This window comes from Eleutherodactylus coqui, chromosome 5 (assembly GCF_035609145.1).
Source record: "Eleutherodactylus coqui strain aEleCoq1 chromosome 5, aEleCoq1.hap1, whole genome shotgun sequence".
Taxonomy (NCBI): domain Eukaryota; kingdom Metazoa; phylum Chordata; class Amphibia; order Anura; family Eleutherodactylidae; genus Eleutherodactylus; species Eleutherodactylus coqui.
This window is the reverse complement of record NC_089841.1, coordinates 139250449-139322537: the sequence shown is the minus strand read 5'-3', so window position 1 is coordinate 139322537 and position 72089 is coordinate 139250449. Positions and strand designations below refer to the sequence as shown.

At 44.1% G+C, this 72089-nt stretch overlaps 1 protein-coding gene across 2 annotated transcripts; it reads right to left on the bottom strand.

Moving 5' to 3' along the window:
- Positions 1 to 11948: 11948 nt before the first annotated feature.
- On the bottom strand, positions 11949 to 71071 carry NAA25 (N-alpha-acetyltransferase 25, NatB auxiliary subunit). 2 transcript variants are annotated; one of them, XM_066603233.1, is made up of 24 exons: positions 70984 to 71071; positions 58589 to 58674; positions 58296 to 58434; positions 57210 to 57328; positions 55795 to 55869; positions 50849 to 50956; positions 47187 to 47265; positions 45926 to 46037; positions 45249 to 45338; positions 43588 to 43757; positions 41559 to 41671; positions 40518 to 40725; positions 38941 to 39027; positions 38565 to 38745; positions 36582 to 36681; positions 36182 to 36333; positions 35337 to 35462; positions 31244 to 31487; positions 31038 to 31161; positions 25535 to 25600; positions 25336 to 25433; positions 22760 to 22867; positions 21547 to 21693; positions 11949 to 13369 (listed from the first exon to the last, which is right to left on the bottom strand). In XM_066603233.1, the coding sequence occupies exons 1-24, from the start codon at positions 71039 to 71041 to the stop codon at positions 13247 to 13249; spliced, it is 2913 nt and encodes a 970-aa protein (XP_066459330.1). In that variant the 5' UTR covers positions 71042 to 71071; the 3' UTR covers positions 11949 to 13246. The 2 variants fall into 2 exon arrangements, with proteins under 2 accessions (XP_066459330.1, XP_066459331.1); XM_066603234.1 differs by lacking the exons at positions 57210 to 57328; positions 70984 to 71071.
- Between the last annotated feature and the right edge of the window lie 1018 nt (positions 71072 to 72089).

Sequence of the window (72089 nt, the reverse complement as noted above, 5' to 3'; positions counted from 1 at the left end):
ACCCGAGACAGTAACCAACAATCAGCTCCTAACCTACCTAACCACCGAGCTACCGCAGGCACTTCAACTGGACATGCCCAGAGACCCCCTAATAATAGAAAGAGCCCACAGAATCGGCCCACCAGGAGAGGGACGTAACAACAGAAATCGACCCCGCCCGGTGATAGCAAAATACATGCACTGGGCAACAAAAGAAACAATCCTGCAAGCCTACAGACGACAAGGAGAACTAATAATACAAGGATCGAAAATCCTGCTATTCCAAGACTTCTCGGTGGCAGTATCACAAAAACGCAAACTATTTACCCCAATCTGCCAAGCTCTACACGAACGAAACACACGCTTCCAACTGCTCTACCCAGCAAAATTAAAGATCCAAGATGGCAACAAATCCTTATTATTCAATACCCCAGAGGAAGCAAGAAGACACCTACAGATGGCAGAGAACGGAGAACAAGGCTGAAAAAGAATGGAAAAAGGAACTGTACTGTTGCTCTTTATTACAACCCTGTTCCAAACACAGTGGATGTGGCGCACGCCACGCAAAAAGAAAAGGCGAAATAGATGTTTAAAGTTTACATGTTCATTACTATTATTTTTCTCACATTTTTTATGTTGTTTTTTCCTTTTTTTCCGACCCAATTGACCACCAAAAAACGGACCACTAGGGGGATCAGGAGGCCCCGCAGGCACGGCACGATCAACACCCAGTTGCATCCACGGCTCGCTGGGACCGAGAGATGCGACAAAAAAAAAGAGGCAAAAGCTACGGTAATTATAACCAAACCACACCTACCAACATGCCTAGAGACTTAGAAACAACAGAATACCAAACACCCACCACAATACAAACACTATCCTGGAACGTAGACGGACTAAACACACCCATTAAACGGAAAAAAGTACTGACACACCTAAAATGATACAAGCCAGACATAATATTCTTGCAGGAAACACACTGGAAGAAAGAGGGGAAGGGAGAACTGAGAGCACCATGGATAGGCGCATGCTACACGGCCTCACACACATCAGCATCACGAGGGGTAGCGATTTTGACTAGGAAAAACATGCCACACACAATACTGCAAAGCATAGCGGACCCAGAGGGAAGATACCTAATAGTGAGAATCAAAATGGAGGAACAGACGTACGCCTTGGTGAACGTCTATGCCCCCAACACTGACCAACCAACATTTTATGTCACACTAATAGAAAAACTACAACCATATCTAGGCGACAGAATAATTCTGGGAGGCGATTTTAATAGCATACAAGACGAAACACTAGACAGAACGGGACCATCTACCCAAGCATTCTCAATCACACATGCACTACTAACACTTAAAGAACAACTTAACGTATGCGACCCATGGCGACTCATGAACCCCACCAGCAAAGAATTCACATGTTGCTCCAACGCCTACCACTCATTCTCACGCATAGATTTTTTCTTAATATCAAACAGCATTTTCGAGCACCACCACCAATCGGAAATCCACCCAATATCCCTTAGCGACCACGCACCGATAGTAATGAGATTACAATTGAGAACCCCGCAAAGGCTAACCAAAATATGGCGCTTCCCCTCTTTCCTATGGGAATCAGAGGACTTCAGAGCATACCTGAAAATCCACTGGAACAACTATGCATACGATAATAGTGCGCACATTGACAAGACAAACCTATTCTGGCAGGCTTCAAAGGCAGTGATGAGGGGCCACATCATAAGCTACCTGTCCCATAGGAGAAAAAAATTTCAAATGGAATTTGAGGCATTACACCACTCCCTCCTAGAAGCACAAAAAGAACATACGAACGCCCACAACGACAACTCATACCAAACCCTTCTCACAGCAAAGCACTTACTAAACACGTTTGTACACACCCACGCACACTGGCAAAACCAACTAACAAAAAATAAATTTTACAGGTGGGGTAACAAAACGGGACGATTGCTAGCCAACTTGACCAAACAAAGACAACCACACAAACCAATACTGACCTTAAGACATATCAATGGGGATAATTTCACAACAAAACAAGAAGAGGTGGCCCAAATACTACACGAATATTTCGAAAATCTATATAGGGCGGAACCAACAAACGTACAAGACATAAACAACTTCTTAGAATCCGTGAACCTACCAAAACTAACAGAAGAGCAAAAATCTCTATTAGACGCCGACATACAAGAGGAGGAGGTACGAGAGGTGATCACAATAGCACAAGGGGGAAAAACACCGGGCCCCGACGGATTTTCGACAGAATACTATAAAATATTGATAGCCGACATTGTGCCAGTCCTGACCCAACTCTACAACACAATATATACAAACAATACACAGACAGAAGACTTTGGAACGTCGAGAACGATATTGCTCCCCAAACCAGACAAGGACCTGACAGACCCAAGATCCTACAGACCAATAGCACTGCTAAACTGTGATTACAAGTTTCTGTCCAAGATACTAGCCAACAGACTCCAGCTAATCCTCCCATCCCTATTAGACCCAGCACAAAAAGGTTTTACACAGGGGAGGAGTGCTCTAAAGAACATCAGAGCCGCCATAGCGGCGACGGTCGCAGCACAAAACCCCGAGGGCCAGACTACGATGTTATTGAGTCTGGACGCAGAAAAAGCCTTCGACAAGATGGCCTGGCCATTCTTAAATATAATACTGGAAAAAAGAGGCTTTGGACAGATCTTTGCGAATTACATAGACACGACGCAAACGAACACTACCACGACCCTCACAGTCAACGGCCTTAATACCCCCAATATAGATCTATTTAGAGGAGCCAGACAAGGGTGCCCTCTCTCACCACTGTTATTTAATCTATCAATAGACCCATTACTCAGATATCTGACACAAACGACACTCTTTACAGGGGCGAATTGCGGGGGCACCAAGATAAAAGTCGAAGCATTTGCAGACGACCTTTTATTGGTAATAAACAACCCAAGAGAAACACTAACACCTATATTGCAAGACGTCGAGAAAATCGGTAAACTCTCGGGCTATACTTTAAACCTAGACAAGACAGAGGCCTTGCTTCTCAGAGGACCGGCAAAACCCCCGTGGACAACACAATACCCATTTAAGTGGGAAAAACACGCAATACAATACTTGGGAGTACAAATCACAAGAAACCCACTCAAGCTATATAATACAAACATAGAACCCCACATCAAAAAACTAGAAACTACCCTAAACACATGGAAAAATTTTACGATCTCCTTCTTGGGAAGGATAAGCCTAATAAAAATGATAGAATTTCCCCGCTTATTATATATCCTACACTCGCTACCTATATTTTTAAAACTAAAAGATATAAAAAGAATAAACTACCTATATAGGAACTTCATATGGGGGGGGGGGAAAGACCGCGTATTGCACTGAAAACGCTGCACAAATATAGAGAGAACGGAGGAACCAATCTACCAAATATCAGAGACTACAATCTAGCAGCCCAGGCGCGAATCATCCACGACTGGATTCACGATAAGTCATACTTCACAAACAGACCACTCGAACAGGAAATGGTCGGCGCAACACGACTCCAGAACATCCTCCATCACACATATGCGGAACTCACAGAAAAAACTAAAAAAAATCCTTTGATACTGGTGGCTTGGAAAACATGGAATAAATTGCGCAAAGATAGCCGAACATCGCCACACACATCACCGTATTTGTCACTAATGAACAACCCCAACTTCCAAGACGGTAACCCCCACAACATATTTGTGGAATGGGAGGCCCAAGGAATACACACTATAGACAAACTATTACACATAAGAGAACGACGAGTCTTAACACACGACGAAATGAAACAAAAATACCCCGAACTCCGAATCCCACTATTCTCATACCTGCAAGTCAGACATTACATCACAGAACTCATACCACGACTACAAGAACATGATTGGGTACAAACAGGCGACACATGGATGACCAGGAAAACGGGTCCGCGGGGCATGATCTCAAAGCTGTACAGGGCAGTAAGAAATATGAGAGAGCAGGAGGATATTGATCCGGGGGTGAGCAAATGGGCCACAGACAACCCCGACTTCACACCGACACTGATAATGAAATCTTTAACCTCGGCACATAGGTACTTACCATCGGCCAGGTTCCTGGAGATGAGATTACAAATTGCCCATAGGTCATACCTAACTCCAAGCAGAGGATACCACATAGGAATCTATGATACCCCAAACTGCTTCAAATGTCAAACACCACACGCAAACCTATACCACAGTTTGTGGACATGCCCCTCAATACAGGACTTCTGGACACGAATAGGCGACTACACAAAAACACACCTGACAAATTTTTGCCCACAAGAGCCAACATGGGCAATACTTGGCTACTTAGACCCCGAAATTTATCACTGCTCAAGGGGTGTCAGAAAATTACTACACTTCATAGCAGCAGCAGGACTAAAGGCCATTTTACAGACATGGATACAACCAACAGGGCCCCCATTCAGACTGTTCCTGGACAAGCTAGCGTTTCTGTTTCAAATGGATTGGGCAGAAACATCGCTTTTTAAAGAAAAGAAGGCACAGGCCTTCTTCGAAACCTGGGGGAGTTTTATTCAACTATTACCACAAAGGGTAAAGGATAGATTGAGAAACTGCTTCCACTACACTTGCTGGTTCCAGGAACAGGTGGCAATGGGAGAAACGCCTATCTAGGGTGGACACACCTATCTAGGGTGAAACACAGATCGTGCCGTAGCCATGCGGGGCCTCCATAAATTTTGCAAATCCTCAACATACAGGTCAGTAGACCAAAAAAACAAAAATCTGTGGTCAAAATGGGTCAAAGTTTTGATTTAATGAAAGTAATTTTGTTTGATTTAATGTTTTATTTTATGTTTTATAAAATTAACACAAAAAATGCAGGTTGATACAAGCTAAACCTACACAAAAAACCCTGCAAAATTGTGATAACACTGAATGTATGCTTTAACCTGTTTAATAAAGACAAAGTTAAAAAAAAATATAAACAAATAAAAGAAACAAAGTATCAATGACAGCAGCTTGTTAATTACATTATAACTGCCTTTAAGACCATTCGGGTGCAGTTTTGGCCATGGGTCTACTGACCCAAAGTCATGGACACATAGCTCTCTATGATGCTGAGTTTGGGTCAATGGCCACACAGTCAGGTCATCATTACACTTGTCCGTAATAAGGGTGCAAAAATGTGCCCTTCTTATTCCCAAATGAAAGCAGCCTAGGGTTGCATTCCCATGTTATAGCAGTCATGCAGCCAGAAGCTGTGCCGACATGGTCTTACTGCAAATCGTCATTTTCCAATTGACTAACAGCTGCATGGTTTTGCTGGCAACCTGTGGTTTTACTAACAAATCTGCATTAGCAATGAACTTGAAAAGTTTACCAATTTCCAGTAAATCCACACATCGGTACGGGTTTCAGCTGCTCTGTGGGAACTACATGGTTACTCACCCGAAGAGCTCTTCCAGTTTAGAGGTACGCAGATTAATATATTATAAAGTTACATTATCTGTAATTTTCCAGCAGACTTTCACTAGTAGACGTTGGGGCAGGGATTTTCCAGTAGCTTTTATGCAACTCATCAATTGGCTTTTGCGTTAGTTTGTAGCCTACACCCTTTAAGTAAATTATGGGTCTGAGTTTAGATCCTTTGTAGTGTCATTTGTGTTGTGCCAAAAAAGTTACCATGTAGCCCCAGTCTCTATGCTAGAAATGTCAGTGTAGAGTATATAGCAGTGTTCCCCAGCCCAGTCAGCGGTCTGTGGACTCCTGGTATGCTTTGAAGAAGTCAATAGTAAATATGAGGCAGTTGCAGGGGCTTCTCTATAAGGACTCGTTCCCACGGGCATAAGGTGTCCACGTGATATAGAGTACGCAGTTAAATACACATATAGCATGCGTATTTACTGCATATTTTAAACACCCATTGCTTACAATGCGTGTAATATGCACTAAAATAGGACAAACTGCAAATTTTTTCAAGCGCATATTACATGCTGAAAAAAAATGCATGTCTGAATTGCCAAATGTAAATCAATGGGCTTTTAGGACTATATATTACGTACGTAATATGCAGCCCCCATACGCTTGTGTAAGTTAGCCTTGAGAAAGAATACTTGATGGTTACTGGTTTTTAGTTTGTAGATTCTATACAGCTGCAATTTTATGGTTTAGGAATGTAAAATTCAATCCTCATATGGTTTAACCATGATACCAGTGGCATAGCTAGAAAGGTTGCAGCTATTGAAGATAACTGGGCGCAGAAGGAGACAAAGGAGCCTACAGCTAACCTGACACTATACCCTTTAAAGGGAACATATCACCATCTTTTCACATCCCTCTCTGAGGGCACCATCTGCTGTATGTATCTATGCAGTAATTTTGGAGAAACTTGCATTGTGTTGCAGCACATAGAAGACAAGTCCTGGATATTCATGAGCTGCAGTTAGCCCCACCCACCTAACCTTCCAGCCAATGATTGGCAGCTGGCTGTCTATGCACAGTAATAGGCAGACAGCAGTCAATCATTGGCTAGAGGGCTGGTGGGTGGAGCTAGCCTGCAGCTCATGAATATAGACAACTAATCCTCTATGTGCTGTTACTACCGTACTAATAGACAATGCAAATTTCTTTGAAACTACATTACAGGTATAAACACGCACCACTTATATAACTAATCGGGCTGAATGAGACTATCTTACGGTGCTCTCAGAGAGGGCTGCAAAAAGATGGTAACAGATTTCCTTTAGGCATCTTTCACACGGGCGATACGTTTTTCGGCAAAAGCTTGCATTTTCTGGCCTATTTACGCATCAGGATATGGTGTAGAGATGCCGCAGTCCAAAACTTTGTCACATTGCTGACTAAGATTATATGTACAGCGCATGTTCAGGATTATACATGTACAGTAATTATTTTGTCTGCTAATATAATGCTGTTATTTTTAGTTTTTCTTACATCTGTAGATAAATTGGGGATTATTTGAATCAAGTATGGCATCAAGAGGTTGTAAATATCCTGCAGATGCTTGCTGTTATATATACGGAGAGTTCATCAAAACACGGGCAAAGAAGCACTCTTTGGCAATACCGACAAAAATGAATGCAGCCTACAAAGCATATTTTGTGATGGTTGTGGGTGATGTAGATAAGTTATGGGCACCTCACTTCAGCTGCAGTAATTGCAAGAAAACACTTGAAAGTTGGTTCAGAGGCGAAAATAGAGCCATGACATTTGCGATACCAAGAATTGGGCCGGGAGCCAACTGATCATTTCACCAACTGCTATTTTTGCATGGTAGGCCCATCCAAATGTCAAAGTGGAAAAAATGCAGTTGTTGTGACACGTATCCAAACAGTCCTTCGTCTATGGCCCCGATACCACATTGCTCTGTTCTCCCCTTTTCAACGCCTCCACAGAGCATGCAGAGCGTGCAGACGTGTTCAGAAAATATCAGCTCAGAATGTGAAGATGCAACTGATCCTTTCCATGCCGGCAAGGATCACAGAAGACCATACTACCAAAACCGGAAGGATGCAAATGATTTGGTAAGAGATCTGAGTCCTACAAAAGCTAAAGCAGAAATTCTGACATCCAGGCTGAAACAGTGGAACTTGCTGGATGATAGCGTGCAAGATACAAGTCAAAGAAAAGGCCATTATATAATTTCTACTACTTTCACCCCTCAAGACACTGTTCCTGCCATGACAGGTCTATTCAGTGAAATTGGAACACCTTGTAACGCACAGGATTGGCACCTTTTCATCGACAGTTGTTCCAAGAGCCTGAAAGCAGTTCTGCTCCACAATGGAAATCAGCTTCCATCCCTTCCAGTGGCTCACCTTGCACATCTCAAGGAGTAACAGTATTCCTGTTGCAAGTTCTGAAGTACGATCAGTAGGGGTGGGAGGTAATTGGATATTTCAAGATAGTTGCTTCCTTAATGGGTCTTCAAGGTGGTTTCATAAAGTTTTCTTACTATCTTTGGGATAGCAGAGCCAAAACTGACCATTGCCATCGACGAGACTGGCCTGAACGTATTGACTTCACTGTCGGACGAAGAAAACTCAAGTGGGAACCCCTAGTAGATGCCAAGATGATTCTGATGCCACCTCTTCACATAAGACTCGAGCTTATGAAAGAGTTTGTCACAGCTCTAGATAAAGAATCTACAGCGATGAAACATCTAAACCTCTTCCTGAAGCTGACTGAGGCCAAGGTAAAAGCTGGCATCTTTGTGGGACCACAAATCAAGAGGATCATAGAATGTCCAAAATTTTCTGACATGCTCACAGAAGTACAGAAAGCAACTTGGAACAGTTTTGTTGCCGTGGTTCAAGGGATCTTGGAAAAAAAATCCCAAAGCAGACAACTATGTGGAGATGGTGAAGAAAGACCACGCTATGGGCTGGAGGATGTCGCTTAAGGTTCATATCCTGGATCATCTACATAAATCCAAGCAGAACATGGGAACATACTCCAAGGAATCATAGCATGGTAGAGTTGGAAGGGACCTCCAGGGTCATCAGGTCCAACCCCCTGCTCAGTGTAGGATTTACTAAATCATCCGAGACAGGTATTTGTCCAGCCGTTGTTTAAACATTTCCATTGAAGGAGAACTCGCCACCTCCTGTGGTAACCTGTTCCACTCATTGATAACCCTGTCAGAAATATTTTTCTAATATCTAATCTGTGTCTCCTCCCTTTGTTTCATTCCATTGCTTCTAGTCTTTCCTTGTACAAATGAGAATAGGGCTGATCCCTCTGCACTATGACAGCCCTTCAGATAGTTGTAGACCGCTATTAAGTCTCCTCTCAGCCTTCTTTTTTGCAAGCTAAACATTCCCAGATCCTTTAACCGTTCCTCATCGGACATGATTTGCAGACTGTTCACCATCTTGCAAACAATGTTTCCAGTGCCTCCTCTTCTATGGTGTTCACCATCTTGGTAACTCTTCTCTGAACCTGCTCCAGTTTGTCTATGTCTTTTTTAAAGTGAGGTGGCCAGAACTGGACGCATTACTGCAGATGAGGTCTGACCACAGAAGAGTAGAGGAGGATAATGACCCCACGTGATCTAGACTCTAGGAACAGGGACAAAGGTTCCACCAAGATATGCAGCAGTTTGAGTGTCGCTATCAAGGACAATACAACGAGAATATGATGGGCGACTACATCTGGGGGCTGGTACGTGACGAAGCGCTCAATTGTCAATCGAAAACAGACATCATCATTAAAGGGGTTGTCCCGCGGCAAGTGGGTCTATACACTTCTGTATGGCCATACTAATGCACTTTGTAATGTACATTGTGCATTAATGAGCCATACAGAAGTTATAAGAAGTTTTTCACTTACCTGCTCCGTTGCTAGCGTCCTCGTTCCCATGGAGCCGACTAATTTTCGCCGTCTAATGGCCAAATTAGCCGCGCTTGCGCAGTCCGGGTCTTCTTCTCTTCTCAATGGGGCTCGGTGTAGCTCCGCCCCGTCACGTGCCGATTCCAGCCAATCAGGAGGCTGGAATCGGCAATGGACCACACAGAAGAGCTGCGGTCCACGGAGGTAGAAGATCCCGGCGGCCATCTTCACCGGGTAAGTAAGAAGTCACCGGAGCGCGGGGATTAAGGTAAGCGCTGTCCGGTGTTCTTTTTTAACCCCGGCATCGGGGTTGTCTCGCGCCGAACGGGGGGTGGTGTTGAAAAAAAAAAAACAACCCCGTTTCGGCGCGGGACAACCCCTTTAATTTTGAACTATATGGACATACTCTGCATTGTATAATCACTTTGGCTCATGATTGTAAATAATTTTTTTTTCTCACTGTGTTAGGGTGCGTTCACACGAGCGCAGCGTATAGTCGCCGGAAAGAACATTTTTCGCCGATCACAACCACAGCTAGAAAGCGTATTTTCGTTTGTTCCTACTTTTCAAACGGTCTTTTCAGCCATCGAATATTCGCCAGCACGTATTTTGGTCGCGTATGTCCGTTTTTCCGCGGGTTGCCGTTTTTACACGCCGTAAAATCGCCCATGTGAACGAATACATTCGAAACCATTGCCTCAGATGGTCACGTATATACGTTTGGTCGCAAAAACGCGCCGTTAATGCACTCGTGTGAACGCACCCTAAGTCCTTGAAATATTCAAAATCATATTTTTAAGTTGTCGATGTCCTGACCACAAAAGCAAACTTTTTTCTAAATGAAAAACCATTATATTTTACAATAAGCCAACAGGAACAAAAACTTTTCTTACACACAAATTGCGCTGCTTAGTGATTACCGATTATAATCATTTACACTTTTTCATTATAGCTCATTCATTCCATTGTTGGTCAGTCAGCACAGTCTGGAATTGCCTAGAAATGGTCTACAAACTGAATAATCGCCTTGTACATGAAACGACTGGCAAACAGTTATTTTTATGCCTGCATAAAATGAACAGTAAACTAATCATCATTTCAGGGCGAAGGGAGAGAATCGCCAGCTGAAGTGTATCAGATGTTAGTAGAAAGTATGCCACAGAGTATGTAATGTCATTAGGACGAAAGGGGGGCCCCACAATATACTAACAAATGCATCTTTTGGATTTTTGTATCAGTGTCTCCAATGGTGCAAGGAGCATAGTCATTGAACAGCAGAGCAATGGAGTGACAAATCACACTACTCCATCTACAAATCAGATACATACCTGGGTATGGAGGTTGCCTAGGGAACACCTTTTTGTTGAGCGTGTTGTGCCCACAGTGGAGGTTCTTATGGTCTCGATCCATTGGTTGTAGTGGCAAGAACCATGAACATGGAGAAATACCTTGCCATTCTAGACAAGTGTTTCCCATCTCCCGTCCTCAGGGACTCCAACAGGTCATGTTTTCAGGATCTCCTATAGTAAGAACACCTGTGGCAATGTCTGAGGGACCAACAATAATTACATCACCTGTGCAACACTGAGGAAATCCTGAAAACATGACCTGTTGGGGGGGGAGGGAGGACTGGAGTTGGGGAACACGGGTCTAGACAATATTGTGCTGCTGACAATGCCACTATACTCTTGAAAATGATCAGCAGTACTTCCAACAAATAACACACCTTGTCACAAATCCAATGCGGTTTTATTTTGGTTTGAGGATAAAAGATGAACACTACTGAACATCTTTCAGATGAACTGGAGCATATAGTCAGGAAACTCACTGGACATTTTAAGGATGAATGGAGGGAAGTACTAGCTGAAGTGTATCAGACATTAGTAGAAAGTACGCCACAGAGAGTATCTGATGTTATTTGGACCAAATGAGGCCCCAGTATGTAAATTAATTCCACTTTTTCTTGCTCAGGTGTCTAATTACTTCTGCTTGGATAGTGTACTCTTAAAGCGAACCTTCGGGCCTAGAAGAATAAAGATAGCTGCACTAGCTTCTCTAACTACCTGATAGACTAGTAATGCATATTATTGCACAGTGTGACACTACACTTGCTTTGATTGAGCAGCGCTGGCCGGTCAGAGCTGCTCACACCCCTCTTGAGACCGAATACACTATCTATTCTAGGCAGAGGTAGAAGACAGCATTCTCTTTCGTGATTTTTACCATGCAAACACTGAATTTAACTACATCGCAGACTATCTGATGAGGCAGAACTAGAGTATGAAGTATGGAGGATGTACAGAGCTGCAGTCTAAACTTCTGATGGGGAAAACGGATGGATTTTAGACAACCTCACATTGCCACCGACCATAGTTGTTACCTCAATGAAGAAAACCTTTTATTAATAGATGAAAATAAGCATTTCAAAAAGTTGTAACTCATAATTCCACTTCCACTTTAATTACTCAATCCATAATTTGAAGATCAGGTTTTTTCATCCATGAAAATTCGCAAAACCCATAAAAGCATACATTGTAAAAGTACAAATTCAGTCAGTCGTAGACACTGCTTATTACATAGGGATTTATTTTAAAAATACTCTTGTCAACCACCTAGCATCACTAACAAAATGTGTCTGTAATATATGACAATGTCCCGATTGTCAGGCTCTCTGAACCGTTACATACAACTTGTGAAAAGAGTCAGGTAAAAGATTTGCGAAAGTCTATAACTCACCCAGCAACCCAAATCAAAAAAAACTATTCCTGTCATGCTGGTTAATTCATCTGCATGTAGGGCTGAGATTAGCATTTATTACATACATGTTCGTCTGTATGCATATGTGTATGTACATAATTATATACTATACAAATATACATACACATATAGATTTATATGGTATAAATATACACCAGCACTTGGATGGCGATAGGGTTGCATAAATAAGCATACAAAATGTCATATCTTTAGCAAAATGGAGCTAGCCACTTCAGATCCTGAAGAATGGTGAAAAGGTCTTCTGCCGTAGGAAGCAAAGAAACACAGGTTTGACGTCTTGAAGCACCTGGATGCTTAGTAAGAGTTCTCAAGTTACAGAATTAGTTGCCTGTTTAGTTGGCAGCTGGATCAAACTTAAGCTGGCTTCAAACTTGTAACAGTTTATGCATACCTACCCAGGTGTAGTATTCTTACAATGGGGCCACCTCCACTATTTAAAATGGCTACTAAGGCGTCCCAGAGTACCAAGTGTCCACTCGATGTCTCATTCTGAACCCTATATCCCAGCTGCTGTGTATACAAGTTTCTCAATAGTATATGGCCATTGACACAAACTAAAAACCCTAAATCTTTAAGCTCTTGAAACACATCATTTCATATAAGTTAAAACAACTCTTATGGAAGGAAAGAAGGGGGCCATTTGCAAAACATACAGCTCATTTTGTAGGGGAGGAACGATTACTCGTAAAAGATAAATAAAAGGAAGAAGAAAAAAAATTCCATAAAGCATTCAAAAAGAAAATATATATAAATAAAATTTATCTAGTAAACGGGAACAACAACTGTTCGGAGCCAATTACTATTGCTGCATGTACAGAGTTTCCAAGGTTGCATGAAGGGCAAAAGGCATGAAAAAGTTCACTGCTGAAAGTTTATGAACATGTATAAAAAGTGGTCAGCGGCAGGCCGTGGCTCCTGCTTTATGTACAATAATTTAAACCAGTTGTAGAAATTTCATTCAAGACTTAACAAAAAAAAAAATCAGATTGTTGAAGTCCTTCATGCATTTTCTTGGGAAGTTCCGGATTAGGATGTCTGCCAGAAGCTCATCAATGTATCTAAAGACGTACAGTTCTCATTCACATTCTAGAGTTTTAGTTTTTTAATTGTTTCGAGTCTCTTCCGCAGTAAATCGCCAATCTCTTGCAATGAGTGCACGAAGCTGTTGTGAACCTTCTCCGATGACATTCTTGTAAACTTCTTTTCTTCCTGAAAACCAGATGAAATAAAAATAACATTTTTGAAAAATGGGAATAGAAACCTGCAAGCAGCTCACAAAAAAAAAGAAAAAAAATCTACAAGTGCATGTGCACCAGTATGCCAATAATGGCAATCTGCACAGAGGAAGTTCATGCTTTAGTAGCCAACTACTAAAGACAGATTACTGTAGTAGGGAGTCATACTGGCAATTCTTTCAGGGGGGATGTCGGAAGGTATGCAAATTAGTTCTCCTCCAGATGGAAGAAAATAGTCTCTAATACCACGTATTGGATAGCTACCATGTACGTTAAAGAGGTTGTCTCACCAGAGTTTTTATCCAGAATGCAGCCCTGGCACATCTCGAAGACAGCGGGGGACTCACGTGTGCACCTCTGCTCCATTCACTTTAATGGGGCGACCGGAGATAGACGAGCACTTGAACCCATTAAAGAGACTTTAGATATGACTGCGAATATCAACCAAGCCAGTCTTCTCCAAGAGGAAGAGGCACCTGTCTGTTAGACAGCTAGAGGTCTCTTCCTTTGGGGAAAAAAAAGACTATGGATGCTTTACAATGTTATCTATTGGTGGTAGACAGACAGTTTTCTTCCTTCCTTGCGGAGGAGGTGAGCTGATTTGCTTGCTTAAGTAGCACACATATAGTAATATAATAAAATAGAAACAAACATGAATTTCATGGCATTTTTGCAAAGTGTGTGTGAAGTAAGCTCATACAGCTACATCAAACAGAAAAATAAAAAGTTCTGACTCTTGGAATGCAACAATTCTAAAAATGCTTGATCTGTAAACCGACCCTCCAGGCCTGCACAAAGATGGCCGAACCACTTCCCTGACTACCTGATGCACACTGTATTATATGCATCAGTAGTCTAAAGGCCCTTTTACATGCAGAGATAAAATCGCTCAAACTGTTGAAAGATTGAACGAAATTCAAGCAAGCTGCCAACATTTTTGAACCGAAAGAATTTCCAGGGACCAAATAATGGATTTTATGCCAGCCTAAAACCCTTTGCTAATGATAACTGAACGAATAGTGCACGACTGCTCGTTTTTACATGTAATGATTATTGCTCATTTTTGGCCATTTGAACAAATTTTGGGCAATAATTGTTGTGTGTAAAAGGGCCTTAAGGCTCCACATGCTGCTCTGACTGGTTGGCCCTGCTCATGTGGACAGCACTGGTTAAAGCAGGTGTAGTGTCTTAGACTAATGATGAATATGTATACACAGCATCAGGTACTCAGAGAAGCGATGTGGCCATCTGTGTTTTCCCAGGCCCAAGGTGTCTCTTTAAAAGAGTTATTCAGCTTTAAAAATGTTGATAGCCTGTCCTCAGGATGACCCACAAGTAGCTAGCATGCCTAAACAGGCCAGCTTGAGTAAAGGCCAATTTAGACACTACAATTAATTGCTCATAAGCCATCTTTTGAGCGATAATCGTTGGGTGTAAATGTGCCAATCTTTTAGTTTTCTGCCGAACAACAGTTTTTAGTTCTGCTTGAAAACCATTGTTCGGCAGAACAGCTAATAAGCAGGACCACACGCTGTGCTCTGCCTGGGAAGAGCTGATTACAGCTCATTGCACTGTATCAGCTGTTCTCAGCTGTCAGCCCTCCTGGCAGAACAAAAGGAATGTAATTAAGGAACAGTGGGTGGTCTGTTCTCTGATTACAGCTCCCAGCAGCTCACATGCTGCTACTTGGTACTAATAGGCATTAATACCAAGTAGTAGTTTATGCAAAACGACCGTTCAAAAGCCATCTTTTGAGTGATCATCTTTGCAGTGTAAATGCACCTTAGTCATGAAGGATGTTTACAGGCTCCTAGATCAGAGATTTCTTATCGCCTTAGTTTGCTGGTTTTAATGTACAATCATTTTTTTATTTACTTCAGAAACAGCGGAAGACAAAAATGCAATTATAAACAGGAACGCAATTGGCTCAACAACAAGTTATGTTAGTCACGTGTTACGACGCAGTCTTCCAAAACTAAAGTCTTATCTTTTATACTTCTTAATTGTAGAACATATAATTTGTTAGTAGGAAGGGTTGGGGAAGGGGGAAAGGAGGGTTGTGGGGAAGTGGGGTAAGGAGCGGAGGGGGGGGGGAGGTTTGGGGAAAGGATTTTGGGAGAACGATGGTGTTCACTTAAGCAAGAGGTAAGTGGAGATGTGAAGTCTTTTCTTCTATGGAGTTCGTGGAGGGAGTTCCATATCTTGATTGCTTAGAGGATTAAACTGATTTGGTTTTGGTTTGGGTCAAAGTGTCTCATCCAGGGATTCCAGTCTGTCTTGAATTTGTTGGTCCTATTTTGTCTTAGGGCGAAAATTTTTTCCATTTCTATGTGGTCTGATATTGTTTGAATGATGGTGTCTAGAGTAAGATCCGTGTTTGTTTTCCAACGCCTAGCTAGTAATAGCTTGATAGTCAAAAGACCATGTGAGATTAGTTTCCTGTATTTTTGTGGAATGTTGTCTATTCCTACAAGCAGTATGGCCAGTTCCGGTGAAGGGAATATTTTTAGTCCTGTCATGTTGTTTATGAGTGTGATGAAATCTTTCCATACATGGTTGATTATAGGGCAGCTCCAGAAAATATGTATCAAAGATCCTTTCTGACCACAACCTCTCCAACATCTGTCCGAGACGTCTGGAAAGAAATCTGCAAGCCTGACCGGCGATCTGTACCATCGTGTAAGTGTTTTGATATGAACTTCTAGGAGCGAAGCACAAAGAGTTGCTTTGTTTGCTGATTTATGTGCTGCTGTCCAGGAGTGGCTTGTGAAGGATTTGCCCAAATCTTTCTCCCAGTTTAGAAGGTGAGTTCTTTTCCTTTGATCCCCATTGGTAGGTTTCTCTCCACACATTATCTCATATATCTCCCTCAATGGGAGTTTATTAGAGTTTGGTTTGAATACGAAGTTGTATATGAAGGTTGGTAATGAGATAGAGTTTGGTCCGATGTTTGGCCAATAGCTCTTGATTTGGGAATAAAGAAGGAAATCTCCTTCATGTAGGTTGAACTCCTTTTGGAGCTGGAGGAAAGGTTTTATTTTTGAGTTCATCGCTAAGTCCGAGATAAGCTTGATTCCTTTCATTTTCCATCTTTTAATGTTGATTTCTTTTATCCAAAATTCGATAATGTCTACTGGGATGGGGATCTCCAATCTGGGTTTAAAGTAAATTGTGTTGTTGAGTAGGTCTATCCAAGTCTCCACAGTGTTGTTGACAATCGGGTTTAGCGTAGGAATTGTTTTCGGATTGGATGCTGTAGCTATAAGTAGGTTCCCTAGAGTTTTATTCCCCAGAGTTTCTTGTTCAATCGTTGGCCAACTGATTTTTCCCTGAGGGGTCCCCCATGGTTTTAAGTGTGATATAGTTATTGCCTTGTGATAGGCTGTCAAGTTAGGGACTCCCAGGCCCCCTCTGTTCCTGGGGCTGTAGAGAATTGAAGCGGCCACTCTTGGTTTTTTGTTCTTCCAAATGAAGGACATTAATTGTTTTTGTAGTTTTTTGATCAGGTTGTTGTTGCATTTTAGGGCTATTGTCCTGAATATATATAATATTTTTGGAAGGACCATCATTTTATAAACGACGATCCTTCCGAGCCAGGAAAGTTCATTTTTTTCGAAATTAGATAAGTCTTTTTGTATGTTATCTACAAGTATGGATATGTTTTGTTCCATTATTCTCTCTATTGGTAGGGATATTTTAGTTCCCAAGTACTGGATGCCCGATGGCTCCCATTCGTATGGAAATTCTTTTTTCAGGATGTCTTGAACATCTTTTTTGAGATTTATTGGTAAGATATTGGATTTAGATGGGTTAACTTTATAGTATGACACTGAACCAAATAGGTTTAGGAGGTTTGTGGATGCTCTAAGCGATTCTAGGGGGGCGGTGAGTGCTAGGACTATATCGTCCGCAAATAAGCCTATTTTGTGTTGCCTTTTTGCTATGGGAATACCTTTGATGTTCAGCTGCATCCGGAACGCTTCTGCGAGAGGTTCTATGGTTAGTATGAATATTGTGGGTGACAGGGGGCAGCCCTGTCTAGTACCGTTTGTTATTTCAAAGGGTCTAGACATTATGCCGTTAATTAATACTTGTGCTGAGGGTTCTCCGTATAGGGCTTGTATGGCTCTTAGAATGTTGTCTTTAAATCCCATCTTTTCAAGGACGGAAAAGGCAAATCCCCAGTGTATCCTGTCGAATGCCTTCTCTGCGTCCAGAGTTAGGAGCAGAGAAGGCATTCCGGATCTCTCCGCCTCATGCAAAATGTCGAGGAGGCGTCTAGTAGCATCCGAAGCCTGTCTACCTTTCACAAAACCGACCTGGTCACTATGTACCAGGTCTGGGACAATTTCTATTAGTCTAAGGGAGATAATTTTAGCATATATCTTTGTGTCATTATTGAGCAAAGAGATTGGCCTAAAGTTTGCTGGGTTTGTTGTGTCCTTTCCTGGTTTCGGTATGGTCACTATATTGGCACGAAGCATTTCAGGTGGTAGTGATCCGTTGGTAATTGCTTTGTTGAAGAAGTTTTGCATGTGAGTATTCAGGAGGTCTTTGTATAACTTAAAATATTCGTAAGAAAACCCATCGGGGCCGGGTGCTTTATCGTTTTTCGCTTTCTCTATTACTTTATTTATTTCCTGAATTGTTATGGGTGAGTTTAGTTTTTCTAAGTTAGAGTTTGAAAGCTGTGGGAGGTCAATTGAGGAGAGGAACTTGTTTATGTCTTCTTTCGAAGGTTGGTGGGTTTCTGGGTTTTCTCTAAGATTATACAACTTGCGATAGAATTTTCTAAATTCCTCCGCAATGTCCGTGGGGTTTGAGATCTTAGTTTTGTTAGTTGGGTCAAGTACGAATGGGATATTTGTTTTAACTCTTTTTTGTTTTACTTTATTAGCCATCCATTTGGTGTTTTTGTTATGGTCTGTATAGTATGAAGTTTTTAGGGCTTTTAGTTGTTTTTCATGCTCGTCTATTAAGATGTTGCGGACATTTAGTCTGGCTATTCTGAGTTTGTTTGAAAGGCTTGGGGAGGGATTTGTTTGAAGGGATTGCTCTAGGGCCGATAGTACTTTCAAGTTGTCTTGGAGTAGTTGGAATTTCTCTCTTTTATAGATGGCTCCTTGCTTAATCATTGCGCCTCTGATTACAGATTTGTGGGCGTTCCATAGTGTAAAGCGGCAGGTCTCTGGTGTGTCATTCAGTTGGAAGTATTCCGTAATTGCTTCTTTTATTTCTTTCTGGTATTTTGGCAACTTCATTAAGAAAGTATTATTTCTCCATCCATTGTACGAGGGGATTTGTGTTCCTGATTTTATTTTTAGTGAGATCGGGGCGTGATCTGACCAGGAAGTCACACCTATTTTCGCTTCTGAAATTCTGTTGAGGGTGTGGAAGTCCACTAGAAACAGATCTATTCTTGAAAACGATTTGTGCCTAAATGAATAAAAGGTGTATTCCTTGGAGTTGGCATTAAAGGCTCTGAAGGGGTCAAAGAGTTGGGAATCTTGTATCCAGGGGAATAATGTGAAACCTCTGCTTCTATTAGTGTTGGTTGAGTCTAGGTCTTCATCTACTATCGCGTTAAAGTCACCGCATATCACTAGAGCGCCCCTCTGGACTCTCTTTATTTTCTTTGTTACTTTTTTCAAGAATCTTATTTGTCTCGAATTTGGTGTGTATAAGTTGACTAATGTTGTTAGCAGTCCGTTTATTTTACAGATTAGGATCAGGTATCTACCCTCTTCATCCCCGATTTCTTCCATCAGGTGGAAATCTACTGAGTCGTGTATCGCTATCAATACTCCAGATTTTTTTTTGGGAGCATTTGCTGTGTATATTTTAGAGTACCTCGGATGTGTTAGTCTGGGAGGGTTAAGACGGTCCAGGTGAGTTTCCTGCGCGCAGAAAATGTCCGCTTTAGATGATATCGCCTCTTTCCATAATGCCGATCTTTTATAGGGGGAGTTGAGTCCTTTGACGTTTAAGGATATTATGTTAATGTCCATGGATATAAGTGAATTTTACGCAGGTAGTTGGGTTGTGGTTTGTTTTATTCCTCGTAGGTGGCGGGAACTGTTTGCTCTGTTTTTTTTCTCTTTGTCTGACACTTTTGTTTTGTTGGTTGTCATTTTTGTGTGAACGTCCTCTCAGGATTGTTGGTAAAATGTGGGTGGGAAAGGGGGTTGGTGTCATAGTTTCTTTCTTGTGATTTAATGATGTTTCAACTTGGTGCACTATGTGCAATCAACTTTGTTAACTAAAGTAGGACCTTTTCAAACTTCAAATTTGGGTCTGCGATAAGGTCTTAACTGGGGGTTGGTATACAGCCTACATTTGACTCCTTGCTCTGAATTGCGAGGAACGCCTTGTAGTTATAAGTCACCGAACTGGTTCAGTGGTCCGGTGTTCTGCTGCTTCCGTGTTTGCTAGATTGTTTGTGGGACCAATCTTTAAGGATCGGGTTTGGTCTTTGTGGGTCGGGAGCAGGGATGTTCCACCTTTTTAGAAGGTTTAATCCTTCTTCTTGATTAAGGATAGTGGTTGTGACGCCATCTCTGTTTACATACAATTTGGTAGGGAAGCCCCATCTGTATGCGATTTTATTGCTTCTTAAAGCCGATGTTATTTGTACGAATTTTTTCCTTGCGGACATAGTGGCTTGAGAAAAGTCGGCAAATAATTTGATGTTCCCGTAGGGAGGAGGGAGATCTCGAATGTTTCTGGCAGCGTACATTATTTTTTCTTTTATATGAAAGAAATGCACTCTCGTGATGACGTCTCGAGGCGCATTGTCTGGGACCCCTTTAGGCTTTGGGAGTCTGTGTGTTCTATCCAAAAGCCTTTCCTCTTTTTTGGAGTCTGGTAGGAGAATTTTGATCAGGTCCTGGATATATGTATTTAGGTCCTCTGGTTTGACTGTTTCCGCAATGCCTCTGAACTTAATGTTATTGCGGCGGTTGCGGTCTTCTATGTCCGCCATTTTGTTTTTTAGATATTGGACCTCCTCTTCTAATCTATAGTGAGCGTCTATCAGCTCATTGTGTGAATTAGTTATTTCGCCGGATTTATTTTCAAGGTGGTTCACCCTGTCTCCCAGCTCATCTATATTCTTATTAAGCTTGGTATTTAGCTTAGACAGGTCTTTTTTGATAGATCCTTTTAATGCAAGCACCATGTCACGGATGAAGCACTCTGATGCTGCTTGGTTAGAACATTCTATGCTGAGGATGGGATCGTCTAATTCCTCCTCCTCTGAGCCTGTTATCCCTGCTATGTCAGCATTTTGTGAATGGGGATCTTTTCTTGGGCGCCTCTTTTCAGGGCTTTCTCTAAGGGAAGTTATAATCCTTTTTTCTGCTCCCATTGTAAAGTGCATGTGAGGAGAGACTGTCAGATCTCCTCCAGCTTCCCCCTCTCCCCCCCCCTCTCCTTGTCGGCTCTCTGAGGGTGAGTTCTCCCTTCCCTGCTCACTTGTGGGGGGTTGGGAACGTGAGGGAGACTGAGTGAGAGGCTGTTCAGGAGTTAACTGCAGTGTGTGGGGTTCTGTTTCCTTACCGCTTCTCTTTCCTCCTGCGGTCCCCGTAGCTGCAGCAGCTGACACTCCTCTCCTTCCCGAACTGTGCATGGTCGGCTCCATCTTGTTTTTCTCCTCCCGGCCGCGCGCTGTGTAAAAGTCAGTCAGCCTCTTTGGAGTGGGCTTCCCTGTTCTTCTGCGGGCCGACATCGGGTGGAGGAAGGTATCCCACGTCTTTAAATGTGTTTTGCACGATCCTCGCTTGCTTAATGTAGCTTGTAGGCTGTAGTTGCTGGGAGAGCCGTTCAGTACATGTCTGCCATCGGCTGCTCCAGGCCACGCCCCCCTTAGTTTGCTGGTTTTGAGAAGGTGCATGCATGCAGCCATAGGCATATGTGGCATGTACTCTACATATATTGTACTTTTGTTAGTCTGTGTATCTAAGGCTCTGTTTTATGCATTATATATAATTATAGGATGGGGGCATAATATTTTTATACTTGTATATTTGTTATTTTAGAATTCAGGTTTTGTCAAAGCCATGAAAGCCATCCTACAAGCTTTCGCAGCAAACAGATTACAGCTATACAAATGATTTGTAACATGTCCTGATGGAATGAAAATGTACAACCCACCTCTGTAAAATTGACATTATTCAGGGAGAGATCTTCAATTTTCAGTGCTACCAAAGAGGTCTCCAACTCCCTTATGTAATCTGTCACATTTGTTAGCAACGTTTGCAGCCCTGTAACGTAGTCCTGGAAGCCAGTAAATATTGGAGGCTGCAAAGGCAAGAATTAGTAACAAGATTTTAGAAGTTACAGTGATTCAATCATGAAACAATAGAAGAACGACTCCAATCAGCTTCAGAGTGCCGTTACACTTGCTGAAGAGCTTCCTTAATGGGAATTCAGGGCCCATTCCAAAGAGTGCACTGTATGAAATAGAACGTTTTTTTCTACAATGTTACTGTATGAAAAATATATTGCTTCTTGCTCATCATCCTGCAGACAGCAGGTGGATATCTGCGAGGCACCATAATGTGCACACTAGATGATGGCAGTACCCGCTCAAACACATTGCTATAAGCATATTATAGATTCTCTTCATTAAATGGATTCCTTTCATGTTCAGCATTGTGTCTTGAGTGATTTACCCCATTTACTAGTATATATATATAAAAAAAATAATTTTAAGTATGTTTTCGAGCTGTTAACCACTATTTCTCATTAAGTTTCAGATGGAAAATCCTTTTCAAAAGGAAACCTGTTACCGGCTGTAAACACGTTATGGTGCTCATATAGCAGGTTCCCAGGAGCCTGGGGAGGTATTTTAAAATTAATTTTTTATATTTATCCACCTCCCAATGTCCGCCCTGTCAACCCTGAAAGTCAGCACACAGACCGTGCATTCACAGCGCGGACGGTGTTATTAGACTCAAAGCTGCAGGCTGTGCGCACCTGCTCCCATAGAGACTAATAGGAGTGCACGCGCACAGCCTGCAGTGGAGTCCGATGACACAGTCCGCACTCTGAATATATGGTCCTTGTGCCAACTTTTGGGGCTTACAGCGCAGGCACCGGAGGGTGGGCAAGTATAAAAGATACCTCCCAGGGCTCCTGCCATAATATAGATTATGGCGCTTATAGCTGCTGACAGGTTCCATTTAAAAATGATTTTCCATTTGAGACTTCATGAGAAATAGTGGTCAACAGCTCGAAAATATACTTACATTTCTTTTATACTAGCAAAGAGGGTAAATTACCCAAGACACAATGCTGAGCATTTACTACTGTACGCTAAGGTGTTAATAACCAACAAGGTCACCCTGAAATCCTACACACTTACGGTGGCAACGCTGTCTTTTTTCTTCTTTTTCTTTTTTTGTAGATTTGATTTGAATGGCCTAAGGACACCAGCAAAATATCCGGATACCCAGAGAACGACTGAAGTAGCCTAATAAAAAAAGTAAAGCAAAGCAAAGCCTTTATATTCATTGCACCTGTATAGATTGAGGTGGTCTTAGAGGAAGCCAAACTAGAACCAGTCATCCATATTCTAATGCGAAAGCTGTTAGGGTGTGGTGCCACCTTATGGCAAGCGCATGCAGCTGAAACTACACCCACCCACAGCAGCCAATGGCCACACATTTTGCTGATAATACTGTCAACTTCTCTGCAAAATCTTCCAGCCAGAATAATAAGCTAATCCAACTGTACATAATACACCAAGCCTATCTTACCCCTAATCGATTACACAAAATGCGTAACACCACCTCGGACTCGTGCCAGAGATGCCGACAGCCAAGGGCGGACTTTTGGCACCTGATCTGGGAATGCCACTTCGTCAGGGAGTTCTGGGTAAAGGTGACAAACCTTGTGAACTCACTTTTACGGCCCCCACTATCCATAGAACTAGATCCCAAGGTGGCGCTGTTCAGCTTACTGGAGGAGGAGGTGTGGCCGCATCACACCCGCGTGTTTCTTGAAAAGACACTATTCTTGGCCCGTAAAGAAATAGCTATGAAATGGATGGCAACAGAGCCCCCTTCGGTCCCACAATGGGCCCAATCCGTAAACACAGTAACCTCATATGAAAAAATTATATATCAAAAAAGAGGATGCCCGACTAAAATTTCAAAAAGTATGGGGAGCCTGGTTAGACTCCCACTCTACCCTGTCTACTGTTTAAAAACTAAAACTATCCCACGCCAACCCCTTTCCTCTCCCCTCCCCTACCACTCCCCCCCCCCCTCACTGTCAAGCGCCTGAAAGACCCACATCCTCTAATCCCCCAGCTTTAAAGGAAGAGCAGAGTCCGATTTTATTGTTTCCACAAGTTAAAAAAGAAGTTTAAGACCAGATAGTTTGAGAGATACAGTAACAAATCGAGGTTAATCCAATATATGTACCTGTTTTCAGTTACCCCACTATGTACAAAGCAATTCTACCTGTACTGTGTATTTCACGAACTGTTTACTATTACAAATAAAACGAATTAAAAAAAAAAATCTTCCAGCCAGTGGCGGCGGTAGTCAGTGCATTGGTTGCATGATATTACTACATGTGGGACTGTACTCGAAGGGTACGCTCATACATGGCGGATTTTCGGCAGCGCATTTTAACCCCTCATTTAAAGAGGTAAAATCTACAGAAAATCCACACCTGAAAAAGGACATGCTTTGTATTTGAAATATACACCGCCAATCAGTTTATGACGCTTTTTTTCCCCCACAGCGCGTGGATGAGATTTCTTGAAATGCTAGATTCTATTATGCGCAGTTTTTTTTTCCTACTGAGAAGCCAATGGGAAAACGCTGGAAAAAAACTCCAGGTTTGCTTGCTTAGTTCTGATGAGGACTAATCCACATACCGTAGTAACTGATTTTAAAGGGGTTGTGCCAAGATAGGACATATGAACAGGGGATGTATTAGAGCATGCAAATGTCAAAGTAGTCAGTATGCCACTCTACAACCCAAAATGAAGAGCCACTTAATGAGCGTGGCTCCGATGCTGCTGGACCGTCAGCTGTCCTGTTATTACAGATCGGCCATTCATGCGGATGGCTGTCCTATAATGCTACATTTTCCTTCATAGCAACAACTGCAAGGGGAATCTCAGGCTGCTCATGGCATCAGTTGGCAAAAATCAGCTGTTTGCTGGGGATGCAGAGAGCAGGACTAAAGACAAGCACCCTGCTCGCTCTCAAAGGGGTTGTGCATCATGGCCCAAGCCCTTGGACAGATAGGGACAGATTTACCAATGCTGTTGAATACTTACAGATCATAAACTTAGATCAGGCAGTCAGAAGATGCAGCAAATTCACATGCTGTGTGATACATTTTGTGCAGATTAAACTTTCTTTATGACACCTCTTAGATGACATACTGCAGACTAGTATTTTGTGTGATTGTGAAGATCTTCTGTGGCTTTGTGATCTGAAATTGCCTTTCAATATAATAACCTTCATGTCTTCCAAGTTGTGTCCAAAACTAGGAAAGCGCTCCGCCCCAGGGAATGCTGTCTTCCTCTGTTTAATCGTGTGGTGATCAGACCTCATCATCGCTTTAAGTTTTTGTCCTGTTTCTCCAACGTAGAGGGCCTCAACAGGACGTTTACTGCACAGGATCAGGTAACACAACATTGGACGTCGAACATGTGAATGTCCCCGGGATCTTATAGTCCTGTTTGTGTCATTGATGATTATAATTTGCTGCATCTTATGAAAACACCACTCCCCCTTTTTGAGACACTTTTCAAAAGTATCAAGTGTGGTGTAAACATAGCTTATTAGGCATATTTCATTGTGTACCATTATGGCACAATAGTAAACCTGCCCCATCATCCATAATCACTACACCTTCTATAACAAAAGTAAAATAATGCTATAACGTTACAAATCAGAAACATATTTAAAGACAAACCTCAACAAAGAAGACCAAGTTCTCGATGACATGGGGCGAGACCTTACAGTGACCGTCTTGGAAGACTAGTAGGTCTCCTTTGCATCGGTGAAAAAGTTCTAAAAAAATAAAATAAAAAAATTAAAAAAAAGTAAAGTGTAATATTTCAAGCTTATAAATTCCAACTCCCAGTAACACCACTGAATATACATGCAAATACCTTGCAGATGACATAGAGAGGATTTTAACCTGTTTCCAATTTTTTCTTGGACTTCACAACTATCATCTATGAATGAAAAAAAAAATAAGCTTCAGTCTTCTCACACAAACAACAGAGGCTGCCATGTGAAAATGTACCCATCTGTATCCTGTCAGTCAGATGGTAAAAATCTGTCTGCCTGCAGCCATCACATGAGCGATCCAAGGAGATACACACTATATCTGCTTTGGCTTTCTGTACTGCTTTTGGAAAGCTTTGTTTGCTTCAATTACCGTCTTTTCCAGCATACAAGACGGTGGGGCGTATAAGACGACTCCAGACTTTTCGTCTTTTATGCCAGGAATACAGTGTGGAAAAAAAAAAAAAAAAAAATCAATACTCACCTCAGGCGGTGCTGCTGCAGGCTGTCGCTTCCTCGTGCACGCTGGCAGAGCATTGCTTTCCGCAAGCGGGGCTTGAATGCCCCGCCTCCAGAAAGCCAATGCTCTGATCAGCTAACTTAGTCTTGCGTTAGCCAATCACAGCCATTCAATGACATCATGAATGGCTGTGATTGGCTACCGCCAGACTAAGTTAGCCAATCAGAGCATTAGCTTTCTGGAGGCGGGGCATTCAAGCCAGCGTGCACGAGGGAGTGACAGCCTGCAGCAGTGCCGCGGGCGGAGAGTATTGATTTTTTATTTTTTTTGGACACTGTATACCCGGCGCATAAGACGACCCCCGACTGCAGAGCAGATTTTTCGGGGTTAAAAGGTCGTCTTATATGCCGGAAAATACGGTAGGTTTCTGTGTTTTTAAATGGAACAAATAGCGATGCGGTAGGTAATCAATATAAGATGTTGTGTAACAAAAGCTGCAGGGCATCCCAAATCACGTTAGGGGTAGAGAATATCTAACTATTTCATACAACCCATGTAAATAACAAAAAGTCCCTCCTATAATATATAGCAAAAAGAAAAGAAAACTGAAGTGCAGGACTTATGAAAATATATATATGTTACATATAGAAAATTCATATATATAACACCCCCCCCCAAAAAACACAAGATTACACACAAGTATAAAAACACATTAAATCTAAAAAAAATACCCAGATAATGATATGAATCCCAGAGAGCACAATACAAATCAAAATAGATATAGATCACTAACTATGTCCAGGGCAATAGCCATCAGTGTATCTACAATATAACCCCCATCAAGGAGGAAGAGACACAGTACATGTGCATCTTCTGAAGAAGGTTGTCGGAAACGCACGTCAGGGGTCTAGCCCCCACACTATGGTGGAACCCTGGGGAGCCTTATAGTACTAATATGTATTTAAAACTCTCTGCACCATCTACATCATGCACTGTGTCTTTTCCTCCTTATGTATTGGCGCTTCATGCATCTTGAATTGCACTGCAGAAGACAGCCGAGTGCTTGTTCTCTGCTATTTACATCAGCTCCATTGAAATGAATAGAGCGGCAGTACACATGTGCGATCATTGCTCCATTCATTGTTCATGTCACTGCAGGGCGGAGTACAGTAAGCTCACAGAAGTGAGAAGACGAGGGCAACAAGGAACCCCCGTTCTTGGGATAGATGAGGGTCTTAATGGCGATCCCCCCACTTAGGTGCTAAAAGTCTATTTTGTGACTACCCCTTTAACTTAAAGGGGTGGTCTCGCGAAACCAAGTGGGGGTATACACTTCCGTATGGCCATATTAATGCACTTTGTAATATACATCGTGCATTAAATATGAGCCATACAGAAGTTATTCACTTACCTGCTCCGTTGCTAGCGTCCTCGTCTCCATGGTTCCGTCTAAATTCGCTGGCAGCTTGCTTTTTTAGACGCGCTTGCGCAGTCCGGTCTTCTCCTTTCAGCACGAGCCGCTTCAGTGTGCTCCCCGCTACAGCTCTTCTGCGCATGCGCAGATGAGCTGTCACTGCTCGGGAGCGCGCTGGAGCGGCCATTCTGTACCTTCCTCTGTTAGAGGAAGGTGCAGAAACTGGAGCTGCCGTCCGGAGAAGCCGCCCACCTGTCCTGCCGTCCAGGTAAGTGATGGGCCGGGGGGGGGGGGGCGCTGTCGTCGCTGTGATGCGCCGGGGGGGGGGGGGGGGGCTGCCGCTAGGCCGGGGGGGCTGTCGCTGCGATGGGGGGGTCTGTCGCTAGGCCGGGGGGAACTAGCGCTGGGCCAGGGGGGTAAGTGATGGGTCGGGGGTGATGGTCACTGACAGGTGAAGGCCCCGGAGCCCAGCGCTGGGCTCCGGGGCCTTCACCTGGGCTGAGGGTCTAGCGCTGGGGAGCCGGGAGTGTAGCGCCGGTTACCTGCTGCCTGGCGGTGGGTGACTGGTCGGCGGCTGCGCGGCGTCTGGTCGGCGGCTGCGCGGCGTCTGGTCGGCGGCTGCGCGGCGTCTGGTCGGCGGCTGCGCGGCGTCTGGTCGGCGGCTGCGCGGCGTCTGGTCGGCGGCTGCGCGGCGTCTGGTCGGCGGCTGCGCGGCGTCTGGTCGGCGGCTGCGCGGCGTCTGGTCGGCGGCTGCGCGGCGTCTGGTCGGCGGCTGCGCGGCGTCTGGTCGGCGGCTGCGCGGCGTCCGGTTGCCATGGAGACACAGCTGGCAGCGTCTCGGGAGCGCGCACGTCGGGCTGAAGCGAGCGACGGGGAAAGAGCCGGCGGCCATCTTGGGGAAACTTTTATAAGTTGCTGAAACGCTGGAACGGTAAGTACGAACCAGCTAGGAAAGTCATTTACAGGGGTAATTAGTAATGTATGTTTAATTAGGGGGATTGGGCAAAAAAAAAAAAATCACTGCTTCCTCGAGACATCTCCTTTAACCATGATCCTTCTCATTCTCTGAGTTTTTAGAGCGAAGCTGACAAGTGTCACATTCCCTTTAAATTCTGCACATGGCGTAAACATCACCTGAGCTTTATGAGAAGAGCAAAAAATGTTCTCAAAACTTTCTAGTTAAAAAGGGAGAAAAATAATCATAAAGTATGTGAGCAATGCCAGAATGAACCGCGAGGCCTGTGGATAATTAACTCCAAGTGGCTTTGAGAGAAGTAGGAGGGAGACAATACTCATCACAAAGCAAACAGAAACCGGTCAACACAAGAGGTGTGCAAGCTTGACACAATTGTCATATGAATGTTAAACCGAACACACCCAAGAGTGGAAGTTACATCCACAGCAAGGACAATTAAGGGGGTTTCTGGAAAGAAAAAAGAAAATCAACAATATGAAAAAGTTATTTTTTTTTTTTTAACTTAAAAAGGGGTTGTCCAACAGGATAGGCCAATAATAATAAAAAAAAAAATTGGTGGCGGCCTGCCACATGGGAGCCCTGCCAATCAGTTGTTTGTTGTGGCAATGTGCCCATATAATGAGCCGATTTCTGCAGAACGGAGACAACTCCACTTCCACTGCAGTGGTCAGGCATGGCATTGCAGGACAAGTTCCCAGTCATTTCAGTCAGATCTTTCTGATAGACCATTCATAGTTTACAACTGGACAATCCCTTTAAAACACAGACTTGCAGAAGACAAATAAAGCGAGACATAGCACTGCCCAACTAATTATTGGTGAAGTCGTCCTATTTAGACGGCTGTACGTTGCTTGTTTATTCCATGGACGGCACAGGGCCTCATAATAGCCTACAGGATATTCACACAGATCGATGGTCCGTGTGAAGGAAAAACTAAAATCATTATGTCTTCTACTCCTCCATTTTCAAGGACCAGAATCGCATACCCAAAGAGGGAAGACCGTGGCCATTAAACAGCTTGCAAACGGATGTGCACACATCTTAAGAAACTTGACTCAACTTCGGATTTCTCAACTAGAAATACAAATGTATGCCAGTTGGCAGAGATTTGTGCTATCATTTACACCAGTTTCTGGTATAAAGGATAGTACATTTGTCCATAGCAGGCCTCATCCTTTTCATTCACTACCAAATTAAAACACCCCCCCTTTTAAACAAGTGGTGAGGCCAGCATAAAACTAGGGAAAAAAGACCTACATTTCTGTGCAAATGTGTCGTGCACCAAAAATTGTTAATTTTCTCTGCTTTGTTTTTGGATTCCAGAAGAAAAAAAAGTTTCTTTTCCTACATTTTAATAGTTCAGTAAGACAACAAACAAGCCCCTTCAACTCACCGCAGAGGTGACAGGTCAGCTGATCTTTCCTGGAACTGTGTAGACTCATCATTGCATTAATCCCTTTATAAAAGATCCTTTAACAGTGAACAACTCTTCAAACCATACAATGCCTGCCCAAACACTGTTGTGCACGGGGCCTATTAACCGCTACATTCCAAAAGCCAACTTTATAACGTGCAATAGGTGGGTGGTGGCATTGTAAAGGTACCATATCCATTACAGAGAATGGATCACCTATATTTTTTTTTTAGTAAAACAAGTAATTATTTTCTCCTATTCGGTTTGGATTTTCTGATTGTAGATTTTTTATTTCATTTTCTGTACATGTTAGCAGCATTCAGACACATATTTTACTACGGCCACATGGACCACAGGACCCTGCAGTCTGGAGGGGAGTGACTTCTAGGTCAGAATTTTCTAGACAAGATCTGTGACCTGTGCAGAGGTCATTGTGCAGGGAGAACTCGAACCATCACTGAATTGTGGATCAGGACTTAAGTACCGTATTTTTCGCTTTATAAGATGCACTCTTCTCTCCCCCTCAAAGTGGGGGGTAAAAGTAGCTGCATCTTATAAAGGGATTGTGCCAAAATAAGTTGCATCGCCATTTGTTTGCGAGATCGTATTAACTAAATCACGGTCGCGCAGACAAACTCACGATCAAATGTGCGATCAGTTAGCAGTTCTTTCCCTTCCCCCACTGCCGCCCCATTCGTACCGCTGATTGGTGGTCAGCGCTGGTGGGAACTGCTGCCGCTTCCCCGCCTCCACCAATCGGCTTCTTCCCCTCCTCATGCCGAACAAACGCCACTGTGACACGGGGCTCCGGTGTTTCAGACTTCCGCTGCGCCTTCTGCTCCATCACCCGGCACTATCCCCTGTACTGTCACTGGGCGAGTTCTAAATATTTTTTTTCCTCTTTTCCCACTCTAAAATGGGGGTGCGTCTTATCAAGCGAAAAATACGGTATAAAGGTTACTTTTCTTTGCAATCCTGCGTATGATAAAGAAATGATTGCTGAGAAGGGATGTCTATGGAAAAGGAAGTGACAGATTTTATCGTAATATAATGACATGCAAAGTAAAATTAAAAATGAACACCAAAGAGTCTTAAAGAGACAGTCACCTACTTTTACCCCTATAAACTGAGCTTATAGGCTAAAAGTGGGTGACCCGCCAAGTCCAGTGATATAAGTTTTATACTTCCCTTCCCCGTCGTTCCCCCAGTGTCAGCGCTGGAACCACCACTCAGTGCATTGAGCAGAGCTGCAAAGTAGGCTTCCGATTATACAATTAGATCGGCTGTACAATGGACAACAAACACCACCACCGATTCACATGAGTAGAAAGAATTCTTACCCAAACCAAAAGTGTCCAATTCATAAATATCATTCATGAGCTGGAATGCCTCTTTCTGACACTGACAGCTGCCACTCCCCAAGAACCCTGCAAGCCGAGAGGATGGAGGTCCAAGAAAAGGATACTGCATTTAAAAGAACAGATATTAGTGTTGCAATGTAACAAAAGGAATTTAGCATTTTATTTGTAAGGAATCATTTCTGTACCTTAATCATCCGCTCATTAAATTGTTTTGCTGAATCCAATGTCTCTTCGTACTGTCGTATCAAATTTCGGACAGTACCAATTTTGGATGAGACTCCATTTTCTGTAGCCTTTTCTGAATTCTTTGGTTCACTTGTATGATTAAGAGTAGTCAGTCCACTAACCAACCTTAAGGTCAGTGATCGGATGAGCAGCCAAATCTGCTCTTCCTCCAGTGACAGCTGCCTATGTTCTACTGATATGTCTCTAAAGAAGAAGAGAAGGAGAGTACAAGGATGACATGCTATATAGTAAAACGCAACTTGACAGACTATAAATTAGCAGCACTTGTTTACCTATAAGGTCTCATTCCACGGGTGGATCGGAATCTACATGTGGGAGCCCGCAGCGGAATAGGACTCTGCCCACTGCGGAGGACACTGCTTACCTGTCCGGGTCTTCAATGTGCATGTGTCCGAAAGCGTCAGCCAGTATACATGCATAGTTGAGATTTTTTTTTTTTTTAAATATCCTGCTTTTCCACGGAATCTGCGGCCCGTCCGCCCGCGTATCGGACGGCTTCCATTGACGTCAATAAAAGCAGTCTGTGGCAGAACCGCAGGAAAAAGGAACATGCTGCAATTTGTTTTCCAGGCCAAAAGGCCCCCCAAACAATTCTGCATGCCTTAATTCAGCTGCGGAGGCCCATGTCTTCCTATGGGCACCTTGAACTATGGATCATCCGCAATTCAAATTTGTGCGTGGACATTAGGCCATAGGGAACGTTCATACATTGCAACATTTTTGCAATGAACCTGCCATGTCTGGATTTCTGCAGGCCCTAATCACATGAATTGGACAATTGCAGAACTTTCTGTAATAAATCTGGTGCATGTGAATATACCCTACATGTTCTAACTCAAATCTCCAAAGTAGATGTGCTACCAAACATCAAAAGAAAACAGTGTCAAACTTTAACCTTTAAAGAGGTCACCCTTTTATTTAGTCCTCCCCCCTTCCCAACCCATGTTTATCCTCTCCATTTCCCCCCCAAAATCATAACTCTTATTTTTCTATTGGCCTAGCTGTTTGAGGACTTGTTTTTGTGAGAGGAGTTGTGTTTTTCAATGGTACTATTTAATGAACCATTTAAATATATTGAAAAACTAAACAATTTTACGTGGAGAGAAATGGAAAAAGAAGAAACGCAATGCAACCATGGATTTTCTATAGGTAAGTTCGTGCTTTGTTTTAACTTTTACCTTTTTTAAAAAAAATAAAACGTCTAATAATTTTTGCATTTCTTTTTGAAGTCTTGAACCTGCGATCATTTGATTCAATCACAGAGAACGGCCAGATACTTACTGTTACAAAAGGGCAGATAGCTGCATCCCCTCAACACACAGGCTGCTAAACTGCCAAATGAGGGAGCTAATTACACCTGTGCTGGACACCGATGAGACAGCCTCTTAATATAGGAGGGGTGGCTTTGTGCTGTATACTCCTACACAGAGTAGATACAAAGTGGCAGACCTTCTGATACATGTAGTGCACCACACAGACTAGCAACCTATTAACGACGCCATAATTAGATACTAATATAATTGTATCACAGAAAGGAAAATATAAAATCAAACAATCACAGAGAACGACCAGATACGTACTGATACAAGAGGGCAGTTATCTGACCTCTTCTGTGATACAATTATATTAGTGTAGGTACTCACAAGGCGCGAGGAGCCTTGTCGTTCGGCTTGTAAGCTAAGGTTTTTGGCCAAAATCCAACTAATACCTCACATTTATTATCTATTATTCACATGCAGTGCGGCTTTTAAAACGCCAAGGGAGCCCAGGGTGGCAGTACCAATGTGGTTCACTTTTTGAGGTGCAGGGCAGCCCGCCGAACTATTATGGTGTCATTAATAGGTTGCTGGTCTGCATGGTGAACTATATGTATCAGAAGGTCTAGCGCTCTGTATCTACTCTGTGTGGGAGTATACGCCGAGCAGCTAACCCCTCTATATTAAGAGGCTGTGTGAGTGGCTGTCTCATCGGTGTCCTGCACAGGTGTAACTGGCTCCCTCATTTGGCTGTTTAGCCTGCATGTTGGGGGGGATGCGGCTATCTGCCCTCTTGTATCAGTATCTGGCCGTTCTCAGTGATGGTTTGATTTTATATTTTCCCTTCTGTGATACAATTCTATCATTTGATTGATTATGTAACTGCGTTCTGGTAGGACGTCTATCAAGATGTGCCACAGGCATGTCTTTATAGGCAATCAGTCATGATGGCAGCCATGGAGGCCTTTAGAAGGCCCCAGGCTGTCATGGCAACCAAACAGAACCTGAAGATCTCATCGAGAAAGCCGTTCAGGAGCCGCGAACATCGTTTGGTATATTTAAATGCCACTGTGAACAGCTGACAGCCGTTCACAGCTGTCAAAGACAGCCAGCATCCGCCATGCATAGAGCGAGATCGGAAAACGCTCCCGTCCCATACAAATCCCGGACGCCCAGGAGATAAAATTTACACCCTGGGAGGGTTTAATGGAAAAACATCCTTATGTACACCTTGCATTTTGTTATATTTTTATTGGTCTCATTGCTAACATTTTCCATGCGTACTAACTTGATAAATCCGTTAGATAATGGCGATCACGTGACCGGTGACCACACACCGCAGCCCTGGGTTACTGCTTCAGGCTCTCGGCTACCTTTAGTAATTTTAAATTTCCCAGGCCATCCTTAGCTTCTGTGCTTATGTCAGCCATTTTGCAGACAGGCGCATGCGCCGAAGTTAGGGAAAGGTCCGCAGATAAAGATCCCATCGGGGGACATCGCCGGAGGCCTTAGGTAAGTAACTTCACCTCTCCATACAGAACGGATACGTGACGGAAGGTGAAATGTTAACTTTTTTTAACTTTTACGTGATCGCCGTTATCCATTGGATAGCGACGATAACGTGACCAGGGACCGCGTGATTTACCCCGTGAAATCTCTAGGCTCTCGGCTACGTTAGTAACCAGGAGATTTTAAATTATCCAGGCAATCCGTGGCTTTTGCACATGCTTCCACCATTTTGGCGACGGGGCATTCGCAGAAGCCTGAGCAGGGTCTGCAGATAAATCCGGAGGCCTTAGGTACGGAGTTTCATCCTTCCTCACGGATACGATACGTGAGGGGAGATGAAACGTAAGCTTTTTTAACTTAAAAATTTTAATTTTTTTAAAACTTGAAATGGTTATCCATTGGATAACAGTGATTACGTCACCAGGAACCGCATACAGCGGTCCCCGGTGACATCTCTCTGGTCCTGGCTACACATGATACCCAGAAGCAGAGGGATTTTAAATTTCCCGGTGCTCCAGCCCCTCTGTGCACGCGCCCAATGTATGACGTCAGGAGCGCATGCGCAGGAGGGAACGTCAGGTCCTGGAAGACCGGGACAGCGTGGAGGACAGGGGGGGGGGGGGGGGGGGTGAGTAGTTTCACCTTCCCTCATGGATCCGATCCATGATGGGAGGTGAAACTTTAATTCACTTTTTTTTTTTTTTAACTTTTCTGTGATCGCCGCTACCCATTGGATACTGGCGACCGCGGTACCCGGTGACATCTCCTGTTTCCCGGCTACCTTCAGTAGTCGGGAACCAGGTGACTTCAAATGTCCCATAACTATCTCCTCTTCTGCGCATGCGCCATTTTTCCTTAGGCGCACATGCGCAGAAGACACCAGAGGGTCTGTTCCAGACCAGCTCATCAGGGGACATCACGGAGGATGGGGTGAGTAGTTTCAGCCTCCCTTATGGATGCAATCCATGAGGGGAGCTGAAACTAAATAAAAAGTGTAAAAAAAAATAAAAAGAAAAAAAAAGTTACTTCACCGGAGGGTGAGGGTCCCGCGGCCCTTCCCCATGACAGCTCCATGTTGTTGACTACTTCTGGGAACCGACAGCATGTAGCTGTCATGTCCTCTGCCCACGGGGCTTTAAATTCTCAGAGGATGCACATTTTTACGTCCTCTAGGATTAAAGCCCACTTAGCTAGGACGTAAAAACACTATGGGTCCGTCACTAAGGGGCTAAGCAGATATTCAGCAGTGGTAAATGAAAATATTTACCTGTCTTTTGAATCCCAGTTAAAAAGCACAGTCAGGTCCCTGTTATCCTGAAGGTCCTTCCATGGAATGTCATCCTCCTCCGGGCTCAGACTCATGGACTTTATGTTTTCTTCTAGGCTAGTGGAACTGAAAGAATGACAGAAACAAAACAGTTATTTAGCAAATTAATACAAAAAGACACACAACATCAATTCAAGAAAAGGAGGGCAGAGGAAAAAAAATAAATGTTATATCTAACTAAATGCGGCTTCTTCCACAGCATGTGCATGAATCTTTACAAGTTACATACAGATACATAATACTTTTGCAGGGCTCATTCACACGGGTGTAGATACGCTCCGTATTATGCGCCCATTTTAATTTTTGCATAATACAGTGTGCTGAACCCCTATTGATTTACATTGGGGTATTCAGATCTGCATTCTTTTCAGGCGTGTGATAAAAGGGGGGGGGGGGGAAAGCATGTCCTGTTTTGGTCAGACGAAAAGAGCCTATTGAAGTCAATGGTAATGTGTAAATACGTATGATACATGAGCATTCACTTCATATTTACGCATGAAATCAGTGGACCTGCTTGCATTTATTTGGCGTGCGTGAAAAGTGCTGTTAATACACGTGCAAAGAAAAATGCAAGCGGAGACAAATACACAGGGAATATTCAGTTTCGGTTTGTGAAGAACGCTGCATATTCACACCCTGAAAACGGCACCCGCCCGTGTGAATGAGCCCTTAAAGAGTATGGTCAGTCGACTGAACATACATATTTCATCATTTACTGTGTGCCGATAAAACATGCTAGGAGTACCACACTGAGAAAGCACTATTGCTAGGAAGAAAACCCTTACATATTAGCGTCAAGTAAGAGGTCCAGTAACATTCGTTCTGTGCGGACTTGTGCAAAATGAAGTGAATTGTTCAACCGGTTTCTAAATGCAATAAATTCTGGGATTTTTTCAAAGGCTCCATATTTGTAGGCTTGTATAATATATTCTGAGGTCTGAGACAAAAACAAAACAAGAAAACAGTTCAGATATGTTAGACAAATGTAGCCATGTACGGTTCCAAAATCAGATCTACAGACAAAGAGGTATGAATCCATATCAGACATTTATGGCATATACTGTGGGTATGGTGTAAATGTCAGAGACGGGAATACACATTTAAGTGATGGGAAACGAGTGGCGAAGAAATCATATCTCAGGTCTCCAATGTCGGAGAGGGAGATTCAGCGCACAACATACTTACATCTTTCTGGTTAGAATGGAAAAATCTAAGAGCGGCATTGAAAGATTGCGATGCAGCATTGTAGTGACCCAAAGGTGCTGCAAAACGAGTCAGCAAATAGCTGTAAAGCAAGAACATTTGTTATCTTTCCATCACTGAAGTGTATACCATACCCCCCATTAGCATCACAAATGAAGCACTGTATATACCTATTGACAAAAAAGTAATGCACCAGACAGAAATGTGAACTTGCAGCAGAACTCAGCATGCAGTTACATCTCAGGCAGTTTACAGGTGTGGTGCGATTACACACCAGCTCTTCCTCCAGAGGACATAAAAGTGTTCCTCCATTGCCCAATAAGGGCTTACGCCCACGGACAGAGAGGGACATGCCCACGGTTTTACGCCGCAGGGATAAACAAAAAAGTCCTGCTGGCGATTGCGGGAAAATGTGCTTTTTACTGCGTTTTTCTGCAGCCTCCGTCAATGGTATATTGGAGACCTCCAACCACGGAAAAACACGCTAAAATATAACATGCCGCGATTTCTTTCCCGCGGCAGAATGCTGAATGTGAGGACTGAGCTATTAGGTTCAGTAGAACCCAACAGCTGCGTTAGTTCGCTGCAGAGAACGCGGCATAAATCGATCCGTGGGTATTAGCCCCAAAAAGGCTCTCAGAGGCTACGTCTGTGCTGTGTACCTCTTGTTGAGAGATCGTTGACCACTAGACGCCTCTATGACGCACGTCAAGACAGTTTGCCCAGTTAACAGACCTTGAGCTCCTCATTGGAATGAGAGAAGCAGGACGGTCATTTCAATGAATTGCCATCTAGGAAGTTCTGACCAAACTGTTAGGAGGTGCTGAAAGCAGTAGTTACATGAGGGCACAAACATGGTCAACAGGCTATGGACGGCCCGGACAGACCACCAGTAGAGAGGATAATTTGATCCACCGACAAGCAGATCCTACAATTTCGTTAGCCACCATGTAGACACAGGTGGTACCTTCATTGCAGAACCTGCCCTCTGCCCGAACTATTCCCAAGCGCATAGCAGAAGGATATTCTGTGTCACAGCGCCTATTATGCCCTGCCATTAACCCTCCAACACCATTGCCTCTGTTTGCAGTGGTGTTGTGAATGAGAAATCTGGATTGCTACAGGCTGGAACCGTATAGTCTTTAGTGTCGAATCCAGGTTCTGTTCGGAAGGCAAAGATGGTTGTGTTCAAGTATGGAGGTCTCATGCTGAGCGGTTCATTTCCTGCCTTTGCTGTGGAGTGACACACTGCCCCAACTGCTGGTGCGATGATCTAGGGAGTCCTTGCCTATGACAGTCGAACATTCCTAGCAGTAATCAAGGGACACAATAAGTGTTCGTCTCATGGCAGGGCCTTCAACAGCTGGAACGGCAGCTTCGGCAACCTATGAGAGTGCAGGATGTAGAGGCCGTGTTGCAACATCTATGGGCAACATACAGAGCTGGTATGCCTCCATGTATGACCATATCTCATTGTGTATCCAGAATAGAAGCGACCCAACAGGGTACTTGAGTCTCCTTTGAATAGTCCAGTTTTCCCCAATAAACTTATACTTTCGCTTTGATATTGTAATCACTTACATAGATCATCATTACATTCACACCTTTCATTCCATTCCGACAACTTCTTGTTGAATTATGTTTTTTTTTGTCAATGAGCATTATTGAAGTCAAAGATCTCCCACACAAATTAGGTATCTATACATATGCAATGCTAAAATGACTAATAAGATCAAACTAAGTAAACCTACAGCATGCACTATGCTGTGAGCATAATATCCTTCACTCAATATCTATGGCCCCAGAAAATGAAATCTTGCAGTGAATGCACTTGTGGGAAAGAATTCTCCCCATAAGAGGTAGGGATGAGATTGCCTAGCTCCGGACGACAGGTCCACATTCCAGTGCAGAATTGCACAAATGTATGAAACAAAGACATGAGAAATGCTACATTGGACAACTCACCCAATTGTGTCATGCTGTATGTGTTTAGCATCAAGGCTTCCGTATAGTTCCATTGCTGGCTCAAATGCACCCAGTGTGCAGTATATGCGAATAAGCAGCAGTTTAAATTGAGCATTTGAAGAGCTGTTACTTAAACCTTCTTCCAAAAGAGCAAGACACTGCCATACAGCCCAGTCGTCACCTGTACAACGACAAAATTGGGGAAAGAACAAGTGAAACAAAAAAAATAAATAAAAATATATATCTATCTCACTGGCTTTGTCTAGTTTAAGATATCTTGCATTTAGCATGATCAAAGCAGAAATGTTCACTTTAGTGAAATAGAAGCCATTACTTAACAATGCTCCCTATGACATGCAGAAAGGGGTGTACTTGCCATCATGCCACAGATCCAGCATCATGTGCGCTCCTATTAAACAGTAGTAGTCAGAAAATTGTAGCTCCGTCTTCAGGCATGATTTTCCTGTGGATAAAGTAGTATAACAATGAGGCATGGACATATACAGAGAGCTGCGTTGTGTTATTACATTATATCCCTGGACGTTATGAAACATTTTCCAGTAAAGACATTTACATATTCGTGTGATCCTGAGTAAATGTTAAAACAAAACATTTTGCCAAATGTTACAACTAGAGATGAGCGAGCATACTCGTCCGAGCTTGATGCTCGTTCGAGTATTAGGGTGCTCGAGATGCTCGTTACTCGAGACGAGCACCACGCGGTACTCGTCTCGATTAAACGAGCACTGACCATTGAATTCAATGGAGCCGGCAATACAGCCGGCTCCACTGAAAGCAATGGGCTGCCGGCGATCGCGGGATGAATTGTCGGGAAGGGCTTAAATATATAAGCCCTTCCCTGCAATTCATCCAGAAATGTGTAAAAATAAAAAAAATATATATACTCACCTTGTCCCGGCAGACGGAGTTCAGCGCAGCCGGCCTGCAGTGGGTGTGAGTCAGATATGCCCCTGATTGGCTCAGCGGTGAGCCAATCAGAGGCAGATCTCACTCACACCCATTCATGAATTCATGAATGGGTGAGTGAGTGTTGCCTCTGATTGGCTCAGCGCAGCTCTCAGCTGAATGACAGCAGTTCAGCACCACAGTGCAGGGGACAGCAGGAGAAGATGCAGCTGTGCCCCGGCAGCTGAAGGGAGGTGAGTATCTATTTTTTTTGTTTTTTAAATCACTTTTAATTCATTTCCAGGGAATGGCTTATATGTAAAGCCCTTCCCTGAAAAAGAATTCAGGTGTGCCAGCGGACCATTGTCTTCAATGGAGTCACCGGCGGCAGCAGTAGCGGCTCCATTGAAGAGAATGCCTACATTTTTATTCTTTTTTTACACTAAAATCTTTCTTTTTCAGGTAAGGGCTTATATTTTTAAGCCCTTCCCGAAAATTCATCCCGCACTCGCCGGCAGCCCATTGCTTTCAATGGAGCTGGCTGTATTGCCGGCTCCATTGAATTCAATGGGCTAACATCGTTCTTCTCTGCCACAGCTGTGGCAGAGGAGAACGATCGTTATGCTGACAGTGGGGGGGGGGGGGGGGGGGTCTCACTCTTGCCACTATTGTGGCTTAATAGTGAGACCTCGGAGCCCGAAATGCAGCCCTGCATGTTGCTCCTCGCCTGCCCTATCCATTTCTGTGTTTTTTACATGACTTTGGTGATTTGCTAAGATTTTCACAAATGAAAACCTTAGCGGAGCACCAGTCATATACAAAAATGCTCGAGTCGCCCATTGACTTCAGTGGGGTCCGTTACTCGAAACGAACTCTCGAGCATCACTGAAAGATCGACTCGAGTAATGAGCACCCGAGCATTTTGGTGCTCGCTCATCTCTAGTTACAAACTTACAATATAACATAAAAATGAGCGCAGTAGAGAGTGTAAAATACGGGATCGAAAGTACAGAGCAACTGAAAATACAGAGGACATTAAAAACTTACCAAAATGTAAACCGTGTCTGTATCTTGCAATTACTTCTCTAATCGCCTCTTGCTTCTGTGCCTTTTCCATCTTGTAGCTGAGGCCAACCAGCCTGGTGAGCTGGACCACACAGAGATGTCTCTGCATAGCCTTGATGTCTGCCGGCAATGCAAGATTGCCCTCTGTCGGAGGAGTCAGAGGCAGCGAGCCCAGCAATCTGTTTATAAACTACATTGTATGGAGATCGTTAGCAAGGTTTTAGCGCCTTAGGGATAAACCTTATTTACCATGAAACCTAATAATTTTGTGAGTGATGAAGTCATATACAAATAAAGTTTGCAGCTATATAATTTCTTGGTAATACCGTGTTTCACTGATAAGCCCTGCCTGATTTTCAGGCTAGGCTTGAAATATGAGCCATCCCCTGAAAAATAAGCCCTAGCTAAACCACATGAAAAAAAAAAAAAAACATCAATACTCACCAGGCCCGTGCCATAAATACCCCGCCTCCAGGAAGCGAGTGCTGTGATTGGATCGAGCATCAGCCAATCAGAGCCGGAACTCGATCATTTATAGCCAGTGAATGTCATCACTGAAAGGCTGTGATTGGTTCATCGAGTGCCGGCTCCGATTGGCTGAGCCAGCAGGCGCTCGTGATCCAATCACAGCACTCGCTTGCTGGAGGCGGGGTATTCAAAGCCCAGGTCACCAGAAAAAGGGTGATATGTCAGCACAGGACATGGCAGCCTGCCGCAGCACCGGAAACCAGCGCGAGGGACTCAGATGCCGCAGGCCAGGAGATTATAACACCCCTCCCCCCAAAATAAGACACTGGGCCTCTTTTGGGGTAAAAATTTATAAAAGACAGCATCTTATTTTCGGGAAAACACGGTACATATTCTCCAAATTTTCCTATTGACCAATAACTGTATGTGGTTTATTATGTGAGACAAATGTAAAAGGGAACATGTAACCAAGAACCTGAGGGCAGCGTGAATACGTGACAGACATGCAGCATAGCAACAGTTATTGTACAAAGTTATTAAGAATTCTTTACTTACACTTGAGTGCTGACTGGAAGAAAGAAGATCCACAAAAACCTTAAGATCTGTAAAACAACAAGGCTTGTCCCCAAACTTCAGGAAATACTGAAACATCAGATCCTCGGGTTCTCCTGGACAGAGGGACAAAAATAAATAAATGAGCAATTATCTCCTCGTTCTAATAAGCTGCCTGCAACACATGGAATGTATCAGGTTCCTTCTAGTAAACAAGATATGGCCACAAGGGACTTGTCTGCTGTGGAATTTATAGTAGAACGTCACCCACATGCTGCAGGAAACAAGCGGCCTAAAATCTACAGCTGAATTAGCCTGCGGGCGCATTTTAAAAATCACTTTTTTACAGAAGATTTCACATTTGGCAATGCATAGGGTGAAATCTGCAGCAAACCAGCAGCAACTACACTATGCATCCCGAAATAATAAAAAACACATCATTTGGTGTGGTTCTAGGTGCTGCAGGTATGATGTGCAATCTCCAGACTGGATCTATTCACAAGATGCAAACAAATCACAGCAAAACAGCAACATTTTCACTCAACTTCATGGTAATAAACCACTACTTGAAAGCACCATGTGAATGGACTTCAAATTAACCCCTTAGTGACCAAGCCTGTTTGCGCCTTAATGACCAGGCCAAATTTTGGAAATCTGACGTGTGTCACTTTAACATGGAATAACTCTGTAAAAGGTTTTGCATATCCAAGTAATTCTAACATTGTTTTTTCGCCACATGTTGTACTTCATCTAGGTGGTAAAAATAGATCGATCGAATTTGTGTATATTTTTTATAGCGTCAAAATTGGAAAAATGTTGAAAAAAAAAAAATTGCCAGTTTTTCATTTTCAACTAAAATATCTCGAATATGTGCAAACATAATATAGACATTTTTGATAAGATATATAATTTCAATGTGTTTACTTTATTCTAGACAAACATTGGAAAAACTTAACTTTTTAACCATTTAGGAGACGTACAAATTTAACAATTATTAACATTTTGAGGTAATGCATTCACTGAGGGGTGTCAGGAAGTAATGCACTTTAGAGGAGAAAAAAATAAACTTTCAAGATTTTGCAAATATGTCATTTTAAAGAAGGGATTTTTTTTTCTATAAATGTACATGAAAATGAGGATTTGCACCCCAAAATGGATACCCGTTTGTCCTGTGTTCAGAAACATTCCCATTGTGGCCCTAATCTTCTGTCTGGATGCGCAACAGGGCGCAAAATAAAAGGAGCAGCCAGTGGTTTTCAGAACAGACATTTTGCTTGAAGGTGTTTCAGGCCGCATAGCCCACTGGTAGAGCCCTTGACCCTCTACAAATGAACCCATTTTGAAAACTAGACCTCTTGACGAATTCAACTAGGGGTGTACTGGGCATTTTGGCCCGACGGTTTTTAAATGAATTGAAGCAAAGCAGAAAGAAAAAAATTACGATTTTCGTTTTTTTTGTTGGCAATTGTGTTATTTTAAAAAGTTTTTTTTTTGTACAGCACACATATGAATGAAGACATGCACCCCAAAATAAAAGGAGCAGACCGAACTCCAATTGGAGCATTTAAATGCCACTGTCAGAGTTAAGAGCTGTGATCAGCGGCACAGCTGGTCAGCGCTGTTGCAAGCGGGTGTCGGCTGTAAGAGACAGCCCGCGTCCGCATTATATAGAGCAGGTTCGACCCCCAATCCCACTCCAAACCTCCATGATGTATCCATGTCCTGGAGCCTTAAGGGTTATTCAATGTAAACATTCCAGGACTGCTGAGCCTTGTAGTATGTATGGGACAGATTATGCTGAGCCTACTGAGGGATTTATGACGGACAACACATCAGAGGCCTTCTGCAGTGACAGGACAAATGTCTCATTTGTAAGTGAGCAAAACCCAGTGATGTTAGTGTTGATGATGCTATACTACTGGCTCCTAGGTTTGTGCAAAAAGAATGTGCAAGCTTGAATGGGTCTTAAGCCATTTAGTGAACTAAATCAAAAATCAACAAAACTAGATGTGGCTTTGGGCTGTTCACTTACCAAGTTTGTATTCATCATTATATCCCCTCTGCCTTAGTCGACGAATCAGCTCAAGTTTGGCCAAATATGGCCCACGAAGAGGGCGAAGATTCTTTGAATCTGCTTCTATCTGTTCTTCTATGAATCTAACAGTCTGTTCGATAGCGTAATCGAGATTGCCTTCTAACGACCTGCAGTTAAGACAAGTATGATCATTCACCAGACCGAAGTACCTCAAAATTTAACTTTAAGGCCTCATGTCCACGGGGAAAATCAGATCCGCTGCAGATTCTCCATGTAGAATCTGCAGCGGGTCCCTCCTGCCCCGCGGCCATGAGCGCTGAAAATAAGAATTTAAAAGCATTTGCCCATCCGGCGCGGGCGGGGAAAGCCTTCTCTTCCTCACGTCCGGATCTTCTTTTCCGGCCGGCGGATGAATTCGTCACGCCGGCAGCGCGTCAGCGACGTGCCGCGCGCATGCGCCGGGCACATCCGCCGAGCCGAAGCAAGAAAGATCCGGCCGTGAGGAAGAGAAGGCTTTCCCCGCCCGCTCCGGTTGAGTAATTCTTTTAAATTCCTATTTTAGGTCTCCCGCGGATCCGGACGGCTTCCATAGGCTTCAATCCGCTTCAATCCGCTGCGGATTTTAACTCTTCTCCTGCCCGCGGATCCGCACCCCAGAGGGATGCATTGACCACCCGCGGGGTAGATAAATACCCACGGATCGTCAATAAAAGGGATTTAAAAAAAAAAAAGGAGCATGAAAAAATCTGGACCATGCTCCATTTTCGTGCGGGTCTCCCGCGGGGTCGGCTCCCGCGGGCTTCTATTGAAGCCTATGGAAGCCGTCCGGATCCGCGGGAGACCTAAAATAGGAATTTAAAAGAATTTACCCATCCGGAGCGGACCGGGAAGGTCTTCTATTCCTCACGGCCGGATCTTTCTTGCTACGGCTCGGCGGATGTGCCCGGCGCATGCGCGCGGCACGCCGACGACGTGCCGAGTTCATCCGCCGGCCGAAAAAGAAGATCCGGCCGTGAGGAAGAGAAGACTTTCCCGAACCGCTCCGGATGGGTAAATTCTTTTAAATTCCTATTTTCAGCGCTCATGTCCGCGGGGCAGGAGGGACCCGCTGCAGATTCTCCATGGAGAATCCGTAGCGGGCCTGATTTTCCCCGTGGACATGAGGCCTAAGGGTTTGTTCACGAAGCAGAAAAGAGTGGCCAAGGGCTGGCACAAAATAAACTAATCACTACTAGCTGGTCAGGGGTCCTCAAGGTCCAACGCAGCCACTCCAGCACCCGCAGGTCCAGTCCAGGAAGTTGCAGCAGTCACAAACCATTCATAATTCTGCAGCCAATCACTGGCCTCAGTGGTCATGTCAGCAGTAATCACATGAATTACGTCCATGTCATGTGACCACTGCAGCAACTTTCTGCCCCAGAGATAGGGAAGAAAGAGGGCGTCTGACTGAGGATTAGTGCTTCTTTTGTTATTCTGTACCATCCCAGGCCCTCAGACACATTTTGGAAAACTTGACATGAGCGCTGCATATTTGCGGGACAAACTATGATTTTTTGCGTGCACATCAAAGTATTTTGCTGTTTTTTTTAATATAATTCCTGCTGTTAGATTCCGTTCTTAAACGCTAGGACAACCCCTCCACACATTCAGGGACTTACATCGGGCCGTCTGCAGGTGGCGCCCAAGCCTCATCAATAAGATGAAACACAGAATCAAAGTAGGACAGATAGAACTGCCAGTCATCTGAGCTGAAAAGAAAGAAGAGCAAAATAATGAAAGATTGTGGGACAAATTATACCAGTCTACTTATTTTCTTTAAAATAGAACATTTTTAAAGCACAATTCTCAGGAAGTTCTCATGTAGCTCACTGAAGCACAAGTTACATTTTTTAATTCTTCAAACTTTAAAGGCGTATTCCCACCTTATAGGTTTATGGCATATTCACAAGACGTGCAACAAACATCCAACAGGTGAGGGTCCCAGATATGGGACCTAAGAGGTCCTCTGTCCCACGCTGCAGGACACAGTTTCCTTAACTCCCATTCACTTCTATGAGAGATATGGAGACCGTGTTGTACAGCGAGCTTGGTTATTTTCATAATCCCATCCACCTCTGCATTCAGTAGCAGCCTGGATGCTGCCTCACCAGTCGGGACAGGGATTGGTGATATACCGTAGATACCCTGTGGGTATGCAATAAGTGTCTAAGATGGGAATATAGCTTTAGATACAGTGGTAGTCAAACGTTTCTCTTATGTAACCGTTCGCCTCATCATATAATAGAATACAGGCTTAATGCTCAGACATAAGCAAGCAGGTAAAGCAAGGACTCACTTTAGCAATAGAAGTCTTTTGGAGAGTGCATTGCATTCAGGCCACCTGCTCAGCTTCTTGTACATGGCCATACACTTATTCTCTCGACTCTGCAGCTCACTGGTCAACTTTTCTGGGCATTAAATCACACATGATACAACTTTTAGGTATTTTTTATAAAGCCATACACTTTTTTTATATAGTTAATTCAGAGACAGAATACAGAACACTTAGTAAATAGGGAAAAGGATATCATTTTGTAACTCGTGGGGTACCAGTTTCAAAGTTTAACAAAGCTGCAGGGCATCATATATCATATGAGGGGTAGATCATCTCTCATATAACCCATTCATATAACAGAAGTCTCTCCTATAGTATATGTCAAAACAGAAGACAAACAAACTGGAGTGCAGTACTTGTAATAATACATTTATTAAATGTGAAGAAGTCATATATCCAGTAAAGGTTTACAAGTCCTGCACTAAGGTTGCTTTTTCTTCTGTTTGATATATTTCATTTTCAAAGTGCAGAACTACAATAAACAAGGCTGGGATCAATAAGGCCTCCTTCAAACGGGCGACAGCACATCGCTGCGAGAAAATCACTGCCATTCATCGAGCACTTGCTGCGATTGGCTAAGTGTCAGCCAATCACAGCCAGCGCTCGTCTAAGGTGATGTTTGTTTTTTTTTCTGGCAGTTAGGGCTTAGATTATAGCTTTGACAGTAGCATTTGCTACGGTCAAAGTTGCATCGCATGCAAACCGCGTTTTCATGTGATGCAAGAGAGAGGAAGGCTCCATAGGGAAACATGGGCTTCAAAACCTCGCGTGTCGAGGGCATATCGCCGGATCTGCGAGGTTTGTGTGTCGTTTTGTAGCATGCTACAAAACATCTCATGTGTGAAGGAACCGATAGGAAACCATAGGCTTCACATACATGCGATTTGTAGCATTGTAGCAATGCTACAAAATTGCGCGACTTTGTCGCCCGTGTGAAGGAGGCCTAAGACCTCATGGTTCCACAAAAGGGTTAATAAAATATGTAGACCATATGGCCGCCATAGTAAAAAAAGACGAGACACATTTATACACAGACAGATCTATAAGGGTCTGGAAAAGTGGCACAGTTTTTATAATGGACACCAACACAATGGATTTGCACCCAAGCCATCAAGACATGATTTAAGAGTAGACTTTAAACAAAAATATTGCAATATCGGTTTAGTTTGTGTAATTACACACATATATACACAAGCGTTTTAGGCAAGTGATTGATACGTACCACCAAGTTTTCCTCTGATGACCTCTAGGGCTTCCTCATGCTTTCCCAGACGCTCTAATATCATGTAGTACAATTCAACCTATAAAAGTTTACACATTCCGTTTTTCATTAATATCTTGGTAATGACATAAACTGGTCTTTAAAATTACGCAACACATATTTTGTTTCAATTTCACACCATTTTCCGGATCTCGGCTTGGACAAGGTGAATGGGAACATTCTTGTTCACACTCAGACGCTGAAATCCTGTATAGATCAAGTCCTACTTAGGCAAAGCTGCAGTTTGTTACAAGGTATCGAGTGCAGGCAATACTACGCAGGCTAAAGTCACAGCAGCACAAATCTTTCTCCTGCCTTTACTCCAGACTAATACTTCTTACCGATAAGGGTGTGTTCACATGTAGCATATTTTGCCCTTCGGAATTTGGTGCTGATCAGCACAAAATCTGCACTGTTTGGTGTGGATCTTGACTTGGTTTTTGCTGCGGACTCACAGCAGATGATATCCTTCCAACTGATGGGGTGAAGTCGGCTGCGGATCTGCAGCAAAAGCCACATCAACGGTCCGTATTTTTGCGCGGTTTTTACGCTGATTTTCTGTATCAATCCCACTACATGTGAGCACCCCCTAAAAGGTGTATTGTAATAGTCCGCAGCTGTGTGAATGCAGATGTCTACACCTTTGCCTGTAAATGTAAAGCAAACCCTTCAGTTTCAGGACAAAATTTGTTCTGGGACCAAAGGGGGCAGTTAGATTACCTGCTATTAGTCTTGTGTGCCGATTACCCTTTGTTCCGCTGGTTCCAGGTCCTGTTTTCAGCTGTCCAAAATGGCCAATGCAATCTTCACTTTACTTAATCCCCACAGTGCATTGCTAAGTGTTCATGTGATCAGTGCTGCCCAATCAGAGAGCAGTGCATAGTTTGTATTAGTAACTAGAAGATTGCAGCAGCTATCTTAGACAGCTAAAAACAGGATCCTGGACCAGTGGATCGGAGGGACATCGGCAGAGGAGAACAGCAGCAGATATCATAAATCCCCCCGCTCTGGTCCCAGAACTTAATTTTGTCCCGGGAACAGAGGGTCACTTTAAACGTTTCCATCTGCAAGCAGAAATCTAGATGACAAATCGAACCATAAAGCATATCAGCAAGCCGAATGACCTAAAGGCTACATACACCTTCACAGCCATTTTATGTAGCCTCTATGCATCTAAAATGATGCGACTTTGCAAATAGTTTGGGTTGAAAGTTTTCTACTGTTTTGTGCCTGCAAGTCATAAGTGGAACAAAGCATCACCATGGTAAATTAAAAACAGGACCTATATATTCATATAGGCAATCAAAAAGTACAGGGCAAATGGAAGTCTGTGTGAAGGAAAAGACTGTGTGGCATTTGTTATTGTAAGGGCTCCTTCACATGAACATGCGGTGACCGCGTATTCTGCGCACAGGTGTTTCATGAGAAAAACGCTGTACCAGTCTGCCATAGGTTCCCATGTTGCAGATCACACATTTTGCGTGAAATAGGCGCACAATAAATATTGCAGCATGTTCCATCTTGGCACGTATTACACGCGAAGATACACTCGTATGAGGCCGCCCTAATCTGTTACTATGAGAAAGATCTGTACTGGAGCTCTAAACATAAAAATCACATAATTGGCAACCAACACCTACTGCAAAGCTGCTTTAGTTTTCATTTTGGATGCATTGGAAAGGTAAAAAAATGGTTTAGGAAAATGGACACAGTGTTTAACTGCCCATGTTATATTTTGTCTAAGAGCTTCATTATCAGTGCTTGAGGGGTGTTGTAGGCATCACAGAAGGACAACCATTACCCCTAAGTCATGTGACCTACTTTGAGCCTTAAGGACGCAACGATTTTTTGGGGGGATTTTCATCCTCACTTTTCAAAAGCCGTAACTTTATTTTTCCATTGATATTGTTATACGAGTGCTTGTTTGTGTGACTAGCTGTAGTTTTTATTGGCACAATGTTTCGGGCACATATAATAATTAGAGATGAGCGAGCATACTCGGCCCTGCCCCTTTTTCGCTCGAGCACCGCGATTTTCGAGTACTTCCGTACTCGGGTGAAAAGATTCAGGGGGGGGGGGGCGAGAGGGAGGGCTCCCCCCTGTTCCCCGCTGCTACCCCCGCGCCGCCACGCCTCCCCCCGCCCCCCGAATCTTTTCACCTGAGTACTGAAGTACTCGAAAATCGCGGTGCTCGATCGAGTAATTACTCGAAACGAGTATACTCGCTCATCTCTAATAATAATGCATTGTTAACTTTTATAAAACATTTTTGGAGGTCAGGAAAAAAAAACAAAACAGAAAAACAACTTCCCTCTACAGTATTAATAATGCCGTATACGAGAATGAAATAACGTTTTCTGCGGGTTGGTATGACGACAACAATACCAAAAATAAATGTATATTATAATATATTTTTTTACGTTTTTTCATATAACTATTACTCCAAGGACAGAGCTCCATGATGGCTTGTTTTTTTTTTTTGCGTGAAAAGCTGAAGTTTTTACTGACTTAATAGCGGTCTACAAATATCTGACGGGCTGTCACACTGCAGAGGGATCAGCCCTATTGTCATTTGTACAAGACTAGAAGTAATGGGAGGAAACTGAAAGGGAGGAGCTACAGATTAGATATTAAATAAAAACTTTCTGACAGTGAGGGTGATCAATGAGTGGAACAGGTTACCATGGAAGGTGGTGAGTTCTCCTTCAATGAAGTGTTCAAACAAAGGCTGGACAGACATCTGTCTGGGATGATTTAGTGACTCCTGCACTGAGGAGAGGGGTTGGACCCAATAACCCTGGAGGTCCCTTCCAACTCTACCAGTCTAGGATTTATGTGTATAGAGTTTATTAGGATTTAGAAAAGTAACATTAAAAGATTAAGTTTGGCCTTCCATGACACCTGCTAATATTTGTGACTTCTATTGATTATCTTTTGAAAATAGCTTTGTTTTCCTCTGATTTTAAAGGGCATGTGCCAAGATCTAGAGTTATCCCCTATACATTAGCGCTCGGCATACGAACACTTAGCAGTTTCTGGCACAGTCATTGAAATGAATGCAGAGGCATGAATGCGCAACTTGTGCTCCATTCATGCAGGGGCCATTGGGACTCCTGTTCTCGAGATCTATGGGGTTCCCAGTGGTCGGATCTCCACCAATCATAAAAGTTATCCTGTTCCTTTATTTCCCCCATACAAACAGCCCTTACTTACATTTTCTACAGGTTTACTGTATTATCACCGTCAGGACAGTGGGCGCATAGATTACCGTAAAGAACTGTAAAAATTTTAAGCAAGTCCCTGAGAATGTCACTGTGGGATTGTTTAACCACTTCATTACTGCTGTGGCGCTGCTGCAGCAAAATTAAACATTTTCTCCAAGGTTTCCCTACAAATTATAACAGATTCCTTGGGTTCCCATGAGGATGACATATTGTTCCTTAACGACAGGATAATCACCCTTATGGTGGGTGGGGTGGGAAGTCCAAACCCCTTTAAAAGCAGTTGTCTTGTCTGAACAACCTTCAAAAAAGGGTAGTTTCTGCAGACTACAGCTGATCACAGATGGGGCACTCTGCAATCTGCTGGGCCACAGGAAGGGAGATGAAATAACAGGATCTTACCTCAGCTTCTGCTTCAATCTTATCCTCCTTTACCATTTTTTCAACCATTCTTTCAGCCAGAGGCAAAAACATCGTTTTAGAAAGTTTTTCATCTTGTGCTGAAATAGACTGCAGAGATAAATTAGATTGGAATTTAATCAGATAGTGAGAGAATATACAGTAACATTAACTCAGAAACTGAAAAAGAACTTGTCGTCACCAGGACAGACCTCTGTAGATTATGATATAGAGGGAAAGAGGCGACTGTAACCAGGGAGGGCTATAAAGTATTGGCAGGGGTGGTGGTGAAAAAAATCCCACATGTATCAATACTAAAAACAAAACAGGAAAATCCCTCTCGTCACGTTTATTTGGGGGACATAGCAGACCTTGGGTTTAGCTCCTGTCACTAGGAGACGGGCACTAAGCAAAGAAAGTCAGTCCCTCCTGCAGCCATGGATCAGTTTGTACAAAAGCAGCAGGAGGACCATTGAACACCTGAAGACGATCAATACAGTCCCTAATGTGAGAATAAACAATATAAAAGTAAAAACCAGGTCTGAGTAAGAATCCCATCTTTGAGGAAACAAAAACCCCACTACCAATGCAAGCAAAAAGTACACAACTGGGTGGGTGCCGTGTACCCCAATGAACGTGACGAGAAGGGGATTTTACAATATGCACAGGAAAACAGGAATTTTGTTCTTGTCATTGAAGGACACAGAGAGACATTCAAAAGCAGTACCCAAAGGGGTGGAGAAAAGGAAAAAGATGATGCAGACAGCCTGTCTCTCCCAGTGGGCATAAGCAAGCAACCGATTCTCCAGCTGCCCAATAATACTTCCTATGGAACAAGAAGTAACAAGGACATAATACACTAGCCATGGTCAAGGGACTGCCGGGACACATTAGGGTGGCCCAATGAGAGGGAAGATGCCCTTTTTCATTAATGGAACAGCCTACGGAAAACATATGCTCTGAATAACTGGTGGTAGATCTAATCAGTTATGTACGCCAAACAAAGATTTCTGTATGGGTAGAGACTAGAGATGAGCGAACGTACTCGGTAAGGCCGATTTCGCAATCGAGCACCGCGATTTTCGAGTACTTCACTACTCGGGTGAAAAGTACTCGGGGTCGCCGGGGGGCGGGGCGTGGAGGAGCAGGGGGTAGCAGCGCGGAACAGGTGGGAGCTCTCTCTCTCCCCCCCCCCCCCCACTCCCCTCTGCAACCCCACGCTCAACTACAGCGCCCCCGAGTACTTTCTACCCGAGTAGTGAACTACTTGAAAATCGCGGTGCTCGATTGTGAAATCGGCCTTACCGAGTACGTTCGCTCATCTCTAGTAGAGACAAACCATCTTCAGAGCGCTGAAGAACAGGTAAAAAAGGTAGAAGAGTAAAGTACTGAGTGTTCTCCAGTTTGCTCGTTACAAAAAAGGAAAGGTTGAATAAACACTGAGAACAGAGATTCCATCTGGATCTTCTCCAGAATAGTAGAACCCATGACGTGGACTGCGCTGCGCTCAACAGGTGATGGTGGCCCTGCGGCTACCTTCCCTAGATGTAGAAGATTAGGAGAGCTATGTAGAGGTCAACTCTAAGGCTGTTCGCTAATGTATGTTAAACAGCAGGAGAGATGTACCGTGGGACTTAGCCTGCCATTACGCAGATATGGCCATAGTGAGGTGTTGTTCGTATAGCTAGGCAGACCATTGTTGCAGACTGGGTCAGAATGAACAAGGTAGGTCTGTGTCTGAAGGACAGAAAAATATCAGGAAGAACCGAGCGGATGAAGCTTAGGTAGAGGATACTTGTGGGAATTGTCCCAGGTGCTGGAAGAGAAAGACTGGAAGCCCCCTAGAAGGGCAATGGTCCCAGTAGAGAGTGCACCTTTCTGGAGAAGAACAAGGGTCGCGGTGGCATTGTATCATACAGTAGGACAGCTGCCAGAAGGGAGGTTAAGGTGTGGAGAGAACGATCAGGTTGTCCGAGTCTTCAATGTCCAAGGCATGTATGCCGTATACAGGGCTGAGTTTTTTTCTTTTGTAAAAGTGTACCAAACACGCAAGTCAAGGACTGGCACTAAAAAAAACATGACGTGCCTTGAGCTTCTTTGCTTAGGTTTTCCTGCGTCTCTCAATGACACAGACGATAAATGGGGGCATCCTCAGGGATACTGGAGACACCCCAGCCAATGCATCATGTCATATTTACGCCACCTGCCAATACCCCAGTTTTTTATGTGATAATAGTGATTGTTTCGGCTCAGTTTCCAAAGTAAAAAAAAAGTGATCATAGGGTTTCATTTTCACCTAAATAAATGGTTCACCAACCCTGTGATAGACTTCTTCAGACAGTTTGGGACTGTAAGTGATTGGAGCGCCGAATTATAGACTCTTTTAAAGTGCCTTTGATATATCCAGACAGAGAATGAAGGGGGTAACTTGCAGCCACACACACCTACACACATTACGTAGAAACCGGTTGATGGCTCAACAATCGTTGAACAAACGAATGGTTGTCTGGTATACTAATATTTCACCAACATAGCCATATACATTTTAGGGTCTGCTGTAAAGAGCAGCGATCAACAAAGCATTACAATCGGTGCTTGTTCACGTCTGTTCATATGTGGCAGATACTCAGCATTATGGAGCAAATAATCACATTTATATAGTGCATCTATATTACATAAGACTTTACATTACATGCTATTGGATTCTGTCCCCACTGGGACTCACAATATGTATGATCATTAATACGATAGTTCATCTTCATAGAGTTCTCATTGGTCAGCGGTATATCTCCCAACATGGGGAGATGTAATAATAATCTTTATTTGTATAGCACCAACATATTCCGCAGCGCTTACATGGACAAAGGGAATACAGAAATAAAAAAACTACAGAACCACGGTTACATAGTAATCAGTTGATGGAAACAGTAGGGGTGAGGGTCCTGCTCCAACGAGCTTACATACTACAAGTAATGGGGTGATACAGAAGGCAAAGTGCTGGAGATGTGCACAGTGTGGTGAGGTAGAGAGTGTGGGAGGCTATACACAGACAATGGTCAGACATTAGGCCGTGTGATGGCAGAATCGTTATGACTGCAGGAGCGGTTTATGATGGCTAGCAGGGATTACAGTCAATAGGTCAGGGATATGTACAACTGACCAGTGAGCATTTTAATGCCTGCAGAAAGAGACAAGTCAGCCAACACACAAACATTTGCTTGTTTGTTGGGTGATCGTTAGCACAGTTAAGGCCCATTTACACGTAACGATTATAGCTCAAAATTTGTTCAAACAACCAAAAATGAATAATAATCATTACATATAAACGCAGGCATAGTGTACTTTTCATTTGAACGATGAATTTAAGGTGAACTTAAAATCCATTGTTTACCTACAGAGAGTTAAAGTAAACACATTTAACTCTTAATATGACGGCATTCTGTTATCTCCGCAGCATGCTTATACAAGCCTAGAGAGAACAATCGAATGCTGTTTACACAGCTCGGTGTGTGATTAATCACACGCTGGGCTTGGCAAAACGCTCCTGGAGGTCCTTTTACATGCATAATGGCCATTAAAGGGGTTGTCCCGCGGCAGCAAGTGGGTCTATACACTTCTGTATGGCCATATTAATGCACATTGTGCATTAATTATGAGCCATACAGAAGTTATAAAAAGTTTTATACTTACCTGCTCCGTTGCTAGCGTCCTCGTTCCCATGGAGCCGACTAATTTTCGCCCTCCGATGGCCAAATTAGCCGCGCTTGCGCAGTCCAGGTCTTCTCCTGTTCTCTATGGGGCTCCGTGTAGCTCCGCCCCGTCACGTGCCGATTCCAGCCAATCAGGAGGCTGGAATCGGCAATGGACCGCACAGAAGAGCTGCGGTCCACGGAGGTAGAGGATCCCGGCGGCCATCTTCACCGGTAAGTATAGAAGTCACCGGAGCGCGGGGATTAAGGTAAGCGCTCCGGTAAGCTTTCTTTAGGTCCCTGCATCGGGGTTGTCTCGCGCCGAACGGGGGGGGGGGGGGGGGGGGGGGGGTTGAAAAAAAAAAAACCCGTTTCGGCGCGGGACAACCCCTTTAACACTTTATGCAAATAGATTGCTAAATCTTTCAATCCTTTGAAAGGTTGTCTTTGCATGTAAAGGGACCTTTACCTGAGCCAACTATGGTAAAAATTCATTTTTGGGTGAACGGTTGTGCCCAATCATCTGTGCATGTAAACATGCAAAGTCCATATTGGCAGTTACAGCAGTAAACTGGCTATATGCATTCAATGATGCTGAGTGAAGAACACATGATCATTCCAGGAATGTTCTTTCAAAGAAAAAAACCCAAAAAACAAACAAACAACAACATTGTTTAAGATACAAAAATCTATTGTAAGAACGAAAAATCTTTCTTCTGACTATCGACTGAAAAATTTCAAAGTGGCCAACTTCTTTCTAGACTAAGGTCATTGGTTGGCTAAAACGATTGCTGTCTTAAATTTCATCCAAGTGTTATGGTTAAAAGATTGTATTTTGAATGTCCCTTCAAGATGAGCTGATTCTAGTTTGAACAAGCGAGTGACGTCATCGATAACTGTCAGCCTGTTTAGTCAGCCAAGTCATCGTTGAGAATCGTTCACTTCTCGTTCAGCGTTTCACATTCCTCTGTGCAACACAGAGGGGAGTGTTAATACGCAACAATAAGTGAACAAACAAACAACGATTTTTATGCTGGCTGAAATGGAGCGTCGATTGTTTGGTCGTTGGCTCACGTTTAAACCGAACAATTATAGTTTAATTTAGCTCATTTGAGCGCTAATCGTTACGTCTAAAAGCACCTTAAGGAATATGGACACCTTAATGCTGCAGCCAATCCAAGTAGCGTTTACACAATAGAAAGAACCACCACCAAATCTATGAACGCATTCATAAAAGCTTCAGTTGTGTTCAATACTCACCTGCATAATTAAACTCATCACAGACCAGAAATAATAAGGGTTTTTTGGAACAATTTTATAAAGTGCCATTCCAGCCTGCAAAACAAAATTTGAGAATACAAATCATCATTCTGTAGGTAATCTGTAGCTACAGAGCAGCCGTTATATTCATATACATCCATTGCATTTTAGAAAAAAAAATAAGTTAACCACATAGGAGAAAAATGCAAGAGGAGGTCCAGCTCATTCAATGGGAAAAAAATTATAAAAACACTAAAATTTAACCTTTTAACCGTTAAATTCAAAGCAAAGCAGCAACCGTGTGAATGCACTGTTCCAATTTTGGAACAATGACTGATAAAAGGTTGATTTGACAGGTTTCTTTAAAAAAAAAAAAAAAAAAATTACAGTCGTGTAGACCAAAAATGACCATAATGCACAAAAGAAAATGCTCTAAACCCACTGACCGCCCTTAGTTGTATCCCTTAGTTTTTTGTTTGATTTTTTTAGAAGCATGTCAATTTAGGCCTCATGTCCACGGGGAAAATCAGTCCCGCCGCGGATTCTCCATGCAGAATCCCGCAGCGGGTCCCTCCTATCCTGCGGACAGGAGGCTGAAAATAAGAATAAACTCAGCTGTCCTGGACGCTGCGGGTCTTCCCTCCGTCGAGGCCGGATCTTCTTTCTTCGGTCCGGCGGATGTGCTTGGCACATCGGCAGATTGCCGAGCGCATGCGCAGAGCACATCCGGCAGGCGGAAGAAAGAAGATCCAGCCGCGACAGTGGGAAGATGCGCAGTGTCCGGACAGGTGAGTTTTAATTCAGGTACGGGTGTTCCGCGGATCCGGACGGCTTCCATAGGCTTCAATAAAAGCCTGCAGGAGCCGTCCCCACGGGAGACGCGCACGAAAATAGAGCATGTTGCGGTTTTTCCTGCACGTAGATCTGCGCCTGAAGAGAAAAATAACATCCGCAGGTATTTAACTACCTGCGGGTGTCCAATGCATCCCTACAGGATGCGGATCCGCGTGCGGGAAAAACGCTGCGGATTTTAAATGTTAATTATCCCGTGGACATGAGGCCTTAAAGTTCAGTATTTTTATAATGTGTTCCCATTGAGTGAGCTGGACCTCCTTTTTTTGTTGCGCCTGGTCAAGCGTGTCCGTGCTTCCGTCCTCTGGCAAGATTGGTTGGTGAGTTGGTGTTTTTTCCTCTTTTGTGAAAATGCAAGAGACCTGCAACTGAACATCAAAAGTCGCCATCTAGACTTAGCCTCATATTTCTTTAGTTCTATTCAGGCTACTCCTAAAATAACGCATTTTTGATTCAACAGTAATCCATCATCTACTGACTAGAACGTAAAATAACGTAAAACTATTAAAGTATGTTTCTGTGTTTTCATTACAGGAAGGAATAGTGCAGGCAGATTTCCATACCTGCTGCATCTTCTTGTATTCCCCTACTCTGGCATAAGCCATAAAAAGGTGAGAATGATACTCTTCACTGCTTGGGACTTTTCTTACAGCCGACTCATACAATTTAGTAACCAGTTCCGCTAAAATACAAGTAGAAGTGTCAATGAAGAATTTATCTTTATACTGTAAGCACAAAAGACAAATAAAAATATAAACAAATCCACAAACAGTAATGAAAGAGCCCAAGGCTGAACAGATACAAAAAGAAAAAAAAACAACAAACACTGAACAAAGGTTTAGAGCGCCTTCACACAACCGTGTTGTTACAGTGGATTCCATTGTACCAATCTGCCATAGGCTGCCGATCACGCATATTGCGCAAAATACATGTACAATAAAGATCACAGCATGTTCTATCTTGGCATGCATTACACGTGCACACACGCCAAAATAGTGCATGGCAATCGGCAGCCCACAGCAAGTATGGTGGCACCGTGCTACCAAGCTTAGAAGAGACGGTCTTTATCAGGGATACTTTAAGAGCCAAGACCACATCAGATCGTACATGTCCCAAATTTTGTTTTCCATTTTTTCTGCCAGTCACGTGCAAAAGGCAACAGATAAAAATTCTTCATGAAATCGGAGGCATATGGAGGTTCAGTAGGGCCTCTAAGAAATGTGCGATACTATGGCACGAGGGTTGTACAGATTGGCAATATGGTCATGTGCACAGAGCATAAAACAAATGGATAAAGACGAACTTGAACATTTATCTCAGCAGTTCAAAAGTCAGATTTTAGTCATATATAAGGCCTAGAATATTACATCCACTTGAGAACAAAGTATTCTGCCTGCCCTGTTGACGACTGGCATAAAAAAATATTAATTTTGCACTTCACGTTTTAGGCAAAAGTTACATTAAATGGAGTTGACTGAAAGGCAGATTTCAGTGGTAAAATATCCCAATTCTCAAGGAAAATACATATAATTAATGTTGCAATATTGAAGGGAACAAAAAAAAAAAAATCTACAGGAAGGTGAATAAAACTGTCCTTTTCAGACCTAACGATTAGGTTGGTGTAGTAGAAATCCATGTAAGATTCTTACGTCTGTGCATTTCCCTGTATAGGATTGTAAGTGCCTGCAAGGAGTTGTCATCAGTAGGCTCCAGAGCAGCTACCTCTCGGGCAAGTACAAAAGCTTCTTCCTGCTTACCCGTTCGTTGCAACCCAATTGCTTTAAGGACCTAAGAAAAGGAAAATCAGAAAAAGTGCAAACAGTAAAACTCCATCGCCTGGGAACATCATTTCATGTTCCAAAATATGTCAGAATTTACATGGTTCATCCTCGTCAGCAGTTACCGTACTTAGAGTGCAAAGCTGCTGCCGTCTGGCACTTACCTTGGCGCAGTGCAGGTCTTTATGCTTCTTAAGCAGTTTCTCAGCCTGCTGGATTGCCATCTTATTGTTCCCATTGTCCAGGTAATCTAAGAAACAAAAGAGGAATTTCAGTGCATTCAGTTGCTGTGGATGAAACATTTCTGTATAAACAGACGACTTTATACGGAGGGGGCACTAATAGGAGGGGCACTAATAGATCTTTGATTTTCATTTGTTTTCACATCAATGAAAGTTATATCATTTGAGAGCTCAAACTTTGCAATAGTTTGTGAGCAAATTCTGGCAAGATGTCATGTGCTACTCTTCTGTTCTGCAGATTGCGATGCCGGCTTCTAACCTGCAGCAGATATCACTGCAAAGGGGAACAGAGCAGTGATGCAGTTCCTGTTTCTGAAAGGGATGTCGGCCACAAACATTCACGGTGGCGTTGTGCAAACATGAGGTGACAAGTGCCCTTAGTACTCCGCAGTCAAAAATTATATTGACAAACTTAAAACCAGCCACATCAACACCAATGGTGAAGACCATTCTGCGAGACCTCCTGCGGTGACCATACAAGAAACCATAGGGGCAATTTATGACATCATCCTTGAAGACAAGCGAATTTCAGCTAAGATGATTGTTGAGGCTCTGACCATCTCCAGAGGAGTTGGGTCTACAGTTCACAATTACTTGGACATGAGGAAGGCATCTAGTGGGTCTCAAAAGGTCTGTCAGCAGATCAAAACAATACAAGGCTTTGAGGGAATTCTACAGCGTTTTTGGAAGGATGCTGATGCTTTCCTGTTTCTACTGGTGATGATGAATGAGATGTGGAGTTTTATGTATAATCTTGAAACGCAGGAAGTTGATCCAAGGTGCCATGTTCTTGCACGACTATGTCTGGTCTCACACAGTGGCCATCATCCAGAGCAAATAGACCTGGGCTTCAAGATTCATCCTCCTCATTCACCTGATCTGGCGTCCTTGGACTACCATGTGTTTAATTTGAACAAGCACCTCAAGGGTCTCAATGGCAACTCAAATTAAAGGGGTTTTCTGTGGAAAATACTATTTATGACCTATCCTCAGGTAGGTCAGCAATAGTTAATCAACTGGGGTCCGTCGCTCGGGACCCTGACCGATCAGCTGAGCGGGCACCTGCTGTCAGCACTGCAAATACAGAGGTCGGCGTGGAAGTCTCTGTGCCTACCTGTGTGTAGTGTCCAGCACTTGTAACTGCAGGCACGGCTCTCATTGAAATCAACAAGCCGTGCCGGCAGTTACAAGCACTGGCCACTGCAAAGAGGTCGGCTGCTTCCGCTCTGACCTCTGTGTATTTGTGGCGCTCACAGTATGTGCCCGCCCAGCTGATCGGTCGGGGTCCCGAGCGACGGACCCCAGCCGATCAACTATTGATGACCTATCCTAAGGATATATCAATAGTATTTTCCACGGAAAATCCCTTTAATGACAAACAAGTTCTACTAAAGAAAGATAGTCTCCTTCGTAGCAGAGACAGCACTGATGGTGACTTCCCTGTAGCAAACAGTAGTTTGCAGGTACCCCTCAGTGGATTACCTCTACTACCCAAATATGACCCAATGAGACATGACCCAAACATCCAGTCGTTCAGATATTGAGCGACTCCTGTTTATACGGGCCAACAGCCGCTTGGTTTGTAAGTGAGCTAAAAACCATACGACTCCAACAAGTGTACATGGGACAACTACCACCCCGAGTCGCAGTTTTCAGCAATAACTAGGGCTATCACCAGCCCATGTAAAGGTACCTTCCCATACAGTTTTGGAATTTGAAGGCGACTCCTCCAACAGTTATGACACATCTATACTTGGGCTCCGCTTCTAGGATTGCCGTGTTGTACATGTAGTTAGTATGTAGAGACAACACCACAGACTTTGTTAACACTGACCGGTTTGCAGGAATATCAGATTGGTTACGCAGTTGCATTGTGGTTCCATTTGTTCTGTGCTGCTCTTAAATTAAGGGTGCATTCATAAAAAGGGTGAGTGCGATAGAGGTCCGAGTTTCTCCGGCAGACAGTGTGCATGTAAAGTTACTATGATGATCAAGGAGCTGGACCGATCTGAGATGCGTACGCCGTTTGGTTTTATTGATGCACACGACTCGTGTTTTTTCATCCACATTGCTGGGGTCCGTTTTCTGGATTTTATTTCCTTCTTGCATTCTATTCCTCACAGCAAATCCCATCATACAAACTGACTGTCAATGCATCCAGTAAATCCCACTGACTAATCTGCTAATATACTCCACGCTGCGCGAGCATCCTGCTGACCTACTTGACTCCTGAAGATTTCATGTGCTTAAATATAATTATTCCAAAAGCTAATGAGCTAATTGAATTACGACTATGACACCTGCGATTGTTCACTGGGCTGTAACGCAGCGTGCAGTGGGGTCGGCCAGTTTCATATAGGCATATTCCAGGCATCTACTGACCCAAACTCACCGCATGACAGAATCTAGGGCGCTCCGAGCCCAGGTCAGTAGCCCCGCCGTGAAACAGAAAAAAAAAACAAAAAAAACCTGTCCATTCAAGGAAGAACCGGTGAGCCACCTCTCCTGGGTATGTTTTAGGCCGTATTCACATCACATATTACATGTCCCGCTCTTGGGTGAGGCTCGCATGAATATAGGAGCTGCAGCAGTTCTACAAACGTGGACCATGGCTCCAAGTGAAAAATTGCTCGTGTGAACACAGCCATTCAAGTGATTGGGTTTGTTTTCCGTGAGTTCTGACTGGGTGGAGTGACAATAACACATTGTGAGAAAGAAGGGCATTATGTCAAAACGGAACCAAACAACCCCTTTTATGGCTTGAATAAAACCTCCTGCATGTGGAACCCGTCTCAGGCAGCGTCCGCGCGTACCTGCTCTGTCGGCTTTTTTTCTGTACTGAGGCTTGTCGTGGCACATGCACAGTAAAGCCTTTCTTTTTCCAAATCCCCACCCCCCACCCACCCGTGCGCCACTGCCAGACGATGATGCAGAATCCACAACCTGTTCGCAATGTTTATTGCGGAATGGGCCACAGATCAGAAGGCTTCCATGACATGCTGTGATTTTTCCTCCGCTTGTCGAAACCGCAAGTTGAAAACAGTCCAGTTGCAGACCAGACTTTACGGATAGTGGGCGAGTATCCCCGGCTCCCCATCACATCCCTGAACAGCACCATAACTTAGTTTATAGTGCTGTTTCGAGTTGACAGGCTCCAAGTGCTGATTGCAATACTGACAGATCAGTAAGACTACCACGCTCCGCTAACAGGCGCTGCTGCAGCACATAAAACACGCTGCACCTGCAGAACTTTACACAATAGTGACAGCTAGCAAGTATAAACCCCACATCCATCCAACAGAGGTTACATCAACTAAGTGCGAGTCCACAGATCAACCCGTCATGGCTGGCCGGAACACAAAACAAACTGGACTTGTTGACGCCTTCCAGCATGGATCCTACGGTTACACACACTTGTGGAGCACTAGTATGTTTATTCCAACCAGGGCTCCTCCAGGTTTACCCACATTGATCGTTTACGAAGCTACATACAAGCCATACACTGAAAAGCCACCTTTTGAGTGATAATCGTTGCGTCTAAATGCATGGCCACCGTGCACTTTTCATTCATTGCCGAGTTCAGCTCAGTATAAAATCCGTCCCCCCCGATAAGACGGACCGCACGCTGTGTTCCCCGCGAGCAGCGCTGATAACATTCTTTTAGCTGCTGTCCCGCTGGAGAATAGTGATGTATTTAGAGAACAGACCACCCAATGTTCTCCAAGTACATGCAAATGAAGCTATAAGCTACTAAAGGGCTGGTGAGCCCATTAGTAGCTAATGCAACATGATCACTCAAAACTGTCAGTTTCTGATGAATTTTGAGTGATCACTTGTGTGTGTAAATGGGGCTTTACCCGCTTTCACTACAGGCTTGTTTACATGAGTAGATAATGGGTCCAAGGCAAATGGAAATGAACAAATGTGCATGATAATCACTTAATGTAAATAGATGAAGCAACTGACAGACTAGCGATAAAATGTAAAGGCTGATGTACATGCAACCAATATCGCTCAAAATTCGTCCAAACGACGGCTTTTGAGCGATAGCCGTTGCGTGTAAATGTGTGCCCATCCATCGCCGAGTTCAGCTCAGCATTAAATCCGTCGTCCCTGATAAGAGAGATGGCATGCTGTGTTCTCCATGGGCAGTGCTGACAGCATTATATGCAGCCGGCAGCCTGTGAGAGAACAAAAGCGATGTACTTAAAGAACAGACCACCCGCTGTTCTCTAAATACATGTAAATGAAGCTAGTTAGCTAGCTACTAATGGGCCGATTAGCCTATTAGTAACTAATGCAAAAAAAAAAAAACGCTCAAGACTGTTTATTAATAGGTAATTAAGCAATATATATATATGACTGAGCGTTGATCAACATGCTTTGTGGATTGGAGTTTATTACAACTGACCAAGATCTGGCCAGTGTGATGGGAGGGTTACAGCGATCACCGAGAAGTAGTCTCATGTTAACAAGCATTTTTTATTAGTTTTCAAACTTCCACAACACCCAGAAATTAACACGCTTGATGTATGCTGATATACACCGCCTCATGGAGAAGATGCAACACCATGATGATTCTGTCACAGCATTACGCAATCATTTACAGGGTACACTCAGACAAACAAGTTATGGAAATTGATGCAGCTTCGGGCCAATCATGTGATCTGGGAGTGTTGTAAAAGGGGAAAGCTAACTTTGGGTGACAATGTCACACCCACATAAACTGCTTTGTGCCCAGATAAAGATTAGGGAGTGAAGATGGTTCTTAGATGCCGTGGAGAGCCATTTCATCAAAAGATTGAGTTTATGAAATGTTTCATCACCGGACTATGTACAACTGGTTGGTCTTTGGGTCGTAATGCAGCAGAAACGCAACATAATGCCACAACCGTGGGTCGAATTTGGATACAGTGGTCACTAGAACAAAATGTGCATTATCGTACTGAGACGAATGTCATAATGCACAGTGACGCACCCGAAGTCATGCAGCAGCTCCAGAATACATAGCTGGCTGCATTACACGGAGTGCAAGGACAGATTTGGTTGCTCCAATATCAATGACGGCATAGATTGGCTGAGGGAGGTTTGCAGTCAAGCCGTTCGCTGTGAAGACAGCCCCTCATAGTAGATGATTGCAGTAGTGTGCCTCCACAACTCCCCAGGCGATGAGTGGTACAAGGTCTATATTACCCCAGGGCAGCATGCAAGCACTCACTAAATTGATGCTGCATCAGCCAACATGGTGGCCCCACTGCTTACTGATCATCCTGTTTATTGGGCCACAGGAGACCCAATTGTTTCAAATCAGCTTGGAGTTTTACCTTTTCCCCACGTTGGCATGGGTTTCCTCCGATTACCTCCCAACACTCCCAGACCGTACTAATAAGTGAATATAAACCATGAGCCCACATGGGGACAGGACCCAACGTAAGCAATGACAATCTGACTACAGGGCAGCACAATATAGGTCATATACGGCCAGTTTCAGATTAACGTATTTTAGCTCCATATATGGCAGCCAATGTAATTATGTATCTATTCACATGGACGTTTTTTGGGGGGCTTTTTTTAAAGCAGCATGACCTATTTTTATGTATTTGCCTCACTATTGTTTATTCTTTCCTATTTGGAAAATACTGATCAGTATTTGCCCAATAGAAAATCCGTACGTATTGTCGTAATGTAATCTGGATCCATATTACAGACGTGTTTCCATACATTCGTCTGAAATCAGCCTAGCCATTACTACATTAAGGCCTCCGTCACACGGGCGACACAGCACCGCCGCAAGAAAATCGCAGCGATATCGCTGTGTCTTCTCGTTTTGTAATACTGAGATTTTGTAGTGCTACAAAGTCGCATGTGGCGCTACAAAGTCACGCGACTTTGTAGGGTCACATATAAGCCCTGCCCTGAAAATAAGCCCAAACTGCAGGGGGAAGAAGAAAAAAAAAAGCATATTTCACCTGGAAGCGCTGTCCAGGGCTCCACTGCAGCTTCTTCCTGGACCCCGACATCTCTTCTGGCCGGGGATTGAAAAATCCCCGCCTCCTGAAAGCGCTGGCTGACGCTTAGCTAATCAGAGCCAGCGTTCGAGGAATGGCCGTAGTTCATCGAGCGCTGGCTGTGATTGGCTAAGTGTTAGCCAATCAGAGGCATCACTTCTAGGAGGCGAGGATTTTCAATCCCCGGCCAGAAGAGATAAAAGAGAATAGTGCCAGGGACGAGGAAGAAGATGCGGCCGGGCTGACAGTGCTTCTAAGGTGATGTATACTTTTTTTCCCCCTGCAGCCAGGGCTTAGATTAGGCTTTGACAGAGGAAGGCTCCATAGGGAAAAATGGGCTACAAAACCTCACAAGTCGCAGGCATATGGCAGGACCCGTGAGGTTTGTGTGTCGGGATGTCGCATGCTACAAAACATCACGTGTGAATTAGCCCATAGGAAAGCATGGGCTTCGTAGCAGCATGACTTTGTCGCCCGTGTGAAGGAGGCCTAAAATGGATTTGGTTAGAACTCTGTGTGTTGAGTTTCTCATTTTGAGCTTTTCCTTACATTGACGCTTTCTCGGTGAAGCAGTATACATCCATACCAAATAATGTAACCGATCATTGTAATATGCTGCCATGTGGCCACCCGTCTCCTATGCAGCCACCATGCTTGAAGCGCTGAACGCCAGCCGTATGTGACCAGCCACCACCTGTTTTTCAGGAGCAGCTGAGCCTTGTTCTCAATATAGAGCATGCAAGACACAAATATTGCTTGCGGCCCCCTCCACACTGACGTATACGTATTTGCGTGCGCATGAGTGTAGCATTTTGTGCAGAATGAACAATGCTTCTTTGCGTGTGCATCTGTGTATTTTACTGTACTTTTTGCGCCCGCAAGGCATGTTCATGTGCGCACGCCAAAGATGCACTGATTGAAAAAGCTAATTAATCTAATGAATTCCAAGTTACGAAAACTGATGCAGCTTCAGGCCAATCATATGATCTGGGAGTGTGATAAAGGGGGGGGGGGGGGGGGACACCAAATGTGATAATCTTAGAGCTTACTCACACGGACACGTTTGTTCACATAAGCGTATTTCGTGGAAGCATTTAGTTTGCGCTAAACAATATGCAGCAGGTTCTATTTGTGTGTATTGCGTACAAACATAACACAAATTAAACTAATTTAACTTCACTGCCCATTGAAATCAATGACAGCATGTTTACGTGTTTAATTGCGCATGATGTGTGTGCAACAAAATCCAGCAAAGCACATGGAGATGCACGTAAAAACAACACCCATTGCGCAAATACGCAGCTTAAGTGCACTTATACCGTGTGAAGCCAGCCTAAGGCTAACTTCACACAGGTGAGTGCGATATCGGCCCGTGAACCACAGTCAGATATCGCACTCGCCAACATGCGATTTCTGTGTGGATGCAAGGCGTCTTTATATCAAATCAAATTGTTTTCAAATGGGAGACCTCACATTGCCCCCCTAGCACGATGCAAGGGGACGCCTAATTATAGGACGTGCAGCGATTTTGTTCCCCACGTCACGGTGCGATGTGCTGCGCGGGGAGGTGGCTATACAAAGGCTGGACAGACATCTGTCTGGGATGATTTAGTGATCCTGCACTGAGCAGGGGGTTGGACCCGATGACCCTGGAGGTCCCTTCCAACTCTACCATTGTAGGATTCTATGAGGCGGCAGGGAAGAATCGCTCACGTGTATGACCCCATTCAAAAGAATTCGTGTGAGATCTGTGCATCTCGCAGCACGAGAACTTTGCCCGTGTGAATTCAGCTTGAGGGCGCTTTCACACTGGCGAGAAAAATTGCACAATGCAAGAGTGAGTAAAAATGCAGAATTAACAAACCAATGATTTTCAATGGTTTCCTTCACACTTGCGATGTTTTTACTCATGCGATGTTGTGATTAAAAAAAAAAAAAGGGGTCCCATCTTTCTGCGGTTTTTACCCTATGGAACCTCCTTTTTAAAGCATCACAAAGCCCAAACTTGCATTTTTGTGTGCTGCGATTTTAACATTGGAAAGTCCTATTGACTTAACTAAAAAAAAACAACAAAAAAACGCGGCAACATCGCATGGAAAAACATGCGAGAAAAATCACAAGTGGCAGTGATGTTTTTGTGAGAAAAAGCAGCGCTGACTCAAAAAATCATGGGAAATAAGTTGCGATTTTGCAATCGCCAGTGTGAAGGAGCCCTTAGGCCTAATGTCTGATTGCACGCATGCATACCACTGCTGAATCATGCGGCAGAATCCGCCCGTGCCCCCGGACATGGACATTAAAAGACAATTTCTTACCTCTCCGGATCCAGCGCAGGTCTCCTCCGTGTCGGCCGGATCTTCTTTCTTCAGCACGGCAGATGCATCCGAGAGCGCTGCCCGACGTATGCACAGTGCTGTTTTTTAATCTCCTGCTTTCCCGTGGATCCGCAGTACAACCACAGTGACAGCTGCGGATCGGACGGCTTCCATTGACTTTACGCTTGGGGGGGGGGGGGGGGGTTAGAACCACAACCGCATGCTTTTAGCTGCCCGGCAAGCGCCCATGTCTCCCTATGGGCGGCTTGAGTTGCATATCTCCAGCGCGGGTACTGCAAATCAAATCCACCCGTAGACGTTGGGCCTTAGGCTACTTGCACACGGGCTGCACTTCCACACAGTGAAAACTGCTTGAGGCTGAAACCCGGCGCAGCTGCGCCTGCCGAGTGCTTTAGGATCTTGTTTTCAATGGGGCACCTCGCATCGCACTCGCGTGCACCTAGCATGTGCTGCGGTGCTGCCGCACCCATTGTAGCCAACGGGCACTGCGATGCCACAGCACTCTCAAAGATAGGACATGTCGCAATATATTTCCCCCGCATCGTGGTGCAAGAAAGACATTGCTTATGTGTATGACCGCATTCAAAAAAACGCAGCTAATATTCGCTTGAGATTTGTGCGTCTCGCAGTGTACAGATCTTGTACGAGCTGCTCAGCCACGTGAAATTGGTCTGAGGGAAAAAATAAATAAAATCCCTTGTTAATTAACTGTTTCCAATCAAGTGTCAGACCTCATCCGACTTTCAGATTTCCCTGCATAGCTCTGATATCCGACATGTTTCTGAGGCCTCTAAGGCCTCCCTCACACAGGCATTCGGCAAAGCACCGCAGACTTACTCTCTTTCACAGCCGGGTTTAGAAAAATACAACAGACTCTGCTCGAAAATGGCGACACTGGAAAGCTTCGCCATCGAGCGCCTGTCTGAGAGGCTCCACTGAAGACAATGACTGTTATACCGCGATTAGCACGGCGCTGAAAACGCCGCATTAATCACGGACAGAAGTGCCTGCGTGAGGGAGGCCTTACACTAGGCAGGTCGGCCCCCGATGTCGGAGCGCCATAGTGTAATATACATATGCAGAGCAGCTATATTCTACAGACTCCTTTCTAATTTCTCTAATTCTATCTATCTTTAGAAAAATTTGAGATGAATAAAGTCATAAACGTGTGTTATAACCATATACGTGTATTTACACCCCAAGAGCAAATCTTTGTTCCCATAGCAACCTGTCGCAGCAGATTCATTTGTTACACTGCTGAGGTAAAATGAAAGCTGTGCTGTGATTGGTTGCACTTTCTTATACTGCTGAGGTAAAATGAAAGCTGCGCTGTGATTGGTTGCCATGTCTTATACTGCTGAGGTAAAATTAAAGCAGCTCTGTGATTGGTTGCTATGGGCAACAAGGATTTGCTCTTCGATAGCTTTTATAAGAGTGCGGTGCGGGCTACCTTTCTGTGGCCCACCCTGTATAATGGAAACAAGCGGACACTTGTAAGGGCTCATTCACACGACTGTATGTGTAAGACGCTGCATGCAGTGTCTTCCCAGCCTGCGTGAGCCGGCTATCACCACGTATGGTAGCGGGTGCCTTGCACATGACAGTATCTCACGGTCATGCGCAGTGTGACTTTTGGCTTTTTTAATATTCCCCGCTCCGTCTCATACCGGAGTTCCTTATGTATCGTCACCCATAAGCAATGTATTGCATATGAGCAGCGTTGTATAAGCTACCCATACAGAAGTATAGGGTTCATGCTGCGTGATATGCGGTGAAATAGAGCATGCTGCCATCTTTTCCACATGCGTATATCTACACGCAGCGTTTACACATCAGGGCCCCCCTCACACAGCAGCGCTGCAAAGCGCTGTCATTTACCCCGCAGCTCCCTGCAGCTGACTGCGGGGTTTGGCATACCTCATCATGGATGAAGCACGCGAAACGCCGAACATAGGACAGGCTGTGCTCAAAAATCGCGTTGAGATCGAGCGGCTGTCTTAAAGGGGTTGTCCCGCGCCGAAACGGGAAGAAGACTGCAGAAGACCCGGACTGCGCAAGCGCGGCTAATTTGGCCATCGGAGGGCGAAAATTAGTCGGCTCCATGGGAACAAGGACGCCAGCAACGGAGCAGGTAAGTATAAAACTTCTTATAACTTCTGTATGGCTCATAATTAATGCACAATGTACATTACAAAGTGCATTAATATGGCCATACAGAAGTGTATAGACCCACTTGCTGCCGCGGGACAACCCCTTTAAGAGGCTCTATGGAAAACAAGGGCGGCGTTATACTGAATTAGCGCAGGGCTGAAATGCCGCACTACTCGTGGTAAAACGCGGCTGTGTGGGGGATGGCTACGGTCGCTTTCACACGGGAGACAAAATCGTGATTTTGCCGCGATGTGGCAGCGTGAGAGAACGCATGTATGTGAAGCCCACGCTCTCCAATGGCTTCCTTCACATCAGCGCCGTTTTCTCTGATGCCGTCTTGTGAGAAAGGGGGAAAAAAAATCGTGACACTATCTTGCCGCGATTTGCGATTTTTTTGTACTCCATTTTTCTCTATGGAGCCTCCTTGTTTATCGCGTTGCATCGCACGAACTTACGATTTTCACACGATGAGTTCTTATTAGAAAGTCCTCTCGACTGTCACAATAAAAAAAAAAAAAGGGCGCTTTTATCGCAAGCGGCTGCCATGTGAGGCGGGATTATTCTCACAAAAAGCAGCAATATCGCTGAAAAAAAAACCACCGGAGCAGAGAGGTGATTTTGCCATGATTTTCTCACGCTGCTGCCCGTGCGAAGAGACCTAATGTGGACGGATCAATGAAAGTCCATTCACTTCCATCGACTCCATTAACCGCGTGTCACGCGGCCGTAATACATGCTGAAATCACGGTCGTGTGAACGAGCCCCGAGGGCTTTTTCATACGACCGAACGGTCACAGCGTATTACATACTGTACCAATCTGCATAGGCTCCCATCTTACCACTCAGACATACTGCGCCAAGATGGCGCTTGGCGACATGCAGCAAGTACGCACTGGTATGGTGCACTTGTCGTGCACCACACATCTGTCTCCCGCCGGCAGCACACAGGACAGCAGTGGTGGCGGCTCCACCGAGGACAGAGAAGGGGTTAGTTAGTTCCTTCCCGTCCGGCGGTTCTGTCACAATACTGTGTTCGGCAGTTGTGGCGAAACCCCGACAGAATCCCACAGCGTCGTACAAACCGCAAGAGGAGCGCCCCCTAGAGGAACTGAACAGAGGGGAAACGCTAAGCACTTGATCTGTCAAATACTGGGCAGAAAAATGGCACTGAATGGGCGCCTCCGATGTTATCCTGGAGGATAGTAGCATGTGTCAGATCTACGGCGGAGACCACATCAGGCACAGGTGTGATCATGGCGGGATGTATGACCGACAACATACAGGTACACCACAGACACACGTCAGGGCGTAGTGATCAGCAGCACATCAGAGGACTCAGCCCTGCATGCAAGTCCGGGGGAACCTGTCCCACAGGTCTGCCAGTGCCCAAGTACTATATATATATATATATATTTATATAACACACACACACACACACACACACACACACACACACACACACACACACACACACACACACACACACACACACACACACACACACACACACACACACACACACACACACACACACACACACACACGTCACGTGATAAGTGGGAGCCGGCGGTGCAGCGTCCTCAGGTGTATACAGGGGGGCGCGAGTACGGTATACTGCCGGACATGCCACCTGCAGCACACACCGCCCACCACCCCGGCGATCTCCGCCCTGGTCTCCGGAGCGCCGCTGAGCAGCCATTCATCCCTCCTGCCCGGTGCCGGCCTAGCTCTCACACCAATTCTATCGTTTCCTTTGCTTCCGTCACCCGCCCGACCTGTTATCCCCCGGCACTCCCGGGCTCTCCGTCCCCCGGACACTCACCGTAAATCGGTCTCAGCCGCCTGTCGTTAGGGTCCTGCACATGGCCCCGCGCCGCCATGATGACAAGCGCAGAACCTCAGTACGCATGCGCGGCAGGAAACGTACGGCGGCGTTAAAGGGCCAGTGCGGCGGTGTGGTGTCTCCGGGCACCCCAAGCACTGCCTGCCTTGGTAGGGACTTCTCAGTGGACTGTTCTATGTCTGGTGCCGTGTGGAGAGATCCAGGGGCTCCGGAACAAGGGGGGCGAGCTCTTACCTGCTTGTCACCTAGTTTATTCTTCATATCAAAAGATTTAATTTCCGGCTGTTGGTTTTGCTGCCATTCTAGTCTATGTGCAGGGAGGACCTTGTTGTCGCAGTAGGGTGGACGGTGCGACTTACTGGCCTCTACGCCCTTGAAGTAGGGGGCTCCTGTAGGGGGTGTTCAGACCTAGCGGAATTGGTGCAGGTTTTCCTGCAAAGTCTTTCAGTTTGCGGATCCACCCCGTTGATGCAAAAGATCCGCAGCGGTACTCATCTCTTCAACTGGAACTGTGACATTTGCTGTGGAGCAGCTTTAAAAAAACCATCAAGATCTGCACCAGATGGTGCTGAATCAAACCCAAATTTGCAAACAAAAAATATATTGCAGATTTTATTGTGGATCTGCACCAAAAACCGCGTCACAAAGTCCCTGGATGCGTAAATTTGGTGGAATTTATCGCAGAATTTTCCGCACTCCACAGTATTTGCACCCCGCTTGAGAGTAACCTAAGAGTGCGTTCACATGGCTGAAGCACAGGGGTCATTTCCGCCTAAGGGCTAATGCCCACGGCCAGAAATTTGCTGTGTTTCACCGCAACTGTTAGGTTTTATTGAACCTAACAACTCAATGTTCACGCTGCGGAATTCCGCAGCGTGAAATAACCCACGACATGTCCTATTTGCCGCAGGAATACACGTGGACGGCTTCCATTGTAGTCAATCGAAGCTGGCGTGAATACGCGCCCCCAAGGCCGCGCCATATGACACTGCTGGCGCGTCATGCAGGAGCTGCACAGCGGATCCGAAGGTAAGTATGGGGTCTTTCAGGGGCGCAGTGACGGATTCCACTGCGGTATTCCGCTT

Coding starts and splice junctions, on each gene's coding strand:
- NAA25 (XM_066603233.1), bottom strand. CDS start 71,041: ATGGCGGCGCGGGGCCATGTGCAGGACCCTAACGACAGGCGGCTGAGA. Junction 25,601..31,037: donor ATTGGACACTTTTGGTTTGG/GTAAGAATTCTT, acceptor TTTCATTCATAG/ATGATAGTTGTGAAGTCCAA. Junction 25,434..25,534: donor CTCTCTATGTCATCTGCAAG/GTATTTGCATGT, acceptor TTATTTTTTTAG/AACTTTTTCACCGATGCAAA.